Raw genomic sequence first — 60948 nt, forward strand, 5'->3', positions numbered from 1 at the left:
GCCAAAATACAGACTAAATACACTGAACTGTTGAGCAAATAATGCCTCTATTTAAGGAAAAAAAAATCTTTTTCAAACTAAACAGAAATCTGTTTTTAATGTTCCATAAATCACGCAAATCTCATTCTCTTTCATATACATATCTCATTCAACATCTAATCATTCACATAAAATTTGAATTCAAAAACTCTCTTCATATTTTTCCCAAAATATAACTAAAAAAAAAATCTCTTTTTAATATTCCATAAATCACGCAAAGCTTGATTTGTTCATCAACTGAATTGCATAGTGACAAGTTGAGATTGTCTCCTGATGCTATGACCATCGGTTTTGTGTTCGTTATTAAAAATATTCAATGAAATTACATTATTAAAAATCAAAATGTTCGTTACAAAAAATATTAGTTATTGAGTGCAATAAGCTGATATTGAATATTATTTAGTAACTTTAATAAGATGGGAAAACTTGACTCCATAAAAAAACTTTAATCCCTAAGGGTGGCTTTTGATTCACTGTATTTTATTTATATTATGATTGTATTTTTGAGTGTATTCTAATTGATCCGTAAGATTTGAATCGTAATGAATATATTTACAATATATTTCACTTGTATTTTGTATGTATTTTTAGAAGTATTAAAATTGTTCTTTAATTTTTGAAGTCTATTGTATAGAAAAATGGATTTTATGGTTCAATAATGAATTCAAGTGTACCATGAATATATAGAGAAAATGCATAGAACTCTTCCTGGTTCATCAATAAAATATAGTGAAAACATGTAGGAAATACAAACTTGATATTGAAATGCACTTTGTAATTTTTTAGTAGTAACTGTACAAGAAAAATATAAATGTAATAAAAACAGAATTCAAATCTACGATTAGACTATACAACAAGCGGGATCATTACCAAAATACATAAAACTTCTTCTAAAATTTCATAAAAATAATGTCTCAACAGTGATGTTATACATCAAAAAAAAAGTTGGAGAAAAAAAAACAACTTAAAACATAAATTGTTCTGTCTACAAATCTAGTCCTGAACATCTACTAAAATCACTGCATCATAATCAACGGTAGCCTTGACAGGTATTGGTGGTTGCTCGTTATCAATAAATGCATTCAGGGTTGCCTTGTCGATTTGCGTCGTGTCTCATACAGAGAAACTTTGCATCAATTTCAACTGGAATGCGTCAAGATATACTGAAACTTTACATTAACAAAACATGAAAAAATAACAAAATAACAAATTAACCACAATAAATAACAACACATTCAAGATATACTGAAAATATACTATAAATATAATGCAAATATATCAATGTCAAATGCACAACAGTGTGTGACTGTGCTGTAAAAATACACTTCAAATACACTGAATATATACTACAAAATATACTTTGATAAAAAGTAAACACAAATTCAAAATCGCATAAATTTACAAGGAACAAATTAGGTAGAAAAAATATATAACACACAATTAAAAACACAAACTAATTGAAATAATAAAAAATACGACAAAAATATACTTAAAATGTACGCAAAATACGGATGCGGAATTGAAAAAACAGAATAAACTCGAAGTTCAAAACACAAACTAATTGAAATAATAAAAAATACGACAAAAATATACTTAAAATGTATGCAAAATATAGATCCGGTGAATTGAAAAAAACGGAATTAATCAAGTTCATCGAAAAATACGATAAAAATATACTTAAAATTCAAGTAAAACACATATCTGGTGAAGTGAAAATACATCTCCTTCCTCAACAGATCTCTAGCATTTATGTGTTCGAACCCAAAAATTTCTATAATCTTCGGACGTGAGTTCCTTTTCCACTACCTGACTTGAAAACTAGAATCTCCAAAACAAAAAAAAATTGGAAAAGCCCTGCAATTAAACTCCAATGCTTCTGATTTTTACCAATTAAACTCAATTTAAACAGTAACTCATCATCAAATTCAGTTATGGACTACAAATCTTATTGTGTATTTGAGTAAATACCAATTAGACCCAAATTAAGCAAAGAACCCATAATACTCTAATATGCAATCAATCGATTTTGTAAGAAGAAATTTCCAAATTAATAGCAATATAATCCTTCACATCATAGAGCCAATAGTACCCTAATATTTCAATATGAAATAGGATATGTAAGTAAATAATGAAGAAGAGAAAAAATGCCACACCAGAAGAGAATCGACAGCACCAAAATTGGAAGGTCCGCAATGAGGGAGGCGAGTAGGGTTTATGTTGAGCAAAAGTAGATTAGGAGAGGGAGCGAAAAATTTTAGATTAAAAAGGAAAAGGGAGAAATTAATGAGCAGTTAATATAGAGTAAAAAAAAGGAAGTGAAAGAAATCAGAAATTGATTTGAAAAGCACGAAATTAGGGGAGATGGGAGTTAGAAACGTATATTTAGGAAAAGGAGAGAGAGAGAAAGTGTGCAGTTAAAAAATAGGGCTGTGGGGAGTGGTAAGTTAATTGGTAGAAAAGTGAGTAGCTATAAGTTGTAAAAATATAATATTATAGCTACTAAACTTAATTATTAAAAATTATAGTTATGTTCCATAAATATGTAACATAGTAAGCTAAGCCAAGTAAAAATTACAATAATATACCCCTGTATGCCTTAGAACTCTTCAGTCCATAGGGTTGGCTGAAGTTTTCACTTCCATTGCTTGGTTACATAAATTTTCTTTCCCTTCTTTTCCCTCTCTTCAAGTTTTCCCTTCGATTTTTCCCTTCCATTGCTACTCTTCACGATTGCACCTGTGCTGAATGATTCAACAGTGAACCATAATAAATGAACTCAAAAACTGGACCATAAATGAACAAAACCTGCACAAACAAGCACCAAAATAAGGACCGTGTATGGACAAACACAGTCCATAATAAATGAACTAAAAAGAGTCTCTCACTGCAAGTGTCCTGAAATGCGGGAAAAAGAAAATGAAAAAGGACAAGGCCACAAGAGCTTGCAGTGAGAAGGAACAAGGTAAGTGCAAGCTTATTAATTTGTTTATTGGTGAGTAACATGGGTTTGTTTTTTACATCAGCTGAAACCCAAAAGCAAGTCCCATCAGTTCTTTTTTCATGACCATAGAACCAATGAAAAAGCCAATCACTCAAAGGATATTCGAAGCCTAAAGGAAATAAATCGCCTCAATCGCTCACAAATTATCAAATTAAGTAGCTTATGGGACAGCATTTTACTAAGGCGTACAGGGGTATATTATTTGGGTGGGGAAATGACTTTTGCGAGTTGGGTCACCCAAGTTGACTGGTCATGGGTAAATTTTGAAAAATAAATAATTTGGTCTGATTTGGGCTTTTCCGTCCGTGGAGGGGTATAAATATGAACTTTGGCTAACAGAGGAGTATTTTTAATTACTTTAGCTAACGAAGGGTAAACCTAACTAATAAACTATAGTAGAGGGGTATATTTGACCCTTTTCCCTTTTTTTAATTTCCTCCTCCTCCTCCTCCTCCTTCTTCTTCTTCTTCTTCATTCTTTTTCTACCATCATCGACATTACTGCTACTGCTATCACTACAGGAAAAAAAAAATCAAAGGAACTCATTGAAACACCATTAAAGGGTACTTTAGAAAGCTTGAAGGTTTAAAATGGGTTACTTTATTTGATGAAAATTTTGAAAAATTAATTTTAAGTTTGTCTTCGAGTCTTCATGGAGAATCTTTAGCTGAAGTTATAATAAATTTGGAGGAGTTTTTCTTAAAATTTTGGATTAAATTCGTGGTTGGAACAAGAACATACATGAAAATGGTGAAGAACTCCAAGAACATGATTTCAAAAAAATTCTTTTGTTAGTAATTGTGTGTTTTTTTTTTTTTTTTTTTTGTGTGTGTGTTAATAATGTGTAGGGCTTAGAAAATAGATTTTTTTTTAACTTTTTTGAAATATTAGTAATAGATTTTTTTTAACTTTTTTGAAATATTAGTTTTACTCAAAATTTATTTTTATATTATTATGGGATCAAATGACACATGTCATAATTTAATTTGTCATTTAGCCATGTCATTGGCGAGTGTGTTACACACACATTACATATTTGGCCGATTCATCGAAAAATGTCTAAATGGAATAAGATTTAATTGAGGTGTCTAAGTGAAAGATCTTGACGATCACAAGGGGCCGCCGATGGGTCTGGCCTTTATGTAAAGGTAGTTAAATAATACTAACAATTAGTTTTATAAATTTGGTGCAGGAAATTAGTATACAAGAAAAAGTTGAACTTGAAGAGTTAACAGAAAAGGTCAAGAAAATGTTGGTGGAAACACCCGATAATAGTACACAAAAACTTGTATTAATTAATGCAATCCAACTACTAGGAGTGTCATATCATTTTGAAAATGAGATTAAATCATCCATTCAAAACATTTTTGGTGAAGTCGAAACGAATGAAAATGATGATGATGATCTTTATGTTGTTGCTCTTCGTTTTCGACTAGTGAGACAACAACAACATTACATGTCTTCTGGTATATCGTATATCTTAGAATTACTACTTCCTTTTCTTTTATTATATCAATATTGGGTTAGACTTTCAACTATATATAGATTTCCTATGCACTTAAGTAAGTTCGTTGATTTTGAGTTTGGCATATAGCAATAAAGAATAAAGATATAGGTGTTCATATATGGTCAAAAGTAAAATGTTGATGAGGTGTGAATGTGTGATCATCAAGTCTAAACATAAAGGTGCACTTAGAATTTAAACTTTATATATGAATTCAAAAATTACAGGGGAGGCTTAGTTTAAAACTAAAAAGAAAACATTTAAGTTTAGTTAGCCCAGGGATAATTCAGTTAAAAATGAAAGAGTGCATCATCTTTATTTCACTTGCAATTAGATGTAACACAGTGAAATTTAATTTGTTAATCCTCTTAGATGTCAATTGAAAAAAGATAATCAAGAGGACTATTTCTTGTGGAATGTCTAGCTTCTGTAGAGATATAGCTATTGTTAGAGTCCAAACTTCAAAATGAAATCCATCATCTTTTCAAGACCAATTTTGTCAAATCATCAAGGTTAAAATAATACTAGAAGCGCAAGTGTATCTGAATCCATGAGAACTGGTGAAGTCCTTCAACATGTGGTCTTCCAAACCAAGACGTAAACCCTTCTTACCTTTTTGACAACGGGACACCAAAAGAAAATTTGACCATAACCTTTTTTATAGTTGCACAACTTTATGTATTTCTAATTTAACTTTCATTATATTAGAAATTACATCATGATATCCACACATAATAACCCATACTTTATGAGGTGTATAGACCTTAACTTTAGATATTGGCAGACAACTTTTAATTGGAGTCAACTTTTAATGATAGCAACCAACATACAATTAATATTAACACACACACATACACATATGATGGGCTTTGTACGTCTTTTTAACTAGTTTAATCTCTGACATGATGATAATTAAGCAGATGTATTCAAAAAATTTATCAACCATATGATGAGAAGTTCAAGGAAACTCTTACTAAAGATGTGCAAGGATTATTAAGTTTATATGAAGCAGCATATCTAAGAGTACATGGGGAAGACATTCTTGAAGAAGCTCTAACTTTTACCATCACTCATCTCGAGTCCATGGGCCCTAAATTGGACAACTCACTCAAGGTCCAAGTTAGTGAGAGTCCGGAACCAAAATGACCCAAAAAAAAACCTTTTGAACCAAAATACCCCAACAAAAAAAAAGGTGACAAAAGTACCTTTAGCGCAGTAATTTACTGCGCTAAAGGACTTAACTGTAACGGCGTGGTTAAGTCCTTTAACGCAGTAAAAAAAAATTTGGCCAACTTTATTTTTTGCAACACTTAGTATTTTTTTTTTCATACTTTGACCAACGATTAGTCGTGTGTCAAGACTCCAAAACGTTAATATTTTATATAAAACCTGATTTTTTTTCTGCGTACAATAATGCAGGCTCAATACATCAAGGATACGTAAACGTTCGGATCGTCATTTTAGGGGTTGAATAGGTGCTTGAAATTTTGTTTGAAAAGTTTAGATTTAAGTGTATTTCAGTCAACTTTATATATCGAGAAAATTAGTCAGCTTTATTTTGAAAAATTGAAATCACAAAAGTGAAATTAACATTCACAGATACATTGTCCCGAGATTTTTACGTTGAAATCTATTGCGTATCATCATATTATAAGTAAGGAAAACTAAAACTTCAAGCTAATTTGGGGGAAAATTGAAATTGAATAGGATAACAAGTGTTTTTTTTTTTTAAATCGGCTGGGCCAAACTGCCTTGCGACCGTTTGCCCGCTTAGATCTCGAAAAAATACGCAAGATCAAAAAAAAAAAATCGCGTAAAACGGACATCCCAGCGCAAAGTTATGACCATCTAAATTTGACCACTTTACAACTAGTTTTTCACATTATATTTTTTAGAATTAGATTTATATTCAAAATAAAGTTATGTCTTGATTAAAAAAATAACACGTTTAAATCAAAACCTTAAAAATAAAACACTTAAACCTAAAGTTTCCAAACAAAACTTACTTTGGGTGCCTTTTCAACCCCTAACACAACGATCCGAATATTTACGTATCCATGATGTATTAAGCCTACATTATAGTACGCAGAAAAAAATATCAGGTTCTATATAAAATATTGACATTTCGGAGTCTTGACACACGACTAATCGTTGGTCAAAGTATGGAGAAAACACTAAGTGTTGCAAAGAAAAGATTTATTAAAGATGCTGCGATCTTTTTATGAAAAAAAACACTAATTGTTCCTTAAATGTGTTATTTTTTAATGCGTAACTTTATTTCGAATATGTTGCAAAAAAAAAATTGCGTAAATCGGACGTCCGAGGGCAAAAAATCGTGTATATTCGAAATAAAGTTACGCTTTAAAAAATAACACACTTAAATATAAACCCTAAAAATAAAAAACTTTAAGCTAATGACAACAAGTCTTCAAACAAAAATGGACTTCTACGTATATAGAACACTTAACCTAAAGTTGTCAAACAAAACTTACTTCGGACACCATTTCAACCCCTAAAATGACGATCCGAACGTTTACGTATCCTTGATGTATTGAGCCTGCATTATTGTACGAAGAAAAAAAATCAGGTTCTATATTAAATATTGACGTTTCGGAGTCTTGACACACGACTAATCATTGGTCAAAGTATGAAAAAACACTTAGTGTTGCAAAAAATAAAGTTGGCCAATTTTTTTTTTTTACTGTTTCTATAACGCAGTAAAATACTGCGTCATAGAATTTTTTTTTTTTTTTACTGGGTACCTTTAGCGCAATATTTTACTGCGTTAAAGGACTTAACCGCGCCGCATTTAAGTCCTTTAGCGCAAGAATTACTGTGCTAAAGGTACTTTTGTCACCTTTTTTTTATTGGGGTATTTTGGTTCAAAAGTTTTTTTTTTTTGGGGTCATTTTGGTTTCGAACTCAGTTAGTGAAGCATTGAGCCAGCCCATTCATACAAATGTACCAAGAGGGGGAGCAGGAAAATACTTACGTATATATGGAAATATTGAAGCACATAACAATTTGCTTTTGAAATTTGCGAAATTGGATTTCCACATTTTGCAAAAGATGCACCAAAGAGAGCTTAGCGAACTTACAAGGTATATATGAATATGGTACATACTTCGTGATATAAATTATAGTATTCGTGTGCTATATTAAAACATAACTAACCATTAATATGTTTGTGTGTATATATATTATACGTTGGTGGTGGAAAGACCTAGATTTTGTGAACAAATTTCCATATGCAAGAGATAAACTGGTGGAGTGTTACTTTTGGGCAACAGAGGTGTTTTTTGAGCCTAAACATAGACATGCAAGAAGAACGTTATCATCACCATCACTGATGATGCCACTTATGACGAACTTGTGCCTTTCACCGATGCAATCGAGAGGTGAAAGTATAACCTTAACAATCAATCTTTGTCATTTCCCGTTGTTGAGTAAGAATTAAGTGTTATTATGCATCTATATATCAAGTATAGTAGCACTAGTTATCGTAAAATGATATGTAGAAGTAAAATATATACCATCAACTAGTGGACTTTGATACAAACCCCTGACGTGCAGATGTGACAGCTGTGCTATGGATTCGATATCGCCCTATATGAGACCTCTTTATCAAGTCTTCATGGATTATTTTGATGAAATAGAAGAAGAATTGACCAAAGAGGGTAAAGCAGAATGTGTCTACCATGCAAAAAATGAGGTAAGCTTGCTTAATAACTCGGCCTCATTAATCGGTTAAACTAACCTACAACAAAGAAAAAGGAAAGTAAAAGATAAAACACTTACAATTTATCCGAAAGAAGATATGGAATATGCTTCGTACAATAGACCTTCTGCCCCCGCTTCTTCCTAACTCGTCGCATATAGCGGGAGGCGAGACAATATTGCTAACTACCTTTTTTATGATATGTATATGCTTCTAATTCTACTTGTTGACTTTTTTCTTCTTCTAATATTTCCTTCTTTAGGTGAAAAAGTGGACCATAAGCTATCTTAAGGAAGCCGAATGGTTGAAGGCTGGCAATATTCCAAAATGCGAGGATTATAAGAGAAACGCTACTTTAACCATTTCCGTTCAGATGATTATTGTTACCTCTTTGATTGTTATGGAGGAATTTATAACCAAAGATACTTTTGAATGGATGATAAATGAGTCTTTGGTCGCTCGAGCTTCATCACTAATCAACAGATTAAAGGACGATATTATTGGACATGAAGTAAGTATGTCAACATATTCCTTATTTGCATTCTTTAATTTCCCCTAAAGCTATGAGTAGGTAGATGCCCATTCTGGAGGTACATTTGGCACGAAATGAGAAATACACTACATTATAACATAGATAGGCTAATTAGTCATCAAGCAAGATTTAATTATGCAAGAATATTTAGGCTTTGATTACTAGCTAGAACTATCTACATTAAGAGAAGGGAAAATAACCTATGTGACTATTTAGAAAAAATAATTACCCGAAATAGCCCATGTTTGTAATATTACTTGAAATGATCCAATTTGTACCCTCACTTCAAAAGCCTGTTGTATATTTGTACCCTCACTACAATTGAAAAATATTGTACATAATTGAATTTTCTTGGATATAAACACCTCTTATACATTATTATATACACTCTATACATTATTATACACTTTTATACAAGGTTGATGTATTGTCTACTCCAGATGTATAAAGTTGTATATTGTGAAAAAGTGGCTATGCGGGGTGTAATTTAAAAATATGGCTATGAAAATGTAATTTTGTATGCTAGATTTTACATTATTGAAATTTCTCCTGAAAAAGAATGTATTGGCCGATTAAACATATAGTTGTATTGTACACAGTACACACTGAAATCTATTTCATGCAGCACGAACAACAAAGAGAACATGGAGCTTCATTCATTGAATGTTACATGAAAGAATTTGGAGCATCAAAACAAGAGGCATATGCTGAGGCTTGGAAGCAAATCGCAAATGCATGGAAAGACACAAATGTGGAATATCTACGTGCTACTGAAGTGCCAACGTTTGTCCTCGATCCTGCTTTAAATCTCGCACGCCTTGTAGAAATTCTCGAAGGGGGTGATTTTACAAATTCGAAAAACAAGCTTAAAGACATCATCACCTCGTTGTTTGTTGATTCGGTCAATAGTACATCATGTGGATAATCATGTTGATGTGTACCATTCATCAAGTGCTTAACTTTGCAAACAATATCATGGTTCCAAAACTTAGAAATATTTCTAAGTGATTGCTGAAATTGAGGGTGGGGGGGGGGGGGGGGTTGCTGCTTTCTATTAATGTTTGAGAATAGCTATCTCAGCATATTAAGAACATTAGTTCATGTCAATTGTCTTTTTACTCATATTACGTTTAATAAAATATAGCCGATGAAGTCGTATTGAGTCCTGTTTCAAATGTGTTCTTGTATGTTTTAATCTCATTGCAAGCATTTATAACTTGTCTTTAGAATATATCCACGTTTACTGGTTTGACTACTTCAAGTCGTTCAAGGCTTGAAAGTAATGTAGCAAACATTGAAGTAAAAGAAATAAAAACTAAGGCTTCAATACGACTTGGTAGAAACAAATATGAAAATATTTCAACTTTTATCATTTCTTAGATTTTGTTAAATTATATCGACTCCATTTTCGATTTAATAGTGAACAATTACCTTCTAAAACTAAAAAACGTTTTCCCTTAATCTTATTATATTGAGTTCTTGAAAAAGGCTAATTGACTAATGACTCGTTCTCATGGCATATATATTTGGGAAAAAAGAAGGGAAAACAGGGTGTGACTGCAAAAGAGAAACGACCAATTTTGGACTAATGACCCGAAATATATCTTAATCCATTGTTGTAGCCCACAAACAAAAAAGCCCACATAAAAGAGTAATTTAAAAAAAAAAAAAAAGAAATCAGTTCCTTGTCCCTTTCTTGTTCTTGTTCCAAATTCTCACAAAGCATAGTAAACAAAATATGAAAACAATCCACTAAAACATTTAGACGAATGTGGCAGGAGAATCTCCATGAAAGCATTGAAACCCAGGATATATAGAACCATTGCAAAATATCCAGAAAGCACACCTCAACTAATGTGTTTTGACAAACAGTTAATATGTATATAATAATAATTGTATAACAATCATACACAAATTATACATAAAAATATATAATGTGCATATATTGTATAAAAGTGTATAATAAATGTATACATAGTGTATAAATATACATTTTTGGCTACAATATCTTTTGAATTTATGTGGTCATCTGGTTGTCAATATGTTCATCGGTTGGCTAGTTATGTCCTTGCCACAACAATTTAAGGTCTTTAAAGCCCAACATAATGCTACATACGCTCTGTGTATTATATAATTAAGTTTTAAAAGAATTTATATATTATTTTATGCGAGATAAATGATATAATAACTAATGGCGGAATAATTAACCCCGAAGAACTAATCCCTACATAAAATAGTATATAAATCATCTCATAACTAATTTCTATATTTATAATATCTTCATAACTCTAACCAGCAACAAATTATGACCCCTAATATGTTTGCCACTTAATGAAGTTTCAAAAGCACCCATTAGTCAAACAGTCCCTACAGAAAAAGAAAATCTAACCACTTTTATCAAATCCAATTAACAAACAACTAGAAACCACGTCTAATGCCTCCTCCCCCACATATTTTATTAGCCAACCTAATTAATTAAGCCATCATCAGTATCCATTCTTACCTAAAATACTGTGCTACTGATCGAGGAGGATGGAATTTTGTGATGTTATTTTGGATGATATCAGGTCATGAAATTAAAAACTATTTTAGTTTTTTGAAATTTAGTTTTCAATCATGAGTATCGATCTTCTTTTCTTTTTTTGGTAAATGTATTAGTAAGTGGAAGTATCGGTCACTCATGACGTGGTCAGGTGGATTAGGACAATTGGAACAGAAAATCATTAACAGTAAATAAAGAAAAATCTTCAATAAAAAATTATAGCCAACCACCATTATGAAAGTAATCCCACAAAAAGATTACTCCCTCCATCTCAAATTATTTATTGTGTTTCTCTTTTACACGCTTTAAAAAAACATTAATTAAGAGAGAGTTTTGACTTTTTACTCTTATTATGTCTTAAAATATAAACTCTTTTCATTGGATATTATTCTCTTTATGTATCACCTCTCCATAATTTAGATGTTTATAATTTTCAAGAACAATTATTACTCTCTCTGGTCCATGATAAGTGTCCTCTTGCTTTATTAGTTTGGTCCAACATAAGTATCCATTTATATAATCATGAAGGTATTAATTATTTTCTTTCAAATTTACTCCTATTTAGATAAGTATATTTTTATATAATCAAGAAACTTTATTAAATAAGTATAATATAATTAAGGTAAGTTAGTAAAAAAAAAAATAATGATTCTAGAAGTTAGTATTTTGTTAGGAGTTGTGCCAAAGGCCAAAAGGACACTTATCATGGACTGCAGGGAGTATTAAGGGTAAATGGGAGAGAAATATAAATAATTTTATCTTCAAATGCCAAAATGACAAATAATTTGCAACAATTATTTTTAAAAATCCCGACATATAATTTGATGCTCAACTAATACTAAATTCCGAAAACAGGAAAGTCATTTGGATAACTAATCAGTTGATAATTGTCCCAATTGCACTATAAAATACCTTATTTGCACTATAAAATACCTCACCATATAGCAGCAAAGATCTCAAATTGGTAGTAAACTAAAGCTAGGAAAACCATTTTAGGGAAAGAGAAAGTATGAGTCAATTAGCAATGATTGATAATACTATTACACGTCCGTTGGCAAATTATCACTCAAGTGTCTGGGGAGACTATTTTCTCTCCTACACTCCTCAACTAACAGTATGTACACACTCATATATCTTTATAACATTGCATTTGCTGCTATTTTATAGTAGTAAAACATGCAATACTAACGATTCGTTTTAATTTGGTGCAGGAAATTAGTATGCAAGAAAAAGTTGAACTTGAAGAGTTAAAAGAAAAGGTCAGGAAAATGTTAGTGGAAACACCCGATAATGGTAACCACAAACTTGAATTCATTGATGCAATCCAACGACTGGGAGTGGCATATCATTTTGAAAATGAGATTAAATCATCCATTCAGAATATTTTTGATGAATTCGAACAGAATGAAAATGATGATGATGATGATCTGTACGTTGCTGCTCTTCGTTTTCGACTAGCGAGACAACAAAGGCATTACATGTCTCCTGGTATATCGTATATCATAGAATTACAACTTCCTTTTCTTTATTATTTCAATATTGGGTTAAACTTTCAACTATATATAGGTTTTCTATGCACTTGAGAAGTTCATTGCTTTTGAGTTTGTCATATAGCAATAAAGATATTGGCGTTCATATATGGTCAAAAGTAAAATGTTGATGAGGTGTGATCATTATGTCTAAACATAAAGGTGCATTTAGGAATTTAAACTTTATGAATTCAAAAATTACAGATGAGGCTTAGTTTAAAACTAAAAAGAAAACATTTATGTTTAGTTAGCCCTGGGATAATTCAGCTAAAATGAAAGAGCGCATGATCTTTATTTCACTTGCAATTAGATGTAACACAGTGAAATTTAATTTGTTAATCCTCTTAGAAGTCAATTGAAAAAAGATAATCAAGAGGAATATTTCTTGTGGAATGTCTAGCTTCTGTAGAGATATAACTATTGTTAGAGTCCAAACTTCAAAATGAAATCCATCATCTTTTCAAGACCAATCTTGTCAAATCATCAATATTAAAATAATACTAGAAGCACAAGTGTATCTAAATCCATGAGAACTGGTGAAGTCCTTCAACCTGCGGTCTTCCAAACCAAGATGTTAATCCTTATTACCTTTCTGACAACGGAATACCAAAAGAAAATTTGACAATAACCTTTTTTATAGTTGCACAACTTTATGTATTTCTAATTTAACTTTCATTATATTAGAAATTACATCATGATATCCGCACATAATAACCCATACTTTATGAGGTGACATAGACCTTAACGTTAGATTTTGGCAGATAACTTTTAATTTGAGTCGAACTTTTAACGATAGCAACCAACATACAATTATTATTAACACACACACATACACATATATTGGGCTTTGTACGTCTTTTTAACTAGTTTAATCTCTCACATGATAATAATTAAGCAGATGTATTCAAAAAATTCATCAACCATGATGGGAAGTTCAAGGAAACTCTTACTAAAGATGTGCTAGGATTATTAAGTTTATATGAAGAAAGACATCTAAGGTGCATGGGGAAGACATTCTTGAAGAAGCTCTAACTTTTACCATCACTCATCTCAAGTCCATGGCCCCTAAATTGGACAACTCACTCAAGGTCCAAGTTAGTGAAGCCTTGAGCCAGCCCATTCATACAAATGTACCAAGAGGTGGAGCAGGAAAATACTTACGTATTTATGGAAACATTGAAGCGCATAACAATTTACTTTTGAAATTTGCGAAATTGGATTTCCATATTTTGCAAAAGATGCACCAAAGAGAGCTTAGCGAACTTACAAGGTATATATGAATATGGTACATACTTCGTGATATAAATTATAGTATTCGTGTGCTATATTAAAACGTAACTAACCATTAATATGTTTGTGTGTATATATATTATACGTAGGTGGTGGAAAGACCTGGATTTTGTAAACAAATTTCCATATGCAAGAGACAAACTTGTGGAGTGTTATTTTTGGGCAACAGAGGTATTTTTTGAGCCTAAATATAGACGTGCAAGAAGAACGTTAACAAAATTAATCGTTATCATCACCATCACTGATGACCTCTATGATGCTTGTGCAACTTATGACGAACTTGTGCCTTTCACTGATGCAATCGAGAGGTGAAAGTATAACCTTAATAATCAATTTTTGTCATTTCCCCGTTGTTGAGTAAGAATTAAGTGTTATTATGCATGTATATATCAAGTATAGTAGCACTAATTATCGTAAAATGATATGTAGAAGTAAAATATATACTATCAACTAGTGGACTTTGATACAAACCCCTGATGTGCAGATGTGACATTAGTGCTATGGATTCGATATCGCCCTATATGAGACCTCTTTATCAAGTCTTTATTGATTATTTTGATGAAATAGAAGAAGAATTGACCAAAGACGGCAGAGCAGAATGTGTCTACTATGCAAAAAATGAGGTAAGCTTGCTTAATAACTCGGCCTCATTAATCGGTTAAACTAACCGACAGAGAAGAAAAAGAAAAGTAAAAGATAAAACACTTACAATTTTTCCGAAAGAAGCTATGGAATATGCTTCGCAACCTAGACCTTTGTGGTCCGGCTCTTCCCAGAACCCCGCACATAGCGGGAGCTTAGTGCACTGAGCTAGCTACCTTTTTTTATGATGTGTATATGCTTCTAATTCTACTTGTTAACTTTTTTCTTCTTCTGATATTTCCTTCTTCATTAGGCGAAAAAGTGGACCAAAAGCTATCTTAAGGAAGCCGAATGGTTGAATGCTGGCACTATTCCAAAATGCGAGGAATATAAGAGAAACGCTACTTTAACTATTTCCATTCAGATGATTATTGTTACCTCTTTGATTGTTATGGAGGAATTTATAGCCAAAGAGACTTTTGAATGGATGATAAATGAGTCTTTGGTCGCTCGAGCTTCATCACTAATCAACAGATTAAAGGACGATATTATTGGACATGAAGTAAGTATGCCAACATATTCCTTATTAGCATTCTTTAACTGCCCCTAAAGTTATGAGTAGTTCTCGTTGCCTTTTTGGAGGTACATTTGGCACGAGATGAGAAATAGATACATTTTAACATGAATAGGCTAATTAGTCAGCAAACAGAGTTTTAATTATGCAAGAATACGTAGGTTTTGATTACTAGAACTATCTATATTTAAAGAATGTATTGGCTTTAAAAGTTTTAGAACATTTAAGTTTAAACTTAAAAAAAGATGTTTAAAGTTTAGACGTATGGTTGTATTGCACATACTGAAATCTATTTCATGCAAAGACGAACAACAAAGAGAACATGGAGCTTCATTCATTGAATGCTACATGAAAGAATATGGAGCTTCAAAACAAGAGGCATATGCTGAGGCTTTGAAGGAAATCACAAATGCGTGGAAAGATCTAAACGCAGAATATCTACGTGCTACTGAAGTACCAACAATTGTCCTCGATCCTGCCTTAAATCTTGCACGCCTTGTAGAAATTCTCGAAGGGGATGATTTTACAAATTCGAAAAACAAGCTTAAAGACGTCATCACCTTGTTGTTTGTTGATTCTGTCAATAGTACATCATGTGGATAATCGTGTTGACCAAAACCTAGAAATATTTCTAAGTGATTGCTGAAATTGGGGGGTTGCTGCTTTCTATTAATGTTTGAGAATAGTTGTCTCAGCATATCAAGAACATTAGTTCATGTGTGTTGTTTTTTAACTCATATTTTCGTTTAATAAAATATAAGCGATGAAGTCGTATTGAGTCCGGTTTCAAATATGTTGTTGATGGATGTTTTAATCTCATTGCAAGCATATATAGCTTTTCTTTAGAACATAACCACGTTTAGCGGCTTGACTACTTCAAGTTGTTCAAGCCTCGAAAGTAGTGATGCAAACATTAAAGTAAAAGAAATAAAAACAAAGGCTTCTATACGACTTTGTAGAATCAAATAAGAAAATAATTTCCATTTTATCATTTCTCATATTATGTTGAATTCGATTTTAAACCAGTGACAATTACATTCTAAAACTAAAAAACTTTTTCCTTTTACTTTGAATTTAACTAATGAGATTGAATAATATTCTTTCCCGTCCAGAGGTTTGAAAAAAAATCGAGACATTCAGAAAGAGAGCTGTCTCATTTCTAGGATTATAATATGATTCTATTGCTTGAATCTTTAGGCTTAATTTGCACAGAACTCTTTGTTTGTTAGGAAAATAGGTTTCAGAAGTTGGAAAAATAATTTGACTTTTGAATCCTCACGTTAAATTAATATTTTCCTTGTCTTTATGATCTTTAGAAAATATCCAGGCATTGAACATTAAATGTCATTTCAAATTGAGTTTCTTCGATCGATAATCACCAGCAGAGACGCTGGATTAGGTGACTTTTCATGATAGTCTAGTTCAAAATGAATACACAGCATCATTAAATAAACTGCAATGATTGATAAAATAATTCCCTTAAATTTATTAAGATTGTTAGAAAATAAGACATGGGGAAGAAGATTGGGCTATGATAGAGTAATCTAGATTCAACTTTGATAGAGTAATATCTGTCCTTAATAAATTTAAGTCTCCCACATCGTTGCTGCAGGATGGTGGCAAAATTCCTCCAGGATTTACAAAGCCAATAAAATTCGAACAACAATTAATTCGAATTTTCCACCAGAACAGAATGTTTTGATTTGTAGTGAAAGTGAAAGAGAGAGTGACATCTGATTCCTCTTTTTGTTTTGGAATAATTAAGAGTCAGTTCAAACCAACAGACCTAAACCTCTTCGGAATAGGCACCTTTTAACTTAAACCTTTTAAGAATAGGTACCTTTTAATCACAACCAGTCATTTTAATGATTAAAAATGACAAATATATAAGCCAAAACCTCTTCTCAATACTTTCCCATCAATAACACTAACTAAAACTAACACATTGTTTAGAGTAAAAGGAAGAGCAGTGGCCCGCACCGCATTCACCTGTAAATTTCCCTCGACGAGGGCGAAGTGTGGAACTGTTACGTTGACATACTTTATTGAAACAAATTATGAGTGTGAAGACAACGCAGGCACTCTCTTCTTTCATAAACTGAAGATAATTTATGCATAAACATTGAAAGATTCAACTAAAAGCCAGGTAATGTAGTCTTTAAATTTGGTCTGGGAATTTATATAATCATTTTCTTTGAAAATCTCTACCAGGCGTGCAGTGTTTAAAACTAGCTCGAGGACGAACGTTAGTACTCCCTAAGTAGAACAGAGGAATTCCGTGTTTATTTCTTTCCACGCATTAATGATTTCCTTCCGAGCATCAGCATGTGCCTCTTGCTTTGAAGCTCCATATTCTTTCATGTAGCATTCTATGAATGACGCTATATGATTTCTCTATTGTTCGAACTGCACAGAAATAGATGATCTCAATATATGAATGTCATACTTTTCTAGCGAAGCATGAATTTAGTAAACCTGTTCTATCTTTTACTATGTTGTTTCTTTTTAGAGAAAATAAAAAATGATCTATTGTATTTAAGGGTAGGTTCAAATTAGCCTCTTAAATATATTCCTTAGCAGTTTTGGTCCTTTAAGTTGAACGAAAATGAGCATTTTTTAATCCTGTCAAATGTGGAGAAAAGAAAGATTTAACGGAAACTCACATTTGAAAATGCAATCCTTCGTTTCTGTCCCTTTGGCCAAACTTAATTACCGGCAATATCCTAAATATACTAAACTTATACCCTGATATGTAAATTATATATATATATATATATATATATGTATAGTATATGCATATTTAGATAAAAATATACAAAACCATTACATTTGCTGGCTTTTTGAAAACTAGATCACCCAAAAGTATTGAGTTGTAATTATCTCAATTTTTACAGCTATTTTTGGTCTATTTCTGGTGTCTCATGAAATTTGTTGAGGTGTAATTTCGGCAAATTGAAATATAGTGTCGTGTGATCCTTACCTCATGTAATTAATATCGTCCCTTAATCGATTGAGTACTGCTGAAGCTCGAACAATCAATGGCTCATTTTAGGGCCGGGCATAAATACCGAAAATCGAACCGAACTTCAAGAAACCGAAACCGAAAGAACCAAACCGAACTAGTTTGGTTCGGTGTTCAGTGTCCACCTTCAAAAAACCGAAACCGAATTAGCCGAACCGAACTTTGATAAAACCGAACCGAAGAACCAAAATTTAATACATTACCTAAAAAAATTAAAATAGTCCAGGCTCATTAAGTTTAAGACCAAAAAACAACCCAATTGTAACAAGCCCTCTTTTGCTTTTGTATCCCTAATTTTCAACATCAATTGAGAAAATCAAATATCCTTAACAAAGAAAGGTGACTAGGATGTGTTTTTAGGATTAATATATGTCCTTTATGTGTTTTCTTAATTATTCTTACTATATGTACATAGCAACTAGTAATCCTATATTATGGTTATGGTTTTATGTTCTTGTGTATCCTGTTTATTTGATTTTGATTTCAATTTGTCAGTTTTATGTTTTATTGCTTTTGAGAATATGAATTAGTGTAAATGGAATCGCTTCTAATATCTTATCAAAAAAACCGAATTGAAAAAACCGAAACCGAAAGAACCGAACCGAACTAGTTTGGTTCGGTGTTCGGTGTCCACCTTCAAAAAATCGAAACCGAAATAGCCGAACCGAAGAACCGAACGCCCACCCTTAGCTCATTTATCACCCGTCCAAAAATCTCCTTGGTTATAGATTCCTCCATGACGGCCAAGGAAGTTGGTGCAATCATCATAACGGTTGTTTTCATAGACGACTCACATTTTGGGATATAGCCATCATTTACCATTGGGCTTCCTTGAGATATGCTTTGACCAACTTTTTCATCTAAACGGGAATTTAATTATAAATATAATTATGCAAATAAAAGAATGCCTCTTTACTGGTTTAAGGTTTTAGATGAGGTGGTCACATGATTCTGATCTAAATGACATCATAACAAACAAAAGTCTTAGGTTCAAGTCTTATTAGGAAAATCAATTTTCACATAATCGCCTAATGAAAAAGAAACAGGTCTGCATGCAATGGGAAGCACAGAAGGTGTGCATAATTAATGGGAAGTACAGAAGGTGTGCATAATTAAGTAAATAAAATATGGGTAATTTTCACGATGATCGCTCAACTTTTACGCTATTGCACCAAAGTCACTAAACTGTTTTTGTAACGAAAACGTCACTCAACTTTTTTAAGTATCACATTATAAACTTAGTAAATATTTTTTGGTAACCAAAAAGGCACTCAACTTTTTTAAGTATCGCATAAAGTTACTAAATACTTTTTGGTAACCAAAAAGTCACTCAATTTTGATTAAGTTTATATATTGAGATGAAGCTAAGGGAGCTTAATTACCCCCTGTTTTGCATAGTGGACACGGTCCAATTTATCTTCTTCTTCTGTCCATTCTTCTTCTATTTCACAATAACGGTCCACAAGGGCTTGATAAGCAGATTGAGCGGTACTGAATCCACCACATTAATGTCATCACATGATCTGCACGTTAAGGGTTTGTATCAAAGCCACAAGCTAAATTTCTACATTTCAACACAAATTATTTCATAATAGTTAGTAATAAGCTAGAGAGTTAATACACATGCATTAAGTTTATAATTACCGATCGAAAATCGAATGCATGAGTGAAAGGCACAAGTTCGTTATAAGTAGCATAAGAATCATATGTGTCATCAATCATGGTGCATATGGTGAGTACTTTTCCTAGCATTCTTCTTGCACGACTATATTGGGGCTCAAAGAACATTCCCGCAGCGTAAAAGTAACACTCCGCCAATCTATCTCTTGCATATGGAAATTGCTTTTTCAAAATTCAGATCTTTCCACCACCTGCAGTACAAGAGAAATGGTTAATCAGTTACATTCGATCTCATTATATTACACTAGCATGCATATAGTCAATTTGTTGAGCCAAAACGGGTGGAGTCATTCCCGTTTGTTGACTTGATCCAATGGCCGGTCAAACACAAAATGACTAATCAAACTATTGGGTCAAAAATCAAAATACAACCAAAATCCAAAAATGTAAAATCAAGTTTGAAGATTGAGAATAACGTGAATTAACAAGATCAATCTAAGCCCTTATAATAAGCTAATAATTTAAGAAAAATACACCAGCTTTCATTTTTTTTTTCACAAGAAAATAAATAGAAAGGAGGAGAGCTTGGGACGTGTTGAAAGGATCCGTTTATTTATTGATCTGTCTATTTGCTACCTCTAGTATATACGATGCATATTCGTGTGAGTGATAAGGATGATAAGATTAGTGCACGTACCTTGTAAGCTCGCTAAGCTCCCTTTGGAGAGCCTTTTGCAAAATGTTAAAATCCAATTTTGCGAATTTCAAAAGTAAATCATCATGCGATTCAAAGTTTTCATAAATACATATGTATTTCCTTGCTCCCAATCTTGGTACATTTGTATGAATGGGCTGCCTTAAGGCTTCACTAACTTGAACCTTGAACGAATTGCTCAAGTTGGGGAGCATGAACTCGAGATGAGCGATGGTAAAAGACACAGCCTCGTCAAGAATCTCTTCCCCATGTACTCTTAAATGTGTTGCTTCATATAACCTTAATAATACTTGAACATCTTTAGTAAGAGTTCTCTTGAACTTCCCATCATCGTTAGTGAATTTCTTGAAGATCACATCTGGTTCAATTCCATGTCAAAGAGAGTAAACTAGTTAACAGCTAATACCAAATCCAATTATGTCCTCTTTAAGAATTTATTTTATGCTGGTGGAGACATAAATGAAGTCATCAATAAAAGTAGGCCATGATCCTAGGTTCAAGTCACCGTCACCGGAGGAAAATAAGATCTATTGGCCTCTTATAATTTGTAAAGAAGAAAATGACTTTTTCAAATCTTTTATGAGTGAAAAATGAAGATATCTTATAAAAGGGTTATAAAATTTTTTAAAAAATTGTAAAGGGCCAAATAATCATTATTTAGAAACTCTCATGTGCTTCGACCCCAAAAAAATAAAAAGAATCAACCCTTTTGGTAGCGGTGCGTGTTATAGGCATAATTTAGTAAAGAAGAAATGGTCATATTTACCCTTATACTTCGTGAAAAAGGTCTATGTATATTTGGCCTCCAGTTTGAGTTTTGGCTCACTGGTGTCCTTGCTGTGAATTTTTTAAAGATCGCATCTGGTTTAATTTCGTACTATTACCAATAAAGGCAACAACAACATACATAGCGTAATCCCACAAGTGAGGTCTGGGGAGGGTAAGATGTACGTAGACCTTACCTCTATCTTTATCGGATAGAGAGGTTGTTTCTGATAGACCCTCGGCCTTATCAATGAGGGCATAACAAGGAAAGGAAAAATAAGGAATTTAAAATTACCAGAAGGCATGTAATGCCTTTGTTGTCTGAGTAGTCGAAAACGAAGCGAAACAACGTAAAGATCGTCATCATTTTCATTCTATTTGGACTCATAAAAGTATTAAAATATTATGAATGGATGTTTTAATCTCATTTCTGAAATGGTAAGCCACTCCCAGTCGTTGGATTGTATTAATCAATACAAGTTTTTGTGTACTATTATCTGTTGTTTCCACTAACATTTTCTTGACCTTTTCTTTTAACTCTTCAAGTTCAAACTTTTCTTGGGAACTAATTTCCTGCACCAAAAAGTTATAAGCTAATAGATTTATACATCTATTATCAGGTCATCCAAAAGGGGTTTTTATAACTATGGGCCTGTTTGGAAAGCCACCCAGGTAATTGGAATTGGGTGTAATTTGGTGTAATTACACAATTTGGCATGTTTGTTTGATCAAGTAATTACACAGTTAGGTGGAATTGGGTGTAATTAACAGGGTGTAATTACACTCTCCAATTCTCAAGGGGGGGGGGGGAATTGGGTGTAATTACACCTACGTAATTACAGGGTTACTTTTTTGTTTGTTTATTTTTTTTCACTTTAATTTCTTTTTATTTTTAATTTCTATTATTTTAATATTTTTGATTTTTAATATTTTTTTATTTCTATTATTTTAATTTCTTTTTTATTTTTACTTTTGAATTATTTTTATTTTTTAAAATGTATTTTTCTTTTTATATTATTTATTTTTCATTTTCTTTCTTCTCATTCCCAACCTTTACTTCTTGTGGTTCCATATAATTGCTCGTATTTTTTAATTTTTAATTTTATTCATTTAGCATAACCTTGTTATTATTCTAATATTTGAAACTACACCTCTTAATATTGGAAAGAATGAGTCATTAACAAACTTGACATATAACGAGTGACGTTATTAAAGTAGAATTTCATTGTGAATGAGGTTATATACTTATATTTTTCCTTTATTTTGAATTATTTACTTAAGTTACGTTGGAACTTACTTATGTAATGTTGGAATTTGACATAAGAGTATTATATTGAACTTTTTCTTTTGGATTTTAAATTTAGGTTATATTTCCAATTTTAAGCTATTTGCTTTCACATTGCATGTTGTTCATTTTTCACTTACATTTGATGGATTTTTTGTGTCAAACATTTGAATAATGTTATGGCATTATATTTATTAATATTATTTTTTTGTCAAACATCTAATCCATGACGGTCTCACAAAAAAAGTCTTCTTTTAAGTTTTATAATTAATTAAAATTAAATATTAATTTGAAAAATATATATCAATTATTTTTGTTACAATATTAGTTACAAATATATGATTATTAATTAATATATTTTCAAGAAACAATGTGTTATTAAATAAATAATTTAATATCATTTATAAAGGCAATATTTTTTAAATATTAATTTTAAATTTTTTTCTAATTAAATTTTATTTTAAATTAAGCGACTATGTAATTACACCGGTGCAACCAAACAGCACGCTTGTAATTATACGGTAATTACGTTACGACAAACAAACAGGTCGTTGTAATTACACTACTGTGTACTTACTAGGCTGTGTAATTACTACCCTAGTAATTACACCAATTCCAATTACCGGGTGGCTTTCCAAACAGGCCCTATATATAGATAACCACTCATAAAAATGAAATAAGTAACATGTAATCAAAACTTGAATCCTATATAAAGAGTTGAACTTCTAATGTTATACTGCATTTAACTTTTGAAAAGAGTTTTAAGTTCTATGCACACATCGATAGTGTAAAATTATAGTTACAGCTAAATCTCTATAGTATATAATCATGAATTGTAAATTTATAGTAAAAATGGTAACTAACATAGTATCACAAGTTAGACTACAAGATATAAAAAGTTCAACGTGTTAGTGTTTATAACTTAAACCCTCTGAAGAAATATTTTAATTTACTTCTCATTGTAGTGTTTTTCTATTAATTTAAAGAGCAAAGATATTATATAAACCATGCAATAAGAGTGTGTATGTCATACTGGGAGTTGAGGCGTGTAGGAGAGTAGATATTTTCTCCAAATTGTTGAGTGACAATTTGCCAAGGGACATGTACTAGTACTGATGGAAGAATCGACCATTGCTCCACTCATCTTTGATTTACACATAGTTCTGGAATATGTATGATTATTCAGTGTGAGTTTAGAATTGCTGGGGAGGAAAAAATGAGAACCCCAAACCATTGATTGAATATTTCCAAAGCTGAGAGAAGAAGCAACCATTGTTTTTCTCTCTAAGTAAACGTCTTCTGAGATTTGCTGATTGTGTGGTGAACTATTTAAAATACTACAATTGAGATGAGTGAAAGTGAATTGTAGCTCATCTATTGGACAATGTGTGAATTTTCACTAGGCCATTATATTGAAATGAATTTCTGTTGGAAACTTATTTAGTTGCGTTTAATTATTATTCATAAAGTTCTAGTAATGAATTTCACAGTATCATTATCGAGAAATGTTATCAATTTTGGCTGCTATATTTTACTAGTCCGGCCCGGTGTGCATGACATTTGTCACTTTTGGCTCTTTCCACCAGTAATGCTACTTTTCCATGCACGGCCTACGGATAGAATTATACATTTAACAATTTATTCAATGGGGAAAGGTCAAAAATACTAACCTTAAAATCTTAAGTTAAAAGAGTTATTTTCTCTCTTGCTTTTTGTGTAATTTCTCTGGTCTATTTTTCTTTTTCCTGTTCTGTCTTGGTCCAAAATATCAGATCTACTCAATAGTTAGCAGGTCATCTCGTGCGCCTGTGCCATTTTATACCTGGGCTTCTTGAAGATAGTAGCACTGTAGCAAACATTGAAATCAAAGAAACAAAAATAAACAGGGTTCAATTCGCAAGCAAAATTCTGCCTTGCGAATCTAAACCTTGGCCTTGCAAAATTCCTTCATTTTTGTACTAAGATCGGGTTCGAACCCAAAACATCGGAATATTAGGTGAAGGGCAAAACTTAAAGACCACCAATTTGAGGGGCAAATATTAAAGACCAATGCCTTTGAAGGGCAATCCGTGTTAAAAAAAAAAAAAAAAAAAAAAAGATATTTCCCCTCCCATTTATTAATATTGGTCCGGGCCCATTCATAACGTAATCACGGACAGTTCGGTTTGCAGGATAGCAATTAGAGTACGCTCAAAAGATGAATGTGGGAATTCCGTTGAATGAATGCCGGAGGAATGATACATCAAGCAGAAAAACATGAATCTCATGTATTGACGAGATTGGGGAATCAAATATACTGGAGCAACATAAAAAATAAAAAGCTATACATAAAAAATATTCAAGAGCTCAGTAGAAGAAATGTGGAGGAAAGTATTATAATTTTTCAACTTTACTTGAACAAAAAAGCAAGAGCGTATCCTTTATAAGTGAATCGCATCATGTATTTAAACTAGTTGCATATACGTTCATATAATCTAAGACTTCTCATTTTCCAAAGTTTATGGATAAAATCACTAGACTTTTCCTATCCAAGTACATGAATCTTTTCTATATATTGTTATTATTAGAAAAGGGTAGAACAGGTTTCTACATGCCTGCTTCATCATGTCTTTTTAAGGGAAAGGTAGAGGGCAATTTAGACATGGGACATTACTTTTTGTGTTAATACGTGGCTTTCAAATGTTTGTACAGAATTTTACGTGTAATCTACATATCAGTCCAGCTGTATTCTAGAAACTGACATTAGGTTTGGGGTTTCGTTCTTTGTAATCTACATATCAGTCCAGCTAGAAGGTTAGGTCTCCTGCTTTACCGTACTTGTCCTTTGTAATATGTTTTCTTACCATCTAAATTAATCTTTTCATGTTTACTAGTTGGAATTTTGAAGTGGACTATGCACCTGTATATCATGTTTGATGATATGCCAGCTTCTTATTTAGTACTAATCTATTTGGGTTTAAGTGCTTAAATCCGTAGACAAAATACTGTTTGATGAGTACTTATGAATTATTGGGGAACTAATAAAAAATGCAAGTGTTAGTAAAATTAGAATAGTTGTTAAGAATAAAAATAAAATTGATCCAGATCATTTGCAGAGAAACTGTGAAGAGAAAGGGGAAAAAGGGTTATAACTTCAACAAAGGAGACAAGTACAAATAAAAGGAACTCAGCCCAAGTCAATTGCACTTCGTTGATATCAAACGAATTGGACCAGGCCCAAGTCAATTGCAGCCTTCTCAATAATTTGTCATTTGGCCCAAAATAGATGTGAGACACACAGCCCAGATCACATTCCAGATCAGAGACAGCTGTATACAAAGGATATACATGGAATAAAAAGAATCTTCTAGTTATTCTACACGTATGCAACATTGTATGGAGGAATAATATTTGGTTACATAGTATTCTGTGCATAGCCAATAGTAGTTAGACAAATTTGTATAGATTTTATATTTATTTTATAGCAGAATACACTTGTATAAATAGGAGCTCTTCTTTTCAATGGAAAGAGAGAAAATTTTCAGATATCTATCACTGTTTATTTCTATTATGGTATCAGAGCAAGGTTAAATTCTTTTCTAAAATACATCAGTTCTTCACTAAATACATCAATCTATCCTAAAAACCTCACTTCACTCAATCATTTACAATGGCAGAAAATGCAGTTGCTGATAATACACCAGCAGCAGTAGTAACAACTGCAAATCAAACCACAATCGACTCAAATCATCCTTATTTTCTCCATTCTTCTGATGCTCCTGGAATGGCTCTTGTTAACACTCCTTTTGATGGAAGGGGATATCAGGGATGGAAAAGAACCATACTCATTGCATTATCAGCAAAGAACAAATTGGGGTTTATCTCAGGTGCTCATGTTGCTCCAGATTCAAAAGAAGCAGACTACCAACCATGGAGCAGGTGTAATGACATGGTGACTTCCTGGCTCCTTAATTCTTTATCCAAAGACATAGCAGACAGTGTAATCTACTCCAGATCTGCTAAAGAACTGTGGACAAGCCTAGAACATAGGTTTGGACAATCCAATGGGGCTAAACTTTTCCACCTGCAAAAACAGTTGAGTGGTTTATCTCAAGGAACACTCAATATTGCAGGTTACTTTACCAAACTCAAGAGGTTGTGGGATGAACTTGAATCATTAAATATCAGTGTCAAATGTGAATGTGTGTGTGTTTGTGAAGGAAAGGCAAAACTGTAGAAATCACTAGAAGATGAGAAGCTTATCCAATTTCTCATGGGATTAAATGATGTGTACTCTCAAGCAAGAGGAACTATTCTAATGATGAATCCTCTTCCTAACATCAATGTTGCATATTCTCTACTTTTGCAAGATAAGAATCAGAGAGAGGTGTACGTAAACCCCTATATTCTATCTGATTCTGCATCATTCATGGTAAACAGCCCCGCACAAAACTTTCACAGAAACCCAAGACCACCATCAAGGTTTACTGCAAATCAGAGGAATCTGGGAGCACCACAAAGAACTGGGAACAATTTTCAAAGAAACATGAACTTTTATTCTAAGGGAAAGAAATCTAAATATAACCCTAATGTCACTTGCTCATACTGTAAGAAGACAGGACATACTGTTGATGATTGCTACAGGCTAATAGGCTTTCCTGATGACTTTCAGTTTACTAAGAACATAAAGGGAAATGCAGCAGTAGCAGGAGAAGAAGTTGAGAGCATGAACAACCAAAACATGGAGATGAACTGTTTCAATCAACATCTCAACAAGGAACAACATTCACAGGTGATGCAGATGATCAAACAGGCAAAACTTTCAGAGTCAACATCAGGAGGAAATTCAGAAATCAATGCAAACTCTGTTGCTGGTACTATAACTAAGTATTTTGGTACTTCTTTCTCAGTTTTCAATTCTAGCTCCTGGATCATTGATTCAGGAGCCTCTGAGCATATGTGCTTTGATGCTAAGGCTTTTCTAACTATGACACTCCTAGACAAACCTTTAAGTATTAACCTGCCTAACTCTCATCAAATTACTGTCACTCACATTGGTCAAGTCACTATTCTTCCTAATCTTACCTTGAGAAATGTTCTTCATGTCCCCAGTTTTAGGTACAATCTCATTTCAGTTCACAGATTTTGCTATCAATTTACTTGCACACTCTTATTTACTTCTATTGGGTGTATGTTGCAGGGCCCTTTAATGAAAAGGCCACAAGTTTTTGGTGAAGTCAAAGAAGGATCATACCTACTCCAGCCTACCAGTGTCAAGAATAGTTTATTGTCTAATGAGGGTGTTTCTTTATCCTCTTTAGGTAGTCATAGCAGTACTGTTTCTACTGTTTCTGTTCCAGTTTCATTTTCTTTCCCTAATTGTGCCAATGCTATTTCCAATGTAAAGCTTTGGCACATCAGACTTGGGCATATGCCATTTTCATCAATGAAGAACATTAGTTTTATCTCTACTCTTTCAAATTCTGATTGCTTTTGTGATGTCTGTCCTTTAGCTAGGCAAACAAAGCTTCCTTTTCACAACAGTGATATTTCCACTAAATCTGTGTTTCATTTAATTCACATAGATACTTGGGGTCCATATAAAGTTACCACTCACAACAATTACAAGTATTTTCTTACAATTGTGGATGATTTTAGTAGAGCCACATGGACATTTTTGCTAAGTACCAAGGGTAATGCTTTCACAGTACTAGAATGTTTTCTTAAAATGGTTGAAAGACAATTTCATACTAAAGTTAAAGTGATCAGGTCTGATAATGCCCTTGAATTAGGAAGTAGCAATGCTGCCTCTACTTTTCTCAATTCACAAGGTATTGTACATCAAACTTCTTGTGTTGCCACCCCACAACAAAATGGGGTGGTTGAAAGAAAGCACAGGCATTTACTTGAGATAGCAAGAGCATTGTTATTTCAATCAAAGGTTCCTATTGAATATTGGGGAGAATGTATTTTGACTGCTACATTCTTGATTAACAGAATGCCATCAAAGGTATTAAAAGGAAAAACTCCTTATCAGGTTCTTTTTGGGAAAAAGCCTACATATCAATTTCTTAGATGTTTTGGGTGTTTGTGTTATGCATCTACTCTATCTCAAAATAGAGGAAAATTCGAACCAAGAGCTAAATGTTGTGTTTTCTTAGGCTATCCTAGCAATCAAAAGGGATACAAATTACTTGACTTAGCAACCAAAAAGATTTTTGTGTCCAGAAATGTGCATTTTTATGAACATATTTTTCCATTTTCAGATCCTTCATTCACTCAAACCACCATTTTCCCTAGTCCTACACCTGCAGGTTCTCATACTTTTCTTTTCCCTAGTCCTACACCTGCAGGTTCTCATACTTTCCCCTTCTCTAATATCCCTAATAAAACAACTGTACCAAATGATTCCAATGAGAAAACCATGCAAAATGAAACTATCACTACACCATTATCACCTACAACTTCATCACCATCTACAACTCAGTCCTCAAATCATCCTTCAACTTCATCATCCACTTCACCTACTATCCTATTAGACCATACTAATTCACCTTTACTACCTCAATGTCACACCCCGACCTTACTAGGGTGTGATGGGCACCCGACCCCGCGTTCGGAGCCGAGCGAACCCGCTATCTCTTATTACCCTTCTAATTTCTCTAGATTCTTAAATCAATTGAAGGCAAAATACGTAGTAAAATTTTCAAAATCTTTTCGTCGTTTCTCAAATTAAACACGATGATCTGTAAACGTAAGGGCTCTGTAACATAAGGTATAAAAAAAAAATACATCAACTAGTTGAACCCTTTGCAAAGCTGACTCTCTAGACCCACGACTCTGTCTGCAAAGTCTCTAATTCGAACACGTCATCATAGCATAGGACTCTTGACCAAGAACTCTCCGGAGCAAATGGAGATGCTAACTCACGTGGGACATCTTCCATAATGACTTCGATCATTTGGGTGTACTGCCGCGTGGCATGAAACGACCCCGAAGAAGAAGAGGGGTCACGAGCATTGTCACCGAGTATGTAAGGCATGAATAGTAACATAGTATGAAAAGTAGAACATGTCATGTAAAAGAGAGTATCCCGAACATATGAGACGTATCATGTGTAACAGTAACAGTACATGTGGAACATATCTTGTAAGGTGTAATCCGTACATATGAAGCATATCGTGTGAAGTCAGTAACTGTAAGTGTGAGTGCCTCTTAAGGCGGAATCATGCATGCTTAATGCTTGCGGAACGTGCGGCCGATCCGGATACTATCTTGCGAACGTGCGGCCCGATCCATATATATTGCTGCGGAACGTGCAGCCCGATCCATATACATTTACACATATTATATTGCTGCGGAACGTGCAGCCCGATCCATATATATATATATATCATATTGCCGAGGAACGTTCGGCCCGATCCATTTAACCTCATCTCCCGCGTCCGGCATCCCGCGTCCGGATGGTAACATTATCCAACCGATCGGTGGCTATGCGTCTATAGCGCCTCACCTTTCCCCCCGTATCCCTATATACATATATATATATATATATATATCTCATATAAGCGACTTGCGTACGAGAGCCCAAAGAAGGTCATGTATATATCGGAGTGACGTAAGGTCGGTAACCCCCGATCGTATTATAGAATAATCATAGGTGCTTTGCCTCACCTTGAAGGAACAATTATAAGGTGAGACTTTCAATGAAGAGTAACATCACGGGAAACACGAAATAGGATCATAACACATCATTTCATATACTTTGTAACCTTAAAATAATCATTATTCAAAAATAACTTGACATTTCATATCGTCGTATTCATGGTAAGAACGTATCCTTGGCATACTCGTTATAGACACTTTCTCGTATCGGGCATCATCATTGTCGTGACATAATCGTATTCGTCGTTTTAGTCATAAAAGCTTTCAAAACCATGAACTTGGTTTTTTAAAAAAATGAATATTTTGAAAAAAATATATATAAACTTTTAAGAAGGAAATTATGCATTAGAACCTTTGCTTCTAACTTTTGGAAATGAACGTTATGGAAGCATTTATAAAATCTTACATACGAATCATGCCATAGAAAGAAAAAGGGACGAGCCTTAACATACCTGCGCGCGCCTTACTAGCTACGCTTATTCGTCCAAACTTGTTGCCGCTAGTCTACATTCAAGACGATTAACGCAATTGTTAGGCTCATTATCATATGCCTCTCTTAATCCTTCAAATACATTTACTTATAATCTGCCGAAATTTCGGCAGCATCTCCCCTGTAAATACACCGTCCCGAGAATATGGCTCGGCCCAAACCAACATCAACAACAATCCGGGAATTCAACCGGGCCAAATTATCAACAATACCAACAATTATTCTAGCAACACTTCAACATTCAATTCAATTCAATTTACATAACCTTCCAACAACTTGATTAACATACTACTTTATCCGAAACCGTCCATTTCAACAACAACCATTTATTTCATTATTATTCAAATATGTTAACTTCAACGACAACCCTTATTCTACATCACATGATTCATAACGTCAACATCTAGAACGCCACATAAAATCAACTTACCATAACTTACCAAAATGCCTACTATTTGGCCATAACAACTCCTTTCATATTGTTGTGCATTTTTCCTCCATCTCTACACATCACAACAACAACACAACATGCTATATATAAAATTCCTTCATTCTTTCCCATGCAATATAACACAACACAACGTGGGTCAACACGACATAGCACAACACAACACAACACACACGGCCACCATCACCACCACACGGCCAACATACAACACACACACGGCTACAACCTCACTAAATTATCCAACTTCCATTATCAACATACCATCCACAACAATAACATCCAACACTAGATAAAATAATTAAAACATGATTCCTACACACACCCATACATGCACGGTCACAACATGTTTCCATATTTTCATGGATTTCATCAACTTTTACACACTACAACATACATAACCATCCTTAACATATAAGAAAAGGATGAATTCTTACCTTTTTCCTTTAACCCTTCACTTAGCTAGAATTTGTCACTTGCATGAATATAGGCTTTTCTTGCTCCACTAACCACTTCAATTTGCTAAGGACCCTTCAATTAGTAGTCTAGGTAGAAGGGAATAATTTTTTTGATAAAAATTTCCAAGGTTCTTCTTGGCTTTGAAGGTGGCCGAATGGCCCCTTATATTTTTCTCCTTCTCTAAGTTGTTTTCATCTTTCTAAGGATGAAGACAATCATGTCTTATTTATCCTTTTCTTTCCACCATTTGTCTATATTTATTTTGTAAGCCCTCAAGTAAACATTATGAACACATGGCCCTTATTCTTTTTCTCCAAACTTCTAGAAAATTTTTGTTAAAGATGACTTCTCTCATATATTTAGCTCCTTCCAATTTCATGCAAGCACATGTCCCCTTTCTTTTCTCTTTTTTTTTTTTCTAGAGTTTTCCTACAATTTCTTGAATTTCCTCAAGTCCAAATAAGGAAGACTAATGTCTTGCCATGCAAGCTTTGGTCCATGTATTTTTGTAATTTACACTTAGCTCCCCATTCTTTCTTTTTCTAGAATCTTCTTCCCTTTTTCTTGAAAATTAATAAAGAAGGCCAAGTGTCTTCTTATGTAAGATTTGGCCCTTCAAGAATTTCCTTGAACCTTGTGAAATTACTATTTTGCCCCTAACCTTCCACATTATTCCCATGAGGCCACTTTGTGAATTTTCTTTTTCACACTCAACCTTTCTCAATATTCCACGCCACAATATTCATAGATAATATTAATAACCCACTTGCGCATTAAAACAGTTTTGAAAAAAAAAACGATCCACCTTCCACATTCCACGACTTCTTCAGAATGTACGAGCGCTCGAAATACGGGCTATAACACTCAAACCATCTCACCTTCCATTTCTACTTCTACACCTCCTGTTGTCCCTACCAGAACTTCCACTAGAGAAAACAAAGGAACTTTGCCTTCTTATCTACTTGATTATTACTGCAATAACATTTCAATGTGTGACATTACTAATTGTATGTCTCAACCCATTCCTGTTCCCACCATATCTATTACTGCTTTATCAGTCCCAAATCAACATTTTCTTCACTCTATCTCCAATATCAAAGAACCTAATAGTTATTACGAAGCTTCTACACATCCTGGTTGGAAAAAGGCAATGGAAGTTGAACTTAAGGCATTACAGGATAATCAAACTTGGGAATTTGTCACTCTACCCCAAGGAAGGAAAGCTTTACCTTGTAAATGGGTTTACAAGGTAAAACAGAATTCTGATGGTACTATTGAAAGGTTGAAGGCAAGACTTGTTATTAGAGGGGATATTCAAAAGGAGGGTATTGACTATAATGAGATGTTTTCCCCAGTAGTCAAGATGACCACAATCAGGTGTCTCATTGCTATTGCAGTCAAAAAGGGATGGGAAATTTCACAATTTGATGTTAACAATGCATTCTTGCATGGGGATTTGCAAGAAGAGGTGTATATGAAGTTTCCTCCTGGTTTAATTCCTACTTCTACTGATCTTGTTTGCAAACTGAAAAGGTCCTTATATGGTTTAAAGCAGGCCTCAAGGCAATGGTATGCTAGGCTAGCAGGGGCTCTCAATTTTAAAGGTTTCATTTCATCACTTAATGACTATTCCCTATTTTATAAGTCATCAGGGGAATATACTACTATAGTAGCAGTTTATGTGGATGACATTCTCATCACAGGAAATCACTCAACGAAAATCAACAGCCTCAAAGGATTTCTACATTCAGAATTTCAAATCAAGGACCTTGGCCCTTTACACTATTTTCTAGGCATGGAAATCATTAGAGAAACACAAGGTGTTATAATTTGTCAAAGGAAATATACCTTGGATCTGTTGAGTGAGTTTGATGTGTCACATATGCCTCATGTTTCTTGTCCCCTGGATCCTTCATCTAAATTATCTGCAAAATCATTGAATTTGCTATCAGATCCTACTGTTTAGAGACATATAGTAGGAAAACTTAACTACCTCACTCACACTCAACCAGATTTATCATTTGCAGTTCTTACCCTTAGTCAATATATGCAAACACCATGTGTGGATCATTTTTATGCAGCTTTAAGAGTCCTCAGCTACTTGCGAAATGACCCAGGTCAAGGTATCTTCAGGTCATCTCATCCTTCATTTCATCTTCAAGCCTTTTGCGATGCTGATTGGGCTTCGTGTCGCGAATCTCGAAAATCAGTGAGTGGGTTCTTCATCAGTCTAGGCGGATCTCCCATTTCCTGGAAATCCAAGAAACAAGACTCCATTTCTTTGTCATCTGCTGAATCGGAGTACCGCTCGATGCGCCGGCTTGTGACTGAGTTGACTTGGCTTACTAGACTACTCAGCGATCTCTCAGTTCCACCTAAACTTCCCATACCAATTCACTCCGATAGTCAAGCAGCTATACATATAGCTCGAAATCCCGTGTTTCATGAGAGGACGAAACATGTGGAACTTGACTGCCATTTCGTCCGGCAACAATACCTTTCCGGTCTCATTTCTTTGACTTTTGTTCCTTCAAAAGACCAGCTTGCCGATCTCTTTACAAAATCACTTTCTGGCCCAAATCACCATCTCATCCTTAGCAAGTTGGGTGTTTCTTCGTCCCCCTCCAACTTGAGGGGGGATGTTAAGAATAAAAATAAAATTGATCCAGATCATTTGCAGAGAAACTGTGAAGAAGAAGAAAGGGGAAAAAGGGTTATAACTTCAACAAAGGAGACAAGTACAAATAAAAGGAACTCGGAACAAGTCAATTGCACTTCGTTGATATCAAACGAATTGGACCAGGCCCAAGTCAATTGCGCCTTCTTAATAATTTGTCATTTGGCCCAAAATAGATGTGAGACACACGACTTCGCATCACATTCCGGATCGTAGACAACAGTATACAAAGGATATACATGGAATAAAAAGAATCTTCTAGTTATTCTACACGTATGCAACATTGTATGGAGGAATAATATTTGGTTACATAGTATTCTGTGCATAGCCAATAGTAGTTAGACAAATTTGTATAGATTTTATATTTATTTTATAGCAGAATACACTTGTATAAATAGGAGCTCTTCTTTTCAATGGAAAGAGAGAAAATTTCCAGATATCTATCACTGTTTATTTCTATTAATAGTTCACATGAAAAATGCATAAATGAAGATAACCGAGATGCTTTTCTCCTCTTTTATTCTTGACTAATATTTTTGAGGTGGAGAGGGCAAAATTAGAAAATAAAAAATTGGTGTCTTATTTTTACTATGAATTGGATATTGACAAAAGGAAAACAGAGAGATAAGACCCTATATAGCTTGAGAACCCTCTCACTATAACATTTGCTAACTCTATTGAATCTTTAGCTTCCTTTTAGAGTATCCTTCACTTAAAGTTTTCCTGCATCTTGATTGCTTTGTTGTGGTAAGCAAGCCTAATGGAATTCTATCAATATTGTTGTCATAATGCACTGATTCAAGAAAGTTAGAATAGTTTAATCCGAGTTTGATATTGTAGCTTTTACTGCTTTAGCTGGAAATTGAGGGAGGCAAGATCCTAAATCAAAACTCTAAGGCCTCCGAAGTACCCACAAAAACAATGTTGCAGTTGGTAGTTATAGAGATTCGAGCATTCATTTTCATGCTTTATACGCTTGCGTTATGTAGTCATGAAGCTACTATATTCTATTTTATTTTCGTTTTTCTTTGTTTCACTACTAATGTAAAGTATAGAAGCAATGAAAAGCAATACCGAAAAATGAGAACATCATAGAAAAGTCAAAGTTCCGTTACTACTTACAATTGACAAAAGTTACTAAGACTACTGCTATGTCAACATATGAATGAACTTTGCTGTGATTTGAGTTCTTTATATTGAAGTTCGGATTTCCACTGATCTATATGAAGTCTTAATGGAAATCAATACCTTTACCTTCAGGTTATATGAGCATGAGATTGTTGAAACAGGCTTTGTAGTGCATTAACTGAAGCAAAGTAGTGGAATGGTCATCGCATGGAAACTCCAACCTCTCTCCACTAATTGGAATAACCAAGCTGTGATTCCATATGAGCCTTTCATAATAAATTTCAGTGTCTGTTGACGAATTGATTACGGGAACAAGTCACTACTTTTGGAGTGGTTAATTCTCTCATCTCGATGCTTTGTAAAGTTGCACTTTTTGACACAGTTTTATTATGTTTCCTTTTTTCCACTTTTCAAATGGAAGCTGGAGATGTTGTGCAAGCCAAAGACATCGTTAAATGTCGGTGAACGCCTCTGATACAGACTCTGTCATTGGCCTGGGTTCAGCCTTTACTTTGACTTGGAGAACTTCTCACTGTTATGCTCTAAACAGCATAAATATTTCAGAGAGAGTTGATGTATTGAAAACAGTCTTCTTGCCATTGGGAAGAGTGCTGATTGACCATGGTGGCAAGTTATAATGCCTATTTGCAAGCGCCGCTGTAGCGAAAGAGTATTGATAGTAGTTTGCAACCAATGCAGCAAAAGCGCCAGACTTCGACCTAAAAACATGGGCCTGTATAAAAAAATATTGAAGTTAAAGCTGGCTCACAAAGCCCTATTGCTCTATGCATATCTTTCAGGTGAACCCATTCAGATTGTCGTAATAATCTAAATTTACCTCCTACGACAATTGTTACCTGGTTCATTCATCTTTATTTCCTTCTGTATGTGCTTTCTGTTCTCTAGCTTTAATTTCGAGCAGCTTTACTGATTTGACTATGTTTGTTCTGTGAACTCTCTTTCAGACAAATAGTCTATGAAATATGAGTTTGACGAAACGATATAATTTATGATATTGGTTATTTATTTCATCTACCTAAATGCAAGTTCTTAATCTGTGTTTATATTGTTATATTCGAATTATGATCTATGATATTCCTTGAAATAAGGAAAAGGAAAGGAACATGCATAACACCTTGTCTATATAATTTTTTGACGACATGAGATCTACCATTCTACGTTAAATTTGCTCTTGCATATAGATCTGCTATTCACGTTAATGATTTTACCGCTCATATTGATAGGCCTTGAACATATTATTAGGCCTTCTACCTTCTTATGGTCAATCAAGACGCAAATTAACTGCGGATACAAATATGTCGTGTGTACTTGCGAGTCGCGATCATGCTTCTGCATAAGTTAGTATGCATATTTATCTATCGGATCCATCTGTGAGTTTTTTTTTTTTTTTCTAATTATATTAGAGAACGATAATTATCACTACGAAAATTAGTGCTACAAACTGTTCCAAGTATATGTGATCTTGGCGTGAATGGTTGAATCATATGGCTGAGAATTACTCCCTCCGGATCAAAAAAAGAGTCTACTTAGCCATTCGCACACCCCTTAAGAAACTACTCGCTCCAAAAATAATAATATGTAAATTGACTAAACTACCTCTAATTAAATAGACATTAGGATTTGATCACATAACACTTAATAGGGGCAAATCTGAAAAGATAAGGTTAATTGTTTCTTGATTTAATAAGTGGACACTTTTTTTGACCCAAGAAGAAAAGGCTAATTGGACACTTTTTTTGATCCGGAGGGAGTAAAATACTTCATTTTTTTGAGTTGTAATCCAGTATACACTGGGGGAACTCTGGATTACTAATATGCATTGACTAGGACCAGCTTAGACCTATGCCCATTATTTGTTTAATTTTTTTTTCCCAGATGGCAACAGCTAGCAGCAGCTGTGGGAGTCATTTGTAATTATGGGATCCCTAAGAAGCAATGAAGAAGCAATGGGATGCTTTTCCCCCCTTTGTAAGCATTTGTTGTTATTCTTTCTCGACAACTTCAATTTGCTATCTGTTTACTGTCTTTCCTTTCTTTGTTTACAGGTCTTTTGACAAAGGAAAAAGCTAAGGCAAGGCTAAAAAGAAGACTAAATATCGTACAGACAACACATCATCGTTGGTCAATATACAAATAGCTATGATAATGTAACACCTTAAGCATCTACTAATGCAATGTTGTCATGGATGTGTCTGTATTTTGATCCAAAATGTACATAGATACTCTCTCAATTAGCAAATAGTGTTGATTATCTGATTTCAACTTGCAGCACGGGCTGTCTCTACCTAGTATAGAAACAGAATATCTGAGATAACTAATAACAAATCTAGCACAACAACAACAACGATAATAACATACTCAGTGAAATTTCACAAAGTGAGGTCTGGGGAGGATAGAGTGTACGCAGATCTTACTCCTACTTTGGGAAGTACAGAGGTTGTTTCTGTAGACTCTCGGCACAAGGATATTAACAAATCCAGTATTTTAATCAAATATTTAAATCTTTAATACACCAAATTCAGGGGCGTATGTAGCATTGAAGGTGGGTCCAATTGAAATCCTAACTTTTAATACGGAACATAAATTTATGAGTAAAAAACTTATTAAAATTGTAATAAATAGTATGACGTAAACCAATAACTTTTAAACTACAAATGGTTCAACTAAAAATCCTGAAAAATTAAACTATAAAATTTAAATCTTGAATTCATCTCTGATCAAATTAGCAAGAGCATAGTAATACTTATCTATACAAACTTTTGTAGAAACCTTGGAAAATTTGGGGGCCCCAAAATTATGGGCTAAAACAGCAGCTTCAGCTGCCCCTGCTTTGTCGAATCCTGCCGAGCCGTCCACTTGCGCTTCCTACTTTTACTTGTTCAAATTTTGCACGTTCATTAAAAATTAATAAATAAAATGTATATTTAATTATAATATAGTGTATAATTTTAATAGATTTGAAAAAGAGTAATCAATATTGAGGGTAAAAAAGGAAAAAATATGTGGCTTTCTCTTAATATGATAAAATGAATATATAAAAATAAAAATTTATTTTTAATATAGTGGATAAATAAAAATAAACGGAGAAAGTACATATTGTGTGGGCTCTACTGCTATATGTGGAAACACCTTTGTCGATAATTTCATTTCAAACGTGCCTCTCCGTTATTGCATCTATTTTTGGCCTAATTCAATGTCTTTGCAGATTTACCTTTAGTTATTGCGCAGATTTACCTTTAATTATGGCATCTGATGTGAAATAATTGACGCTAAACTTTTTCACTTTTTTCCCCATTTTTAGTACATTCGAATAACAGAATATTTTTTCTAAAAATTATAACTAAGCATGACTCCATCTTCAACTCTTAACTTCAAAAATTTCAAATAAAGTGAAAAATATTTGATTTCTATGGCCAAACACCTACTTAATACTCTCTCCGTTCATTTTTACTTGTTCATGTTTTGACACACAATAAATAAAAAGACAAATTTTACTACAGTATATCACCCTTAATTACTATACATCGTCCAAATAATTGAAATCAATCAAACATACTTTAGAAGCTATGCAATCACTAATAATTTCTTAAAGTTTCCAGCCAAATAATTAATAATATGGGCAAAATAGGTATGAAATAAAAAATTATCTCTTGATTTTCTAAATTGAAGAAGCAAAAAATAAAGATTTATTTTTAGTATACTGGATAAATAAAAATGAAAGCAGGGGTATTTAACTTCGTGAACAATGACAATATGAAACTCCTCAATATTGCCTTTGCCAGCTTAGAAGATTCATAAACTTTAATATATAATGCAATTGAGACGAGCACGTGAAGTGAATTTTGAATGTGTAGTGTGCTGCGAAATAATCTGATGCATAAGTTTCATCTTTGTTATGATGAATTTGGTGGGAATATATTTAAATCTTTTGACATAAGTTTAATTCATTGGATTCAATAATATCTGCGCCCTGTCCAATGATTTGAAAATGAAAGTCGAAACATTCATAAATATTAATTTGTGAATTCAGTTAATTATAATTATCGTATATTAACTTGATGTTATTTTTCTTACAAATATAATAAAGTTTCAAAAGCAAAACCAATAGTCAAACAATACCTTCAGAGAAAGAAATCTAATCACTTTTCCATTGGCCAAACTGATCGAGAAGGATAGAATTTTGTGGTATTATTTTGGATGATAGCGGGTCATGAAATTAGAAAACTGTTTTAATTTTTTGAAATTTGGTTTTCAATCTTGTATAGTTATGTAAATCTCCGTATTAAAAAATGTATCTTGATAATTGTTCATGTAATTTTCTGTATTTAAAATAATATCTTGTAATTCGGAGAGCCGCCATACTATAATGAGTATAGGTCATTTTTTTTCCTTTTTGGTAAACAGGATAATATATTAATAAGAGTACTTAATGTGCATTATTACATGGAAGTGGGAGTATCGGTCATTAATGACGTGGTTAAGTCGATTAGCACAATTGGAACAGAAAATCATTAACAGTAACAACAACAACGACGTATCCAGTGAAATCCCACAATGTGGGGTCTGAGAAGTGTACGCAGAACTTATCTATACAATGTACGGAGGCTGTTTCCGAAAAATCTTCGGCTCAAGAGAAAGCATGGAAAATAAGGTCAGATAAGGACAACATGGAAAATAAGGTCAGATAAGGACAAACAATTCAAAGTAGTATGAAAATAAAATAGTGCAAGATCAAAGACCATGATATACAATCTTCAAAAATCATTAACAGTAAATAAAGAAAAATCTTCAATAGAAAATTATAGCCCACCACCATTATATGAAAGTAATCCCACAAAAAGATTACTCCCCTGGTCTCAAATTATTTGTCGTATTTCTCTTTTACGCGCCTTTAAAAAAATATTAATTAAGAGGGAGGTTTGACCATTTTACTCTTATTTAGATCTTCATATATAATCTCACTTTATTGAATATTATTTTTTATGTGTCATCTCTTTATAATTTAGGTATTTGTACTTTGTAGTCTTCAAGAACGATTATTACTCCCTCTGGTCCATAATAAGTGTCCTTTTGGCTTTTTAATTTTGGTCCAAAATAAGTATCCATTTATATAATCAAGAAGATATTAATTATTTATTTTCAAATTTACTCATGTTAAGATAATTTGAGTGTATTTTTATGTAATCAACAAACTTTATTAAATAGGTACTGTTTAATTAAGGGCAAGTTAGTCAAAAAAAAATTTCTAGAAGTTAGTATTTTGTTAAGGAGTGTGTCAAAGGCCAAAAGAACACTTATATATTATGGTGATCGGAGAGTACTAAGGGCAAAATGGGAGAGAAATGATTTATTTTGTCTTGAATACAAATAATTTAAGACAATTATTTTTAGAAATCATGACATATAATTTGAGAATAAGAGAATACTTTCCGGAAATAGGAAAGTTATTTGGATAACTACTCACTTGGACACTTGTCGTCCCAGCTGCACTATAAAATACCTCATTTGCACTATAAAATACCTCACCATATAGCAGCAAAAATCTCAAATTGGTAGTAACTAAAGCTAGGAAAACCACTTTTGGGAAAGAGAAAAGTATGAGTCAATTAGCAATGGTTCATACTACTATTACACGTCCGTTGGCAAATTATCACTCTAGTGCCTGGGGAGACTATTTTCTCTCCTACAATCATCAACTCGCAGTATGTGCCCACTCATATATATCTTTAAAACATTGCATTTGCTGCTACTTTATATAAAGGTAGTAAAACAATACTGACGATTAGTTTTATAAATTTGGTGCAGGAAATTAGCATGCAAGAAAAAGTTGAACTCGAAGAGTTAAAAGAAAAGGTCAGGAAAATGTTGGTGGAAACACCCGATAATAGTACACAAAAACTTGTATTGATTGATGCAATCCAACGACTGGGAGTGGCATATCATTTTGAAAATGAGATTAAATCATCCATTCAGAACATTTTTGATGAATTCGAAGAAAATGAAAATGATGATGATGATCTGTACGTTGTTGCTCTTCGTTTTCTACTAGTGAGACAACAAAGGCATTACATGTCTCCTGGTATATCATATATCTTAGAATTACTACTTCCTTTTCTTTTATTATTTCAATATTGGGTTAAACTTTCAACTATATATAGGTTTTCTATGCACTTGAGAAGTTCGTTGCTTTTGAGTTTGTCATATAGCAATAAAGATATTGGCGTTCATATATGGTCAAAAGTAAAATGTTGATGAGGTGTGATCATCATGTCTAAACATAAAGGTGCATTTAAATTTAAACTTTATGAATTCAAAAATTACGGATGAGGCTTAGTTTAAAACTAAAAAGAAAACATTTAAGTTTAGTTAGCCCAGGGATAATTCAGTTAAAAATGAAAGAGCGCATGATCTTTATTTCACTTGCAATTAGATGTAACACAGTGAAATTTAATTTGTTAATCCTTTTAGAAGTCAATTGAAAAAAGATAATCAAGAGGAATATTTCTTGTGGAATGTCTAGCATCTGTAGAGATATAACTATCGTTAAAGTCCAAACTTCAAAATGAAATCCATCTTTTCAAGACAAATCTTGTCAAATCATCAAGATTAAAATAATACTAGAAGCGCAAGTGTATCTGAATCCATGAGAACTGGTGAAGTCCTTCAACCTGCGGTCTTCCAAACCAAGACGTAAACCCTTATTACCTTTTACGACGACGGAATACCAAAAGAAAATTTGACCATAACCTTTTTTATAGTTGCACAACTTTCTGCATTTCTAATTTAACTTTCATTATATTAGAAATTACATCATGATATCCACACATAATAACCCATACTTTATGAGGTGTCATAGACCATAACTTTAGATTTTGGCAGATAACTTTCAATTTGAGTCAACTTTTAACGATAGCAACCAACATAAAATTATTATTAACACACACACATTCACATATATTGGGCTTTGTACGTCTTTTTAACTAGTTTAGTCTCTCACATGATGATAATTAAGCAGATGCATTCAAAAAATTTATCAACCATGATGGGAAGTTCAAGGAAACTCTTACTAAAGATGTGCTAGGATTATTAAGTTTATATGAAGCAGCACATCTAAGAGTGCATAGGGAAGACATTCTTGAAGAAGCTCTAACTTTTACCATCACTCATCTCGAGTCCATGGGCCCTAAATTGGACAACTCACTCAAGGTCCAAGTTAGTGAAGCCTTGAGCCAGCCCATTCATACAAATGTACCAAGAGGTGGAGCAGGAAAATACTTGCGTATTTATAGAAACATTGAAGCACATAACAATTTACTTTTGAAATTTGCGAAATTGGATTTCCACATTTTACAAAAGATGCACCAAAGAGAGTTTAGCGAACTTACCAGGTATATATGAATATGGTATATACTTCGTGATATAAATTATAGTATTCGTGTGATATATTAAAATGTTATATATTAAAACGTGACTAACCATTAGTATGTTTGTGTATATAAATATTATATATAGGTGGTGGAAAGACCTGGATTTTGTAAACAAATTTCCATATCAAGAGACAAACTGGTGGAGTGTTACTTTTGGGCAACAGAGGTGTTTTTTGAGCCTAAGTATAGACGTGCAAGAAGAACGTTAACAAAATTAATCGTTATCATCACCATCACTGATGACCTCTATGATGCTTGTGCAACTTATGACGAACTTATGCCTTTCACCGATGCAATCGAGAGGTGAAAGTATAACCTTAATAATCAATCTTTGTCATTTCCCCGTTGTTGAGTAAGATTTAAAGATTTAAGTGTTATTATGCATCTATATATTAAGTATAGTAGTACTAGCTATCGTAAAATGATATGTAGAAGTAAAATATATACTATCAACTAGTGGACTTTGATATACAAACCCCTGACGTGCAGATGTGACACTAGTGCTATGGATTCGATATCGCCCTATATGAGACCTCTTTATCAAGTCTTCATGGATTATTTTGATGAAATAGAAGAAGAATTGACCAAAGACGGTAAAGCAGAATGTGTCTACTATGCAAAAAATGAGGTAAGCTTGCTTAATAACTCGGCCTCATGAATCGGTTAAACTAACTTACAACGAAGAAAAAGAAAAGTAAGAGATAAAACCCTTACAATTTATCCGAAAGAAGATATGGAATATGCTTCGGACACTAGACCTTTATTATGGTCATTTCTTGCTCTTCCAAGCACCACTTGTATGCGGCCGAGTGTATGCACCGCGCTAGCTACCTTTTTTTATGATATGTATATGCTTCTAATTCTACTTGTTAAATTTTTTTTTTCTTCTGATATTTCCTTCTTCATTAGGCAAAAAAGTGGACCAAAAGCTATCTTAAGGAAGCCGAATGGTTGAATGCTGGCACTATTCCAAAATGCGAGGAATATAAGAGAAACGCTACTTTAACTATTTCCGTTCAGATGATTATTGTTACCTCTTTGATTGTTATGCAGGAATTTATAGCAAAGGAGACTTTTGAATGGATGATAAATGAGTCTTTGGTCGCTCGAGCTTCATCACTAATCAACAGATTAAAGGACGATATTATTGGACATGAAGTAAGTATGCCAACATATTCCTTATTTGCATTCTTTAATTTCCCCTAAAGCTATGAGTAGGTCTCGTTGCCTATTTTGGAGGTACATTTGGCACAAGATGAGAAATAGATACATTTTAACATGGATAGGCTAATTAGTCAGCAAACAGAGTTTTAATTATGCAAGAATACGTAGGTTTTAATTACCTGAACTATCTATATTTAAAGAATGTATTGGCTTTAAAAGTTTTAGAACATTTAAGTTTAAACTTAAAAAAAGATGTTTAAAGTTTAGACGTGTAGTTGTATTGCACATACTGAAATCTATTTCATGCAGCACGAACAACAAAGAGAACATGGAGCTTCATTCATTGAATGCTACATGAAAGAATATGGAGCTTCAAAACAAGAGGCATATGCTGAGGCTTTGAAGGAAATCACAAATGCATGGAAAGACCTAAACATAGAATATCTACGTGCTACTGAAGTACCAACGATTGTCCTCGATCCTGCCTTAAATCTTGCGCGCCTTGTAGAAATTCTCGAAGAGGATGATTTTACAAATTCGAAAAACAAGCTTAAAGACGTCATCACCTTGTTGTTTGTTAATTCTATCAATGGTACATCATGTGGATAATCGTGTTGATGTGTACCATTCATCAAGTGCTTAACTTTAGGCAAACAATATCAAGGTTCCAAAACTTAGAAATATTTCTAAGTGATTGCTGAAATTGGGGGGTTGCTGCTTTCTATTAATGTTTGAGAATAGTTGTCTCAGCATATCAAGAACATTAGTTCATGTGTGTTGTTTTTTTTACTCATATTTTCGTTTAATAAAATATAAGCGATGAAGTCGTATTGAGTCCGGTTTCAAATATGTTGTTGATGGATGTTTTAATCTCATTGCAAGCATATATAGCTTTTCTTTAGGACATAACCACGTTTAGCGGCTTGACTACTTCAAGTTGTTCAAGCCTTGAAAGTAATGATGCAAACATTAAAGTAAAAGAAATAAAAACAAAGGCTTCGGTACGACTTTGTAGAATCAAATAAGAAAATAATTTCCATTTTTGTCATTTCTCATATTCTGTTGAATTCGATTTTAAACTAGTGACAATTACATTCTAAAACTAAAAAACTTTTTCCTTTTACTTTGAATTTAACTAATGAGATTGAATAATATTCTTCTCCGTCCAGAGGTTTGAAAAAAAATGGAGACATTCAGAAAGAGAGCTGTCTCATTTCTAGGATTATAATATGATTCTATTGCTTGAATCTTTAGGCTTAATTTGCACGGAACTCTTTGTTTGTTAGGAAAATAGGTTTCAGAAGTGGGAAAAAATAATCTGACTTTTAAATCCTCACGTTAAATTAATATTTTCCTCGTCGTTATGATATTTAGAAAATATCCAGGCATTGAACATTCAATGTCATTTCAAATTGAATTTCTTCGATCGATAATCACTAGCAGACGCTGGATTAGCTGACTTTTCATGATAGTCTAGTTCAAAATGAATACACAGCATCATTAAATAAACTGCAATGATTGATAAAATAATTCGCTTAAATTTCTTAAGATTGCTAGAAAATAATACTTGGAGAAAAAGATTAGGCTTTGATAGAGTAATCTAGATTCAACTTTGATAGAGTAATCTCTATTCTTTTGAAATTTAAGCCTCCCACATCGTTGCTGTAGGGATGGTAGCAAAATTCCTCCAAAATTTACAAAGCCAATAAAATTCGAACAACAATTAATTCGAATTTCCCACCAGAACAGAATGTTTTGATTTGTAATGAAAGTGAAAGAGAGAGTGAAATCTGATTTCTCTTTTTGTTTTGGAATGATTAGGTATTTATAATACCTAAAAGTCAGTTCAAACCAACAGACTTAAACCTCTTCGGAATAGGTACCTTTTAACTTAAACTTTTTAAGAATAGGTACCTTTTAATCACAACCAGTCATTTTAATAATTAAAATGACAAATATATTCACCAAAACCTCTTGTCAATACTTTCCCATCAATAACACTAACTAATACTAACATTGTTTAGAGTAAAAGGGAGAGCAGTGGCCCGCACCGTATTCACCTGTAAATTTCCCTCGACGAGGGCGAAATGTGGAACATTGTTACGTTGACATACTTTATTGAAACAAATATGAGTGTCAAGACAACATTGGCACTCTCTTCTTTGATAAGCTGAAGATAATTTATTTCTTAAACATTGAAAGATTCAACTAAAAGCCAGGCAATGTAGTCTTTAAATTCGGTCTGAGAATTTATATAATCATTTTCTTTGAAAATCTCCACCAGGCGTGCAGTGTTTAAAACTAGCTCGAGGACGAACGTTGGTACTCCCTGAGTAGAATAGAGGAATTCCGTGTTTATGTCTTTCCACGCATTAATGATTTCCTTCTGAGCCTCAGCATATGCCTCTTGCTTTGAAGCTCCATATTCTTTCATGTAGCATTCTATGAATGACGCTATATGATTTCTCTGTTGTTGAACTGCACAGAAATAGATCTCAATCTATGAATATCATACTTTTCTAGCGAAGCATGAATTTAGTAAACCTGTTCTACCTTTTACTATGTTGATTCAGCATTAAGTCAAGTGACTGTCTCTTTTTAGAGAAAATAAAAAACGATCTCTTATGTTTAAGGGTAGGTTCAAGTTAGCCTCTTAAAAATGTATACTCCTCAGCAATTTTGGTCCTTTTAAGTTTGACGAAAATGAGCATTTTTTGATCCAGTCATACACTTAACACGTTACTAAAAACATTTTTTGATCCAGTCAAATACTTAACACACTACTAAAAACTCTCTATTTTCCCACTGAGTTTCCATTGAAAAATGTTCAGTGCTTATTTCCCACTGAATGTCGATTGGAAAAACCTCATAGTATTGTTTTCACATTGAAAAATTAGAAAATTTCTCAGCGTTTCAATAGAAAGTTGTTACCCACCATGCGTTTTTCAGTGAGCTGGTTCAGTAGAAATTCTCCATTTCTAGTAGTGACCAAAGTCGGTTAGATTTACCGTGAAATGTGAGAAGAAAAAAAATTTAACAGAAACTTACATTTGAAGATGCTTACCTCATGTGAATTAATATCGTCTCTTAATCGGTTGAGTACTGCTGAAGCTCGAACAATCAAAGGCTCATTTATCACCCACTCAAAAGTCTCTTTGGCTATAGATTCCTCCATAACAGCTAAGGAAGTTGGTGCAATCATCATAACGGCAGCAGTTACAGTTGCATTTTTTCATATACTCCTCACATTTTGGAATATAGCCATCATTCAACCATTGTGCTTCCTTAAGATAAGCTCTGACCAATTTTTTCATCTAAACAGAAGATCATGGCAAATATAATAAGTAATAAAAGTGTACTCTCTTCATTGGTTTAAGTTTTTAAATGAGGTGATTCTACATGAACTCATAACATGACAAAAGTCTTAGGCTCAAGTCTTCTCGATCGGTTATCGGGAGAATTTCCACATAATCGCCCAATGAAAAAGGAACATGTTTGCATGCAACCGGGAGTACATGTTGAAGACATAATTAAGTAAAATAAAAAGTAAGGGTAATTTTTAAGGATGGTCGGTCGACTTTTACGCTATTGCACCAAAAGTCAATAAATTAATTTTATAACGAAAAAATCACTCAACTTCTTTGAGTATCACATAAACCATGTCTTCTTTTGGATTTCGAATGTTTAATTTCTTCCTCTCTAATCTTTTCGTTTATTTCTTCCTTATAACTTAGTTTATATAATTTATATAAAGCTAATTAAGGGAGCTTAAATACCTCATGTTTTGCATAGCAGACACGGTCCAATTTATCTTCTTTTCCGGTCAATTCTTCTTCTATTTCATTATAACGGTCCAGAGGTGCTTGATAAGCAGGTTTCAGATTCAGAGGTACTGAATCAACCGCACTAACGTCATTACATGATCTGCACATACGTTAAGGATTTGTAGCTAAATTTTCTACATTTCTACACTAATTATTTCATAATAATCAATAATGATCAGCTAGACAATTAAAATACAAATGCATTAAGTATTTATATATACTTTACCTATCGAATGCATCTCTGAAAGGCACAAGTTCATCATAAGTAGCATAAGCATCATATGTGTCATCAATCATGGTGCATATGGTGAGTACTTTTCCTAGCATTCTTCTTGCACGACTATATTGAGGCTCAAAGAACATTCCTACTGAGTAAAAGTAACATTCCGCCAATCTATCTCTTGCATACGGAAATTGCTCTTCAAAATTCAGATCTTTCCACCACCTATAGTACAAGAGAAACGGTTGATTAGTTACATGCATTTCGATCTCATTACACGAGTATGCATATAATCGATGGGTTGAGTCATACCAGTTTCTTGGCTTGATCTAATGGGTTAAACCCCAAATATTGACTCATCATCAAACTATCTATTCGGTCAAAATATTGCACGAAGAATCAAAATAACAACCAAAACCCAAACATATAAAATCAAGTTTGAGAATGAGAATAATGTGAATTAAGAACAACCTAAGCTAATAATTTAAGAAAAATACATCAGCTTTCATTTTTTTTTTCCACAAGAAAATAAATAAAAAGGAGGTGAGGTTGGGTCGCGTTGGAAGGACCCCTTTATTTATTGATTTGACCCACTTTGACAGACCCAAATTTGATCTAATATATGTGTCCATTTGCTACCTCTAGTACATACTATGATATTCGGGTGAATAACGAGAACGATAAGATTAGTGTATGTACATTGTAAGCTCGCGAAGCTCCCTTTGGTGAGCCTTTTGCAAAATGTTAAAATCCAGTTTTGCAAATTTCAAAAGCAAATCATCATGCGATTCAATGTTTTCATAAATACATATGTATTTCCTTGCTCCCAATCTTGGTACATTTGTATGAATGGGCTGCCTTAAGGCTTCACTAATTTGAGCCTTGAATGAATTGCTCAAAATGTTGGGGAGCATGGAAGAGACAAACAAACACAAAAAAAAAAACAAAAAGTATGTAACGTTGAAAAATTCGAGATGAGTGATGGTAAAAGATACGGATATACTGTGCGTAGGAGTGGCGGTACCTCAAACGCCTACGACTTCGACTCTTCCACACTATGACTCAATAGGTTTTATTTGCTCTTAAATGTTTAATGCACGAAAATTGTTTTTTTCTCGCTGAATTATGCCTCTTCGTATAAGCGTTAAATTAATCAGATAACAAATTAACATTTTTCCCGCGGAAATTAAAAAATAATTTCAGAAAATGAAGATTGATTTTTAAATAAATTTGGTCATCTTTAGTAAGAGTTTGCTTGAACTTCCCGTCATCGTTAGTGAATTTTTTGAAGACCAAGTCTAGTTTAATTTCATACTATTATAAATAACGGCGTAATAGGAGAAGGACAAAGAAGGAATTTAAAATTACACTTTAGTAAGACATGTAAAATTTTTGAAGACCTTTGTTTAATTTCATACTATTATAAATAACGGCGTAATAGGAGAAGGACAAAGAAGGAATTTAAAATTACCTGAAGACATGTAAAGCCTTTGTTGTCTGAGTAGTCGAAAACTCAGAGCAACAACGTAAAGATCGCCATCATTATTTTCATTCTGCATGGACTCATCAAAAATATTTTGAATGGATGTTTCAATCTCATTTTTGAAATGATATGTCACTCCCAGTCGTTGGATTGTATCAATCAATACAAGTTTTTGTGTACTATGATCTGGCGTTTCCACTAACATTTGCCTGACCTTTTCTTTTAACTCTTCATGTTCAAACTTTTCTTGGGCACTAATTTCCTTCACCAAAAACGTTATAAGCATTAGTACTATATATTTTACTACTAACACTGACGGTGCAATCCACAAATGCAACATGTTAAAGCAGACTGATAATTATGTACTCAGTTTATATAACTTAAATTCTATATAAAGAGTTAAACTTCTAATGTTAATAGGAGTATTTAACTTTTGAAAAAGAGTTTTAAGTTCTATGCATTGATAGAGTTAAATTTCTAATGTTATAGAAGTATTTAACTTTTGAAAAAGAGTTTTAAGTTCTATGCACGTATCGACAGTGCAAAAACATAATGTATTACACATATCAGGCCACTTTATGGTAGTAAGAGCTAAATCTCTATGATATATAAGCATGAATTGGTAACTTGATAGTAAAAATAATAACTAACATACTATAACAAGTTCATTACGACATTATTGATGGTTTAAAAAGTTCTTCAACGTGTTAGTGTTTATGACTTAAATCCTTCCAAGAAAGTATTTTAATTTACTTCACATTGTAGTGTTTTCCTATTAAGTTAAACAACAAAAATTTATAAAGCCTGCATAAGGGTATGTGTATGTCATACGTACTGTGAGTTGACGAGTGTCGGAGAGGAAATATTTTCTCCAAATTGTTGAGTGAAAATTTGCCAAGGGACGTGTACTAGTACTGATGGAAGAATCGACCATCGCTTTACTCATCTTTAATTTACACATACTGCTGGGATATGTAGAATTGTTGGGGAGAAAAAAATGAGAACCCCAAACCATTGATTGAATATTTCCAAAGCTGAGAGAAGAAGCAACCATTGTTTTTTTCTCTCTCTCTTAAGTAAACGTCTTGTGAAATTTGCTGATTGTGTGGTGAAGTATTTATAATACTGCAATTGAGATGAGTGAAAGTGAATTGTTGGCTCGTCAAATTGAACAATGTGTGAATTTACACTAGGCCACCATTGAAATGAACTTCTGTTGGAAACTTATTTAGTTGCGTTAATATTGTCACTCATAATGTTCTAGTAATGAATTTCACAGTATCTCATTTTCGAGAAATGATTACAATTTTTGCTACTATATTTCACTAGTCCTGCCCGGCATGCATGACATTCACTTCTGACCGTTTCCACCAGTAATGCTACTTTTCCACGCACCGCCTATGGACAGTACTACACATTTAACAATTTTGTATATAAAATTTCATGCCTATAATGTTGGGACATATACTATTAATCATGTGTTTAGATATAATATTTTTATAGAATAATTATTTATTCAATTTTAGTAAAATTAAATCTAGATAAATCATGTACTTATCTGCGCTGTGGCGGAACCACATGCATCCAAGGGGTGTCAACACCCCTTAGCCGAAAAGTTACATTGTATGTAAACAGAACTTTTTTATGTATGTATACTATGTGTTGAACGCCTTTAATTTCATAGTATATTTACTTTTTTATTTTAACACCCTTTAGTAAAAATTCTTACTCTGCCACTGTATCTGCGTGTCCTTGTATATAATAAATGATGTTTCTCCCTTTCTAGATAGTGCCCTTAAGAAGGATTAAGAAAAAAGGACCAGTTGATGACAAAGTTACAGATCATGAGAAGTTGTGACCGTTAGCATGAATTTTCAACCATAAAGAAATGGAGTAAGAAAAAGAGAAAAAAAAAATAACAAAAAAAAAAAAATGAAAACATCGTCTATAAATAATTAATTGACGATCAAAAGTGATGGTAAAAACTTATCCGGACCAAATATGTGCATTAGATTATGATAATTTGCCGTGATTTTAAGTGATTTAATGAGTTGATAATATATATTATACTCCCTCAGTTCCATAATAAGTAGTTCTTTTAGCTCATGCACATCCCTTAAGAAATTGTTCACTCCTAGAAACTTATGACTGTTTTTATTAACTTTTCCCTAATCAAATTGTGTTTACATAATTAAATGTCTAGAAAAAAAAAAGATAGTTAATGGATTTTGATTATTTATATAAGGGCAATTTTAGAAGAATCTGCCTAAAATATCTTGAAATTCTAAAGCACCACTTATTTTAAAAAAAATTGAAAAGTCTAAAAAACTACTTATTATGGAATTGAGAAAGTAATGATTAACTTAATTAAAAGTTTCTGTTGAAATACACGTCATATACCTATTGAATTGATAAAAAACCTAATGCGAATAATTTTTATCGAAAGGTGACTATCAAATCTTATTGGAGATCTATAGTGTTTTGTCATGGAAAGCTCCCACATGATGGACATTGTTTTTAGGCAGGCAGTAATGACAAACTTGGTCGTTCGTTCGTTTCGGCTTAGCGCCTAAAGTGGCGCGTTACATTTAGACACTTCGGGTGGTAATTCACATTAAACCAGACACTTTTTGCCAGATTATCGGAGTAAAATTAACACCCGATCATCTCCTACGTGGATTAAGTGGCCAATTAAATTGTGCCGAGTTCATTTAAATTATGCCAACTCAATTAAATTGTGCCAACTCATTTTAATTGTAAATTCACTAATTTGTAAATTCGTGGAGTTTTGACCATTAAAAATTGGGGCTTTTGAAATTTTGGTTGGATGTGCAATGAGGTGGCGCCCCCTTTGGTGTTGGTTTTGCTCAGAATAACGGTGCAAAAATGTCTAAGTGGAATAGAAATGACACACACGAAGTGTTTAAATGGAACAAGGGAAATCACTAAGATCTTCAAGTAAAGAAGTGGATGACACGCAGTGTCATATGAATTTTTGGCCTTGTTTTTACTCTCATCTTCCTTTTCCTCCGTCGAAGAGTGTAGTGAAATAATTAATACTGTACATCTTTAGCCTTAAAATGATGAAATTAGTCTATGCTTAAAAATTTAAGACTACAACAGATGCTAACACATGAAAGCATTTTTCAGTGTTGTTGAGTAGAAAGAGATGATGGCATGAAACTCGGTAGGAGAAGGTGTATTTCAAATCTTTCAATTGGAGAACCAAACTAGGAAAGTCATGTATAGGAGAAGCAGACTAAGTAAAATAATTTATTAATATTTTCAATTAATTGAATTATAATACTTTCTATAATAAAAATTTCATAATTCTATTACTAAAAGGTACTCTCTCTCTGTCTTAATTTATGTGACATAGTTTGGTAAGCGCAAGTTTAAAAAAAAAGGAAAGATCTTTGAAACTTGTGGTCTAAAATATTTCATGGATATTTGTGTGGATTTAAATCATTTCATTAAAGGTAAAAAGGGAAATTTCAAGTTAAATGATTTCTAAACATAAAAATATATTATTCTTTTTAAGACAGATTAAAAAGAAAAGTGTGATATTATTTTTTGTGTTGGCTTGTGTGAGCATCGGCTTCCATCATCTAGTTTAGATAGAAAGGCTAATACAATCAGACATTTTTTTTTAATATACGTATACTCTATAATTAAAATTTATTATAATGATAAACTTTTTTTTTGGAAACAGTTTTAATGTTATATTATTTTATGTGAAAAAATATTCAGACAAACCACACCAGTATAAAGAGATTTGATTGTATAAAAAAATTTATGGCGCGAATTCAAACTAATAAAACCTCTTGAAAGATTATTTTTTTTGATTTTTCATTCAGTGTCCGGTACTCACATTGAGATCCGATTAATCCGGATTCGTGCCGGGTAATCTCAGATTGGAAGGTAAAATACTCCCTAACAAGGGTGATTCCGTATCTAAAAGGGCTCAAACTCGAGACCTTTTAGTTAAGAAAAAAATAATATCAGCTACTGCACCACAGCCCTCGTTGGTATAAAAAAAAAACACACACACAACCATAGTCCGCCTTCACCCAAAAAAAAATTTAAAAGGAAAAACCAGGTACCACTTTTCAAGTTCCTCTGCAACGTAACCACATCTCCACTTCTTGTCCAGCAAACCAAAACACATTATTCACCCCCACCCCACCCCACAACCCAACATCTCCATTCTTCCTTATTTATGCACAACCAACCACCCTAACATCCCCACCCACCCCACACCATCAATGGCTTTCCTCCACCTCCTTCTACTCCTCCTCTTCACTTTCCTTTCCTTAACATCCTCAGATGATGCTGATGTTATGTCCAAACTTCTTACATCTCTATCTCCACCACCTTCTACTTGGTCAACTTCTCAATCTTTTTGTTCTTGGAAAAATGTCAACTGTGATAAATCTTCTAATACTGTAACTTCCATTAATCTTGATTCTCAATCACTTTCTGGTTCTTTACCACCTGAAATTACTCAACTTTCCAATCTTAAAACACTTTCTGTTCAAAAAAACAAGCTTTCTGGTCCTTTACCTTCATTTTCAAACATGTCCAACTTAGCTCAGCTTTTCTTGGATGACAACCAATTCACTTCTATTCCTAAAGATTTCCTTTTGGGGTTACCAAATTTAGTAACTTTAAGCATTAGTGAAAATGGGAAACTTTCTCCTTGGGAAATTCCTTTGTATTTAACTGAAAGTACAAATTTAGGTTCTTTTTATGGTAGTAATGCTAGTATTGTTGGTGTTATTCCTGATTTCTTTGATGCTTTTCCTAATTTACAGAATTTAAGGTTGTCTTATAATAATCTTACTGGTTCTTTGCCTGTTTCTCTTGGTGGTTCTGAAATTAGGAATCTTTGGTTGAATAATCAGTTAAAAGGGTTATCAGGTAGTATTAATGTGATTGGTGATATGACACACTTGTCTCAAGTTTGGTTACATGCTAATTCTTTTACTGGTAGCATTCCTGATTTGTCAAAATGTGAGAGTATATTTGATTTGCAATTAAGGGATAATCAGTTTACTGGTGTTGTTCCTGAATCTGTTATGACTCTTCCAAACTTGTTAAACATTACTTTACAAAACAATAAGTTGCAAGGTCCAATGCCAGTATTTAAAGATGGGGTTAAGGTTAATCTTGGAAGTACTAATAGTTTTTGTAGGGATACTCCAGGGCCGTGTGATCCACAAGTCACTTCTCTTCTTGATGTAGCTGGTGGATTTGGGTATCCGATATCGTTGGCTGAATCTTGGAAAGGAAATGATGCTTGTAATAGTTGGAATTATATAAGTTGTGATACGACGGGGAAGAGTGTCACCGTTGTTACCTTAGGTAAACGGGGCTTTTCGGGTATTATTTCACCTGCTTTTGCGAATTTGACTTCATTGAGGAATTTGTTATTGAATGACAATAATCTTACCGGTACAATCCCGGAGAGATTAACAACTTTATCGAGTTTACAAGTTCTTGATGTGTCTAATAACAATTTGTCTGGTCCTATACCGTTGTTTCCGCCTAGTGTGAAATTTACTAGTACGGGTAACTTATTGCTCGGGAAGAATATAAGTACTGGTGGTGGTGGTGGAGGTGGAAGTGGATCTGAAGGTCCCGGATCGAATTCAGGTAGTCCTGGTGAAGGTTCTGGTTCGAAGAGGCGTTCAGTTTCTGCTGGAATGATTGCTGGTGTTGTTATAGCTGTTGTTCTATTTGTTTTAGTAGTATTGTTTGTGTCTTACAAATGTTACATCAAGAGACGCCATAAGAGATTTGGAAGGGTTGAGACTCCGGAGAAAAGCAATGAAATGGTTAAGCCGCCTAGTGTCCCTAGTGTTGTGGGCGGTTCGAATGGATATGCTGGTGGAGTCACAAGCGAGTTACAGAGTCAGAGCAGCGGTGATCATAGTGAGATACCAGCTTTCGAAAACGGAAATGTTGCCATTTCCATTCAGGTCCTTCGACAAGTGACGAACAACTTCAGTGAAGAAAATATATTGGGGAGAGGAGGATTTGGAGTTGTTTATAAAGGCGAGCTACACGATGGGACTAAGATCGCAGTAAAGAGGATGGAGTCCGGAGTTATGGGTACTAAGGGAATGAAAGAATTCCAAGCGGAAATTGAGGTCCTTACCAAAGTCAGGCATAGGCATTTGGTCGCTCTACTTGGTTCTTGTGTTAATGGAAACGAGAGGCTTTTGGTATACGAGTATATGCCACAGGGAACTTTGACTCAACATTTGTTTGAATGGCAAGAATTGGGATACGAACCTCTTAGTTGGACGCAGAGGGTAACGATAGCACTGGACGTGGCAAGAGGGGTTGAGTACCTGCATAGCTTGGCACAACAAAGTTTCATTCATAGAGATTTAAAACCGTCTAATATCCTTCTTGGAGATGATATGAGAGCCAAGGTTGCAGATTTTGGTTTGGTTAGGAATGCACCTGATGGGAAATATTCTGTTGAGACACGTTTGGCTGGAACTTTTGGTTATCTTGCACCTGAATATGCTGGTAAGCATTTCTGCTCCTTGTATCATTACATCTTTTTTAGCTGAGAAATGATTTGCATGTCCCTAACTGACAACTTTAGATTTTAGCACATTTAGAAATTATTCGATCATCAGCATTGTTATATCCTCATTACACTAGAGACATAGGGATATAATGTCAGTAATGAATCGATTTCCATACATCAATGCTGCTTTGTCATTTTATCAAACTCATGGACTGATGTGTTGCTTGTTTTCTGTAAATCATTAGTTCTTCTTGCTAAGGGAGACATGATTCACTAACAAAAAAACTGAAATTGGCTACGAACTGCGTCGCTAATCCGTCGCTAGATTTCTCGTAGCTAACAAATTTTTGATAATCGATCGCTAAATAGGATTAGCAACGGATTTTGTTGTTTACCTACATCTGTTGCTAATTCCTTTTTTTTTTTTTTTTTAAAGTAGTGAGTCTCCATCTAGACACTAGTTCTACGTCTGAACACTTCCATTGCGGAAGTAATGGCTTGTTACTGACATGATTTATTTATTTTCATCGTACTTGATCTTTGATCTGTTGGTTGTATCTCTGGATAAGGATATCAACACTATTTTCACAAAAAATGATTTTCCTCTTTGTTACAGCTACTGGCCGAGTCACAACCAAAGTAGATGTTTATGCCTTCGGTGTTGTTCTGATGGAGATCATTACCGGTAGAAAAGCACTAGATGAGACCATGCCAGATGAGAGTTCTCATTTGGTAACATGGTTCCGCAGAGTCCTTATCAACAAAGACAACCTGCGAAAGGCTATTGACTCGACACTGGATCCTGATGATGAAACATATGAAAGCATCTCCAAAGTTGCCGAGTTAGCTGGCCATTGCACTGCCCGGGAACCTTTGCAGCGGCCTGATATGGGACATGCTGTTAATGTCCTTGGTCCCCTTGTTGAGCAGTGGAAGCCTACGACACAAGAAGATGATGACGGCTATGGCATTGACCTCGATATGAGCCTTCCTCAAGCCCTGCAAAGGTGGCAAGCCAATGAAGGAACTTCTAGAATGTTCGATGATGACTTCTCGATGAGTCAATCACAGTCGAGCATACCCTCAAAACCTTCCGGATTTGCAGATACTTTCAGTTCAACAGATTGCAGATGATAAGAAAATGTTTACTAACATGCCTCGCACGGTTTTAATCCTTTGTGGATTAACATAATAGAGTATGCCAATTCATTTGATTAATTGGTTTCTTCTAGTCAATGTCATTTACTTTTATGTGGTTACATCACCTTTCTGTATCAAATTTAAGTTAATATAGTCTAGATGCAACGTGTGGTTTTTGGAGAGACAGAAAATTGTATCATATTCTTTCATATTTTATTGCTAATGTAAATAAATTTTGAGCTTCCCCTCCAAACATGAAGTTGAATTTTTCTTCCTACTTTGTGTGGTACTACTCCAAGATTTGATTTGTTTTGCAATCTTAAGCTATGTTGCTTAGAAGACTCTTCAAAATATCGCTGCCCCCGTACTGAATCTTCTAAAAATGCCCTATTTTTGGATCTGACACGCAACCGTTGACATTTTTGAAGAGTTCAATGACATTATCTCTTAACTAGCATGGTGCTTATTAAGTCCTATACTCAATGGCTGACTGATTGGTTGGGATTAATTTAAATATTTAATTTTCTGTTTTTTTATTCATTTTATTCTGAAGATTCTTGTCTTTTTTTAAAGATGAAATTGCTACTTAAGAATACGTATGTACTCATTTGCCAGGCTGTGAGAGAAACTGTGGACTGTTTGTAAAGATACGATTTTTTAGAACCACCAAGATTTCTCTAGGTTGAAACAAAACTTTGCTGGATCTATGCTGTCATAATGGCCTATATATTTCTGTTTTTCTTGATTGGTTTCTTATGCTATTGTTGAAAAAAATATTAATTAAAGACGTTTGAAGTCATATTTCACATGGGGATGAGAAAGTATACGTGTAACTATGTAAGTAAACTACATATCTTTGTTTTTTTGTGTGTGAAGTTGTGGTGCACATGTAGTGGGGACCTTTTGACAATCACTGTAGGTCGGTTTTGTTAGAAATTGATGGTTTCAAACAACCTAGACTACCAAAAATTTGTATTACCTGACATGGTATTAACGTAGAATTTTTTTCTTGTAATGGCAGATTAATGTTAGAGATTAAAGAGACGTGATAGGTTCAAACTGAAATAATATCATCTTCTTGTTGGTCCCCCCCCCCCCCCCCCCTCTTTGTCAACTATACTTTGGCTAATGATGTAATAGTATCTCTGTAAAGATTTACAAGAAGTTTCTTCACTTCTCCTATTTTCTCTTTCTTGTCCCACTCCCTGTTTGATGTCTATCCAAAATCATTTTCATATTAATTTTTTGTTTTTTCTTCCGTATCTATACTAGAGTTCAATTAAATTCAGATTTATCAAAAAAATTCACATCGGGTGATAAAGTGCTCTCTAACAAAGACGATTTCATACTTAGAATTCGAATATGAAATTTCTAATTAAAGATGAAAAAATATCTATCACTCAACTATAACTTTTATGTATCATTTTCACGTTCTAACTACTATTAGCAAACTAACCTTGAAAATAATAGTAGTAGTACCAACTGGGGTCCTCATAGGTGTTGAAACCAGACAATTAAGAAACCTAATCCATCAAGCAAAATATAGCTTGTCATATTGCTTTCTAAAGCTGCCAGGTAAGTATATATACCATCAATAATTACGGTGAGATTAATAAGGGCCCTTCAATCTCCTAAAGTATTTCAGGTTCGAGCTTTGAAAATAAAATTTTGGGACAGAGAGCTCATTGTTCATGGGCCTTACACCATGCCAATTCGAATGAGTTGGTCCTTGAGCGAGTATCAAATATTGGATGAAAGAATTTGTATCAAGGGTTTCAAAATGGGTACTGGACATTAAATGAGAAATCAAAATTTTTTTTAAGAGATAGTTTGTAGCTTTTAAAGAAGGGAAAGAATGCGGATGCCCCTGGAAAAAAAATATTATCAGCCCATATTCCCTTACTTTCATGCCCCCAAAACTATTTACCTGAAATTCTCCAAAAATATAACACCAACATGATGGAATCAGAGAAGACTTTTATTTCTTCAAAAACACTCATCAACCCTATATGAAACACATATGGCATATATAATATACTGACATGATAAAAAATACACACTTTCCTAAAAAAAAAAAAAAAAAAAAAAAAACTCCATGATATTATCATCTTATATACACATACTTGGATGGTATCATGGAGGACTGCTTCAATCCTTCAATTTGATACTACTCAGTCTTTCATGATACTATCAAAATATACACCATATACTAAGATGGTATCATGGAGGAGCTAACCCTTCAATAAGACACTCTCTCTTAGTCTACATGAATCTAATCATTGGTATATAAATATACTGAGATGTTATCATGGATGATTGTTTCAGTCCTTCTCTTAATTCTCCATGATACCATATATATATATATATATATATATATGTTGTAATGGTACCATGGAGGAAGGGTTTTGGGCGAGGGGTACTTAGCTAAATACTAGGAGGGGGGCATGGGCAGGTTAATGTTTTTCATTTTAGGGGTATTTTGTGTTGTTTTTTCTTTAAAGAAAGAAAAGTAATGCACACTATAGAGTGTGCTTGGTATGACGGAAGTTATTTTTCATTCAGAAATTTTATTTGGTTGATGAGTGAAAAGTATTTTTCAATAAACCTATTTTAAAATTTATATTAATAATAGCAAGTGGAGAAGTGTTTTGATGAAAATTATGGATAGTAAAGATAATTAAAAATATCTAAGTGTAATTCCAGAAAGTAAAATCAAAATCAAAATAGCTTTAAAAGAAAAATCGTCCATAAGTGTCGAGGAAGCCATTTTTCTACTTTTTGGTAACCAAACAAAAAACCAGAACTCTCAAGAAAACTTTTTTTTTTTTAAAATGACTCCCTCCGTAATAAGTGGCACGCCATAATTATTTTTAAAAAAAAAAAACATAAAATGTCCTATTATTGTCCTTCAATTAACCATGACATGACACATGGGCCGATCAGAAATGCAGAATCTGTACAAAGGTCAAAGTAGATGATTAATCTTGAATTTGTTGGCAACCACTTCTCATTATACTAATGCACATGCCATATCTTTGTCACTGTCAATGGCTATAGATTATAAGTAATGGTTACAATAGCAAAGACAAGTACCATGATTCAAGGGTTAGGGGAAAGTCAATCGTGTGGATATATGGATGCCTTTCTATTACTGTTCGATATTTAGTATGTGCTCGATTGATCTAAGTTTTATATCAGTTCATTAAAAGAGAAATGTTCCCTATTAGGATTTTCTTGATCCATAGACGACCTTGGATGGTCATAAATGCATGGGCAGTATACTATGGTTACAATTAATACGGAAAAGCCTCAAAAATGCCCTTAATCTATTGAAAATGCTTTAAAAATGTCCTTCATCCATTTATTGGGTTTAAAAAAACCTTTAACGTTTTCTTTAAGCAATTAATATAAAGAGTGCATGATTGAAATATTTTTAAGCAGTACCACTATATATTGCTGTTTTCCTGGTTAATGTTCATGATTGGTGATCAAACTATATGAATAAGATTTTTTTGGACCTCAAAAATGACACGTACCTATGTTGGTGATAAAACTATATGATTT

At 33.5% G+C, this 60948-nt stretch overlaps 1 protein-coding gene and 5 pseudogenes across 1 annotated transcript; 4 read left to right on the plus strand and 2 right to left on the minus strand.

The window, feature by feature from the left end:
* The window catches only part of LOC132060825 (sesquiterpene synthase 14b-like), a 10377-nt pseudogene extending 602 nt beyond the window's left edge, over window positions 1–9775 (plus strand).
* A 2544-nt stretch (window positions 9776–12319) lies between these two features.
* On the plus strand, window positions 12320–15917 carry LOC132053074 (sesquiterpene synthase 14b-like; annotated as a pseudogene).
* Window positions 15918–17420: 1503 nt separating this feature from the next.
* Window positions 17421–24077, minus strand: LOC132060833 (sesquiterpene synthase 14b-like; annotated as a pseudogene).
* Window positions 24078–41127: 17050 nt separating this feature from the next.
* LOC132053011 (sesquiterpene synthase 14b-like) lies at window positions 41128–45020 on the plus strand (annotated as a pseudogene).
* Window positions 45021–46361: 1341 nt separating this feature from the next.
* Window positions 46362–50646, minus strand: LOC132067872 (sesquiterpene synthase 14-like; annotated as a pseudogene).
* A 3118-nt stretch (window positions 50647–53764) lies between these two features.
* LOC132053150 (receptor-like kinase TMK4) lies at window positions 53765–57661 on the plus strand. The gene is made up of 2 exons (XM_059445072.1): window positions 53765–56240; window positions 56861–57661. The coding sequence occupies exons 1-2, from the start codon at window positions 53966–53968 to the stop codon at window positions 57376–57378; spliced, it is 2793 nt and encodes a 930-aa protein (XP_059301055.1). The 5' UTR covers window positions 53765–53965; the 3' UTR covers window positions 57379–57661.
* The last annotated feature ends 3287 nt before the right edge of the window (window positions 57662–60948 follow it).

This window comes from Lycium ferocissimum, chromosome 1 (genome assembly GCF_029784015.1).
Source record: "Lycium ferocissimum isolate CSIRO_LF1 chromosome 1, AGI_CSIRO_Lferr_CH_V1, whole genome shotgun sequence".
NCBI lineage: Eukaryota > Viridiplantae > Streptophyta > Magnoliopsida > Solanales > Solanaceae > Lycium > Lycium ferocissimum.

What these genes read in the sequence shown, in the direction of transcription:
- LOC132053150 (XM_059445072.1), top strand. Translation starts at nt 53,966, where the DNA reads ATGGCTTTCCTCCACCTCCTTCTACTCCTCCTCTTCACTTTCCTTTCC. An exon ending in TCTTGCACCTGAATATGCTG is followed by an intron (nt 56,241 to 56,860) that starts GTAAGCATTTCT and finishes TCTTTGTTACAG; the next exon opens with CTACTGGCCGAGTCACAACC.